This window comes from Typopeltis vanoorti, chromosome 23, assembly GCF_054136105.1.
Source record: "Typopeltis vanoorti isolate ZY-2024b chromosome 23, IOZ_Tvanoo_1.0, whole genome shotgun sequence".
Classification (NCBI taxonomy): Eukaryota; Metazoa; Arthropoda; class Arachnida; order Uropygi; family Thelyphonidae; genus Typopeltis; species Typopeltis vanoorti.
This window is the reverse complement of record NC_143571.1, coordinates 69,938,122-70,010,210: the sequence shown is the minus strand read 5'-3', so window position 1 is coordinate 70,010,210 and position 72,089 is coordinate 69,938,122. Positions and strand designations below refer to the sequence as shown.

At 33.4% G+C, this 72,089-nt stretch overlaps 1 protein-coding gene across 1 annotated transcript; it reads right to left on the bottom strand.

Moving 5' to 3' along the window:
• Positions 1-14,615: 14,615 nt before the first annotated feature.
• LOC150093940 (cell adhesion molecule Dscam1-like) lies at positions 14,616-53,408 on the bottom strand. The gene is made up of 3 exons (XM_090413164.1): positions 53,280-53,408; positions 25,541-25,864; positions 14,616-14,797 (listed from the first exon to the last, which is right to left on the bottom strand). Exons 1-3 carry the CDS (start codon positions 53,347-53,349, stop codon positions 14,622-14,624), a joined length of 570 nt encoding a protein of 189 aa, XP_090269290.1. The 5' UTR covers positions 53,350-53,408; the 3' UTR covers positions 14,616-14,621.
• Positions 53,409-72,089: the final 18,681 nt, after the last annotated feature.

The window sequence follows — 72,089 nt, the reverse complement described above, 5'->3', positions numbered from 1 at the left end:
CATTACTAGTGATTAGGTCGAAAATGGTATAAACTAATCAACAGAAGGGAATCGTCAAACTTTATATTTCTGAAGGCTGTATGCCTACAAACTAATCGTTTGTTTTTGTTACATATACACTAGGGATGGGCCAACTTTTTAGGAAAAGTGCTCCGAAAATTGACCAGTTGTGAGTCACCTTCGGCTAACAAAGAGCGATGAAAGCTCTGCTATGACTACAGATGATTGTGTTCTGAAACTGATTACGTTACTTTCCTTATTTCAAATAACTTTGGGGACCTGATGAAGTTAGAGGATGCAAGTTTAATCTCTTAAGCTTTCAGAACTAAAAAAAAATCTAGTTTCGTTTCCATTACTTCGGAAGTTTGTAATGCGAATCGATTTTCGAAGGGATGTAGACGTGTCGTCTGTTTAGGTGATAATGGTTATATCGCTCGGAGTGCTTTTAAATTCTCCTTTTTTGTTTTATTTTCAATTTCATTATTTTATTGAGGTATATAATAGATCTTAGCACCAAAGGTTTGATAGTTTGAAGTAAGAGCAAATGATCTAAGTCATAACTGTCACAACACAGACCACTCCTGAACCGATACTAAAGACAAATGGATAAAACGATTAAAGAAATTGATCTGCTTTTCTAGTTTTTTGTACTTTATGAAAAGTAGAGAAGCTCTCCTATCTGAACTTCACAAAAATGAATTGATGCAAAAATGCTCTTTTAAAATTACAAGGAGATTGTGTATGGGTGATATGATCCCATTTTTAAAACGTTTCTGAGAATTCTAGGTATCCTGTAACTATCGAAGTTTTGTGTTCATGCCTCGTGCCATAATCATTGCCACTCTAGACAGCTGCATGGTTATTTATGTTTTCTATGAGTTCATGCTGTCTTTAAGTTTTGATTTAATGTTCTGTTATTATAACTTACAATTTTCGTTAAAGTGATTTTTCTTTTATTAATCCTCATTTCTCCTACACTTAAATATTCTGGAATTTTTTCATATCAAACGATCTCTAAATTTAGAACACTTATAGTATTCACATATCTAGAAATTGCAGAAATTCCTTAATAATGTTGTACATGTAGACATATACACTCACCCCCCCACACACACACACACATGTAAAATGAGATAGTTAAGGCGAGCTTTTAGCTTGCTCTAAATTGGACATCAACCTTAACATTAGATATTCTTATATTATATAGGAGTTGATTTAAGAATACCTCTTTTTTTGATGTTCTGTAATAACACCATAATCATCATCACGAACTCACTGATGTATTCACTGGAAATGAACCAGTGAAACGCTTATAGCAGGGTAAAGTGGCAGGCTTCAGGTCTATAGTTTTATGCATGTTAAAAGAGCCTGTTTGCATATTTTCAAGAGGAAAATCGTTGGTTGTCAGGATAACATGCTTTCATTTTCTGTCTAAGATTAAATACTGATCTTAGACAGGATCTGATCATAGGTTTATCCGACAATGGGCTAATAAATTCCTTCTGGTTACACATAAGATTAAATTCGGATGCTTTTCCTAAAAGTAACACATGGTGAAATCCTTCAACCATGAAGACTAATGTATATACACATTTTTAATTGGATAGATAAATAGAGAGGGGGAGAGAACTCCCCTTCCTATTCGAAGTTCATTTTAATTCATTCAGTTTCATTTTTTTATCAATTTTCTTTGAAATATCGTGACCCGATTTCATTACCAGAAAACATTAATTGCAATATTTGCAACCGTTCCCAGAAATACCCTTAATTGAATATTTTAAAGTCCGTGTTCCTTTTAAATATGATTAATACTGTAAGATGAATGGCTCCTGCTCGCTACATAATCGAGCATTCTAGCATGTGAAGAATGAAAGAAAACAAAATGCAAGTAAGAAAAACGACGACATGTCTTATTCTTCATCTAGCTTTTATTTCTCATTGGAGAAAAAAAAGTGACAGGGAACTTAAAGATTCTAACAAAAAAGCTAAAAGACAAGAAAGAGAAGATTGCCATAAATTTTTAAAAAGTAAGAATATAGATGAAGAAAGTTTGTTTGAAATATTTTTTTAAAAAAATCTCAAATTACAGAAAATATAAAATAAAAGAATTAGACCGTGTATTAGATGAATTAGATCAATTTAAAATGATAGTGATAAAGAGTGTTGAACCTCTAGATGAATTATCAAAATAAAAATGAGATGTTTCACCTTATTAATAAATGCTTTAAATAACAATGCATTTTGTGGCAATCATGCTTAGAAGCAACTTGCATGTTTAGTAAATTTAATATTCTCTAACTGCTATCGCCATCTGCAGTGAGAATGACAATTCATTCTTTTAAAAGAATATAACTTTAATAATAATAATTGGCTGTTTTTCTTGTTTGTAAGTACAGAATTTGAATATAGTGGCCTTTTTTTTTTGGCCGGTAAGGTGGTTAAATAATTGTTTAAGACCGTTTCTCTAATAGTTATTTTTTTTAAAGAAAGACTCGCTCAATAGTAGCTGAAATGGTTTAACAAAATTCCTATTTTTGCTACAAAGTGCTGACTAATCACCGACTGATAATATTAAACTGTTCTGACGTACATCTCGATGTATTCATTAGAAATGTTTGGGTTACGAGCTATACAGAATTAACGCTATGTGATATAAACCATGAAGTCTGCATTATTCTGTCAACTGTTTTTATTTGCCAGATAGGTGTGGTTTCAAGGAGGAAAATGTTCCATACCTGATATCAGTTTTTGAAACGGTATCAATTTAACTGTTTCAAAAAATAGCAAGTTAACAATTCGATCAAATTACTGGCGGATGACAAATTGTAATTTGGAGAAGTTTTCATAATGAATATATTAAAAGATTTTCAGAAATAACTCCGCATAATAACTTCAATGATTGAGCAGGTTGGAGATGAATTTCATCGCCCGGTGTGAGACCATCTCCTCGCTTACTGGAAGCCCGAAGTGGCTTGAAAGTTCCATGTTTGGTCTCTAGAGCAGGGTTTTCGACGTAAAATAAATGAAACTTACCCCAAAATATATAAAATTGATAAAAATGGAAGAAAAAATCCTTTCCCATTCACGGTACAAATGTACTATAAATTTACTAATAACCTTCGTGGGTGAAAACCCTCATAAAAATGAAAAAAAAAAAAGTAAAAGACATCGATTTTCTCTCGATAGACGACTGTTGGTTCGAATTCCATGGCGAGGTGAAAAGTTGTAAAACTTTTTACATTTTGAAATGTACTGGTTTCTTAACAAAACGATATACTGTATTATTTCCTGATGCGACACCACTATCACCACCTTCATGCACATTATAATTACCTGAGGTGAAAGCAACAACTCTGTATAGACTCTAGAGTGGAGTCACAGGTTTATTTAATCCTTGGTACCCTTATGTTAAGCTGCTATCATATGTCCATGAATTTCTGTTCTTGGAGTGTTTAATTTTTCAAAAAAGTGACGCTATTTTACTGATATAAAATTGGAGTAATGAATAACAAACCAGCATGCTCCAGTTATTTTTAAAGGTGCAATTAACTGTAATTATTAGTTCACATTAATGTAGGATAATTCTTATGAAAAGAGTTTTTATGAAATGTTTAAAATAATAATAATAATAATAATAATAATAATAATAATAATAATAATAATAATAAATAAATAAATAAATAAATAAGGCGGAACATGAAATAAAGTTGTACTCTACTACCAAAAGTGTATATATATATAATTCTTACTGCGTGAAAGCTAAAAATTGTGACTTCCTATATATTACATCTATTATAGATAGTCTTCAGTGAAATAATAATAATAATAATAAGTATTTTATTCTAGTACATTTTATTTTTAGGTACACTCTTTTTGTCCGCCAGATGGCAGCAACTACAAACATTTCAGCGTATGGTGTAAGTATATCTAAGTGTGAGTCGTATTTATATCTCGTTCCTTATTATTGTTATTATCATTATTATTATTATTTGTTTTTGGCATATACTAATATTTTATTAATCAATAAATACTTGGACTTGACACTTTGTCAAAGCCTAATCAATTATTTCAAACCTAAACGTATAATTTTGGTTATAATTATTTTAATTAATTTGAAAATAAGGAATTTTAAAGATTCAGCAAATAACACATATTGATTTCAATAAATTAATTAAAATACTGAAGTTGACTGAATGACAAGTAGAGTAAGCATAGTATTTTCCACCCATTTTTGTTCTTTGTTCTAATGCTTTGTTCAACATTAATCACTATGAATAGCGAAATCTTAAAGTCAACGTCAGTCCACTACTTTATTGATCTGGAAATTAAAAAAAAAAAAAAAAAAAAAAACTATTTTCTAAGTAATGTTCTAGAATAAGTTTTTTTTTTCTTTTTTGAATGTATGGGGCTCTGATACTTTTCAGCTAAATAAATTTTTAAAAGAAGTACGCAAGATTCACGACAAACTCTCATGCTTGTTATAGAGTTAATGAGTAAAAAATATGCGATATTTTGATAGTTATTGTCACTGAAATTATGCAGTTTTTATGTGCTTTTCTGGATATATGTTATTTGAAATTTCATTAATTCTAGTAAAAATATACATTAATATTACAATTGAATATTTATTCAAAATATCGCAATCAGTAAAGCCACCAGTTCGGATCATAGCGATTCATATCTATAAACATACTACCTGACTTTCCACATTAAGAAGGAATATAACTCAATAACTTTCATTTGCGAATAATTCTAAAGTCGAAATCGAATCTTCAATTTTAAAAGAACCATGGAGCAAGCGCCATAGACACTGCAGCAACTTGCAGTGAAAGAATTGCAGTTCCAATCAAACCGATAAACAAGGTTGTTGACATTGTCTGTTACCTCCGTAAGGCAACTAACATACGGCAGTAATAATTTGGCTCTATCAGACGTGTTACATTATAGAAAATATATACAGATATTTTGTATATGCACATATTTAAATACCGTGGCGAAAAATTGAGTTATTTAAATTTGCGAAGCTATTATTAATGCAGTATTGCTATTTAACGAATATCTGGCAACTTCTCATATGTGGAATTACTATTTTTTAAAGGCATAAATTGATACGCTGCACCTGTCTAAATATAGGTAGGTGGACAAGCCAATAATGCACTGTCTGGGTACGAGACGCAGACAGGCGACAAGGTACTCAGATCGATGAGATGTCGCGTGTGACCAAATAAGTCAGAGGTATGAACAACTAAGTATCAGATAAAATATGGTAGATACAATGTTATCGAGACAAAAATCTTGTAAAATCTATAACTGGTTCTATTATATTTTATAAAATATCAGTAATTCAATAGTTTTAACTATATAAAGCAAATGTTAATGATATGGAAAACATAGTTCAAAGAAATAAGTACAAAATATTTTACAAAGGTTTGTGTTTGTTTTTAATGAAACGGGGTGTTTTTAATTTGCCTTCCATATATTTAATTATTATATGAAAGATTTGAAAATTTCATCTCTATGACCGTTTTCTATGAGATGTGTATGTTAGAGAGTTCATTCATTTATTTATTTATTTTATTTTATTGAAGTGATCTTGTGAGATGTAGCAAAAAGAAAGAAGGTAGAACTTTCGACTAGCCCTGAATGATAACAATGATGATGATAATAATAATAATAATAATAATAATAATAATAATAATAATAATAATAATAATAATAATTAGTGGCAATTGCTTGATATATAAAATACAGCAGTACAGTAAAAAATTTTATTTTAAATAAATGTAATATAGTGTATTTTGTTATTGAATTTGTTCTAATATCTTGCAGTTTTGGTATGAAATTATATACATAATAACGAGTATTCTAGAATTTACTCAGAGACGATAAAAAAAATGCTTTTCATAATAGTAGTTTTGTGACCTAATTCATTATCAGCACTTGAAGCTAGAGCTGTTTATGATTCTAGTTTACTTAAGTTTACTTATTGTAACTAAACATATCATTTTGTATCCTTTCGAAGCGTTTTGCCTAATTTTCTATCTGCAAATGGTTGGATTTAAACCAAAATGGAGATAATGGCGATAACATAATAATTCTTAGTAGAGATCATAAACACAAATTTTAATTAGATTACAACTAATCATAGTTATTACTATAACTTTGCATCATTTTGAAATTGCCTAATTTTGCTTCTCAAATTATTCTATAATTACAATGCATCGACAATTTTTTCTAAACATCCCAAATATCAGATTTTATTAAAATCCGACGAGATAGAGCATTATTATCATTACTATATTGGTACTAACAGACAGACAAAAGAACAAAACGAATTGATAGGTGCTTATGCACTTTGCGAAAAGCATTTAATAATAATAATTTCAAAACTGTTGTTATATGACACAATAGTGATGATTATTTTTATAATTACATTTCAGGGAACATCGAGTTTTGTATATTCACATTGCAGTTTGAACGGTAGAGGGTATTCTGCTTTTGCTTCTTGTAATGTTTAATCTTTATTTTATTATTAAAAAGGATAAAACTAGAATTTCAGAAATTATCAATTATCATTTTTTCCCCTTTTTCAAAGTAAGTATCTGACATTGCCATCATATACGAGTATATAAATACATCACTTAAAAATCATAATGAGATACGATAATAAATTCATTCAAAAATATTTGAAAACAAAAATAATTCAATTTTTCGAACACCTTCAACATCATTTCATGCAAATATCATTATAATCACCTCTTGATTCAAGAAGGAAAATATAACAACCAAACCTTCTGGTCAAAGCACAATACGTGCTGTTACACTTGTTTTAAATCATGTCGAATTTGTATAAAAGAAAATAATTCACTCTTGTTCGTTACTGAGGCTTTGTCAGAACATGCTAATTTAACTCATATTGGTCCCTTTGATAAGGTGTTGTCATTAATGTTCGAAATTAAGCAGCTTGATGACCTCCTAAGAGGCATTAAGTTAGAAGAATGAGTCTTTTGGGGAGAGGGAAACGATGTTTCTTAGGTTCATTGACTTATTAAAACACATTCTGCTCTTTATTGATAATATTGAAGTTTCGCAATTGTTAGTAATTCGCTTGAGTTTTAGAAAACTCAATTCCTTTGATTTATGACTTTAGTCTTTTTTTTATTATTAAGTTGCTCATCTAGTATTATTTCTTTTATAATGTCTGAAAGTCGATTATTTTATCTGGTAATGGATCTTAAAATATTTTGTTTAAAAACGGGAAGCAAAAATAAGAAAACAATAGAATTGACTTTATTGTTTTAGAGAATCAATATACTTTTGAGGTAATGGCTGTTTTTATGAGCTTTATTCTATCAAAAATTCAGGTGATAAAATTAAATGAGGCCCTTAGCATGAACGGTGTTACATTAACGCTAATATTGCAGCACAGAAGTTCGTAATAAAGTTCTTTTTAGTTCACCATTTTCACTCTGTATTCGAATAAATATATTGTAAACATTGGGAGGAAAATCCTTGATAAAAATCTTAGCTGATGCTAAAAGTTCTATAAAACATTATCTAAACAAAATATTTCTTTGTTATTTTATAGCGTTTAAAAAAATTAACAGCAAAAATGTTATTCTTTCCGCTCGATATGCAGACGCATCCGCCTGGTTTAATGTCTTTTAATATGCATTGACCAAAAAATAATTACCTCACTTGTCCGATCACGTTATAATTCACATACGTCACCTTGAACTTTTTGTCAGCTCTACACGTCCGTCAGTTTTGCAGCCTAGAACTAGCTGTTTCTAAAAGGTCTTTTGTGTGTATACCTAAGTTAATTAAATTCTAAATCGGTATACATAACGAATCTGCTGGTGGCGTTTTGTGTGCGATCACTGCTCTTCGTCAGTCATCCACTCGTTCAGTTTACGGTAAAGCAGGCGGCGCTGTCTTCTGTTGCTGACATTAGCTATAAAATACCGTCTTAGCGCACACAACGTCAAATGCAGTATTCCATTATTGAAGCTGCCTTGGCCAAATGTAGCTGACAAACGCACGAATAAAATAATGAGTCTTCTTTAGCCCATAACATGAATAGCAACTAAAAGCAGAAAAGAAAGGAAGTGGGGGAAAAAAAGTGTATTTTAAAAGAGGTTTGTTGCCTTTATCGCTTAAACCGCAAAACAAACGTAAATGTAATTAGGCTTATTGTCTTTTCGTTTAATTTCATGAATTTACTCTTTAAGTGAGGGAGAAACCGAATTATCCGTGAACATGTGGATTTATAGTAATTCACATTGTATATACGTCTGGTTTTAAATGATTTTTTTTTTTCTTAAATGCGCCTTTTGCGATCCAAACAGGAATTACATTTTGATTTCATTAGCATGTGATAATTATCTAAATTACATTTGAAAAGTCTGAAATCGAGGTATTACGATGCAAATAAACAAAACGTAAAGTTTAATGCGAGGTTCTGTGCAATTATCCCAGATACGTTTACTTTATTAGGGAGAAATTAGTTGTTATTCATCCAATATCACTCCAAAATATTATTGCTATTAGAGAGTGCCAGTTTTGGTTTTATTTCCTTGATTATTAAAAAAAATATCAGTTTCATCAATAAAATATCAATTTCAAAAAATCAAAAGATATCAATTTCATCAATAAATGATACATTAGTACTTTGGGCGGGCTAAAAGATTTTTTAAATTATTTTTTCAATTTTCTTTGCTTTTTCGTATATTGTATTTATGATTTTAATAGAATCCGGAGCCCTACTCTAAAGATCAAACATGGAACTTTTTCAAGCACTTTCAAGCCATCAATAAGCAAGATAGTGGTCTCAAACTGGACGACCTTACAGAGTGTAAATAAAACTTCATAGAAGAAGAAGAATGAAAGAGAACTCGAGCTAGTTCTTGATTGGCACAAATAATTTTCTGATCAGAATAAATGATGTCGGATGGGATTTGTGGATGTTTCAGGGAATAGTATGGGGGTGGAGAAGCAGAATGGCGAACTTATTGTCTAAGAATGATAATGTGTGTGTGGGGGGGGGATTGAGAGGGAAAGCGATGATTATGAATGATACCATAGCTAGAATGTGCGAGAAAAAGGATTGGAATTTGTGGGTGTGGAAGAAATTTGGGGGAAGAAGGAGAGAACTGTATGACAATATGGCAGAAGGGTGGACTGTGTATGAATGAAATTGGCAGTGAGAGGGTGAAGATATTTCTTTGTGTGTGTGTGTGTGTGTGTGTGTGTGTGTGTGTGTGTGTGTGTGTGTGTGTGAAGAGAGAGGAGGAGTGTATGTTTCATCAGGGAAACATGCGTAAATGGCATTAGTGTAATTCTCGGAATATCAAATGATAATTATGAGGTGGGTTTATTAGAAATGTTTTTTCGGCGTTATTCCACATGAAAGAAACAGATGAGATAGAATAATTTTTATAAATTACCCAAGCATCATCCTACCAAAGTATTGTTACAATAGAACATTAGTTAACAAAATTCTACGTCAACCCTAGATAGTCAGATGAAACAAGACTTCAGAGGAATAGTGATTCTCCGTTATATACAGTCAGTCACAGACAAAATATCAAGAATACTACTTCAACAACATATAAAGGTGGTTTTTCTACCCCTTTTCAAAATATCTAATCTCTTGAAACCTCTAAAACCTATCCATCCACCTTTCAAGAAACCTTGTGCCTACAGATCAACTGTACTTGTGATTTGCACTAGATAGGACAGACAAGCAGGTCAGGAGAAACATGCCAATTCAACGCATCAAGAATATAGAGAACCAAAGGAAACATAAATCAGGTCTGGCAGCACATACAGCTGAAACCAAACAGTATATACCACAGCAAACCAAAATTATCTGCATAGATTAATCTTTTCTCACGAGTATTCAAGGAATCAGTTGAAATGATCAAACATCCAAACACTGCAACTTAAAGAAGGGATGAATATGCATCAAGCCTGGTCTCTAATTCAACACGACACACACACGTAGTTACCAGTAGTTCGCGGCAGACCACGAACGGGCAAACAACATCATAGTAAATGCGTACATTCCATTGTTATTCATGTTGTTTTGTTTTAGTTTATCCCTGTATTTCTCCCTATGGTATGAAACACAAGAATTTCCACGCTCTATTTCTTTCATGTGGAATAATACCGGCAAAAACATTTCAGACATGTTCTCACCCCACAGAAGCCTACGCATCGATGTGAGATAGGTTGTTATAGAACGTGAGAGACGACCTCAGACGAACCAAAATTAAGTGCCTTGGGTGAGTGAAAGGGTAGAAAATGTGAGAAGAAATAAGTGTTGGATAGGTCAACTAATGATAAAAATGGACTGATAACAACATTAGTAGATAGTTGTTTGGCATATAAATCCTACAGTGAAGGATCGTAATGTTTTTTTAGGAACTCCAGAATTGCTAAAACTAAGGAAAGAGGCTTGAAAGAAGGGTCGGTTGGACACAAAATTTCAACATAAGTGAAACAAGGTGAGATTGACTTGACGGGAGTAGATTATGTAAAATTTAGCAAATAAAAGATGAGATTTATCATCATGAGATAATCTAGTTATATTCTGCTATACGTTTTAAAGTTTCTCCACTGTTTCGTCTGTTTGTTCACTGATTCTGTTTCAGAACTGCTGGGTTCATTGAAATCACTGTTTCGAACTTTCGGTTCTCTTAACTGGTAAGCATCAACTTACAGTATATTAGCAGTATTGCAAATTAAAGGTTATACGAAATTATAGCACTGTTGTGTAAACTACAAAATGCATTAGATACCTGTATAATTGAATTTTACAGTATTTTTATAATGATCCCAAACAGGAGTCCTTAAACATTAGGTGAGAAAGTTGAAGAGAAAATGAAACTTTGCAGCATTTATATTAGGACAATAAACAATAACCTTTTGATAACGAATAACTTGACTTTACAATAATGCATACTTTGTCTAACCTCTATTTCATTTTAAAATGTCGTTTGGAAAAAAAATGATAGCCTGTACGCACAAACAGCACTGCTCTGCTTGTTGAGGTTTTGATAAATATTTGTATGTGGGATTATTAATAAAATACATTGATACGTTTCAATCTTTATTTGATTCTTGCATTATTTAGCGAATAAATTATGCAGAGTGGCACGACATCATGTGGTACCGTATTGTATCAAGCTTTCAAGATTTAGTGTGAAATCGAAGATGTGAACTGTGATCACAAGTTGCATTATTCTGCAAGGATGACAACATTATTTATCAAAAATAACACTGAGACCACGAGGCATCTCTGTAGTCAGATTAGAAAACTTATGCTATTATCTTTACCTCCCCATACGCTACCTCCTCATTTTTGCTATTATTTAGCACTCATAATGTGAAATTAAGAAAAAAATATGATAACATAATAAATATATTTTAAATATTATTTTTATTCACTTCATCAACATTTATAGATAATTTTGTAAACTACTAAAATTCTTCGTCCACGCCATGCTTACTCATACTACAGGAAGCTCATTAAAATTATTATAACAGAATATTAAGCAATTGCTTATTGTCCCAAGAATACTGTATGTCAACTAACAGATCAGAATAATAATTTTTTATTTAATCAAATAAGTACATTTATAGTACTTAGAATACTGTCCTGATTATTTTAGAAATCTTAGCTAAATTTTTGAGTCTTCTTCTGCCAAGAAGTTCAAAACTCAGTAGGATTAAACTAGAACATTTGTACAGAAAATAATGATTTCCCACCACAACTTCGCCTCGGTTAATGATTTATATGCAATCTAATTGTATTTAAATTGCTCCTGAGCAAGATATAAATGCACAAAATAGAGTTGGGAATGGTGTGACAAAATCTGTGACTACTATCATGTCAGGAAATTTATAGTTAGATATAAATATTATAAATAAATATAGTTAATAAATTTATATAAATATACTCATAATTATACATTAGAATCAATTTGAGCCATCTCTATATCTTGTAGAGATAATCTATAAAGATGATTATTATATAACTGTAGAATATATGATTATGATTTGAACATTTGGTACAATTCTCAACCAAAAGATATTTTGGAGTGATGTAAACTACATTTTCTGATTCAGCCATAAAACCTGTTTACCTATATAAAACAATGCAAATACATTCTAAGTGATCATCATATAATTTCTATTTGATCTGTGCTTTTTAGATGTAAATCACATTTCAGAAACATATTCCAATATTTACATTCGAAAAAGTTTCATTCGAGAAGGAAAAAATCTACTCTTTTGACTTTTTTTTTAAATTAACCAAATAGAAAATAGTAAAAATAAATAAAAACAGACACGGTTGGAAAGCGCAAAAATATTTTTCATTGTTCATTGATAACTGGAAATTTGAAATAGAAAGCTTGAGTAATTTATATTATATTTTCGTTCTTCCCTTGCGGTGAGACTCTCTCTACGTGTGCTTGGGAAATTGAAATTTTAAAATTTTATTAATAAATCTTTCATATTTAATTTCGCAGTCTTTTCTTAAAACTAGCAATGAAAAAAGAAGGCGTGTTTTCTAAATAGAATATGAACGGCTTTATTTTTTTTTAAAAAAAGTGACCATTATGATAAGAGTAGAAATTGTTATGTAACGTGCTTTGGAAAGCACAAAAGAAAGCAGAGCTGGTTTATGTTGGCATTAAGTTAAGTAACAAATAATAAGTTGTTGTGATAGTAGTTATATCACGGATATCAAAACGACATGATCTATTTGTTATTATTTGACACCTTTGTGGCAAATAAAGAGAGGTCCATAAGGTCGGACTCCACCTACTCAAAAGAGAGAATTTTTCGAGCCCCTTCTTAAACATAGCTAAGTTAGCCGGTATCTCGGTAACTCGGATTTTTTCTGTTCTAAAAGCAGACGGGAAAGCCTTAGTCGTCTTGACGATACACTAAACAACCAAGCCAGGATGGTGCACTCTTTTTTTACTTTAGTCTTTAAATTTTCTTATCTGAAATTTTATAATTCTCTCTCTCTTTTACACACACACACACACACACACACACACACACACACACACACACACACACACACACACATGTTTTATTTTTAATTTTTTTAACAAATGCAATCTAAATTATCATAACATAATTTCTCTCATTCTCGTTTTTAAGACGGGATGAGTGAATTACAATGGCAAAATTATTTTACAATATAGTTTTTCCTGTAAAATTAGAAAAGAGTGACAGAAAATTGAACAGAAGTAAAGAAATAATTTATCATTTCCTTCCGATATTTGAATAGAAAAATAAATATATTTATTACATTCAAGGGATAAAGTAAACAATGCATTTATTAATTCTTTCGTAGTATTTGTGACAACTAGTTTCACATAGTGAGCTAGCATGCGAAAATTTTTTTAAAAAATGTTATTCATTTAAAATATGGTAATATTATATATATATATATATATATATATATATATATATATATATATATATATATATATATATATATATAAAGATAAAAGCTTACCTTTAAAGTAAATGCTTCATGACTTCGTATTCCACAGTTCCTCTGTTGACTGGGAACATTTTAAGGAGGAAACTGGGAAAAGGGAGGGCAGGAGAGATTGAGAATCGATAAAAGTGAATCTAAAGCTTTTCGTCGGTGTTCTTTCTTTGTGGATCGTGCCACTAAATGAGAAGAGTATCTAAGGAAAGCAATGTCTTATTATCCCCCCCCCCTCCCGCGAGCAAGTGTTTGGCATTTCTGATCATCTGGCGAGGTATGGGGAGAAGGAGGGGTGAACAGATATTCGTGGAAAACTCAGAAGTATTTTGTTATAGTAATATTAAATCATATTAAATAATGTAATTCTATAATAATCATTTCATTTAATGATAATATTATTATTATATGAAAAAAATTTATTATTATGCAGTTCTCGCTACGATGGTTGTGTTGTTTTAATTAATGTATTCCTTTAATTGGCTGGTGTTCCACAACACAACACAACACAACACTGCATAACCCAAATAATAGTTTTTATAGCAATACTACCTTCGAAATATTAAAAAGTGTTTAGTCAGTACCTTGGCTAAGCCAAGAATTTGATAAGCCAGAAACTATTCACTGGAATCCCGACTTTTTAAATGTATTTTTAAAATTAATAATAATAATAAGAATAATAATATTTACTTCAGGCTGCCAGTAAACAACTGTGATATCATATTTTGCATAGAAAATCATGTAAATTGATTCGAGAGTCAAAATAGAAAAAATTGTTGAGATTGACTATAATGGTTGATAACCAAAGAACATGTTTTCATAGATTTAATTTTTTAATATAAATTTATTTCTTTATATATATATATATATATATATATATAAAGAAATAAATTCTCTCACATGTTTCAGCTCTAAATTTTGGAAATTGTTAACAGTATAAAAATGATATTCCGTAGTAAATCTTTAACTAAATGAAGATGAGAGAAATCAGATACTTTGTCTTAGCTTTATATAAAATATTATGAAATTGAAAAAAAAAACTACCATTGTCCAATAATTTTCTCTTCTTTATTCTTTTGTAGCCTGAAAGTGAAATAAAGGATACTTAAAACTTCTTACCTTCTTGCACTGTAGATGAAATAGTAACAACATCATCTCTTATCCAGGATGTCACAGTGACGTAGTCTTTCACGAAACTGGGAATGTGGCACGTGAGCACAGCCGTATTTCCGCGAATCACATATTCATCATAGACTTGCACCTCATAGTATTGTTTCACCACTGAAAAGAAACACACTTAACTAGCACCATAAACTGAGTATTGATTTTCACATATGTCATATTTCAGTAAACATGTTCGACATTTTAGAATTCAGCTATCCATTCAAAAAAAACTTGCTTTTTAAATGTGAGTTTTAAATTTAAAGTGTTGAAATTAGAGCGATAGCTTCCAGAATTGGGTTGATAGATTCAAGAGTCTCCATGAAGTTTGTCATGAGTTTGTTATGGAGGTTGTGCTTTAGTGACTGACATATTGCAACAGAATGAGAGATGTGCTTGGATGCATTGATATATCTAGATTTAACAAGACCCTTTGACAGATTGCCAAATGAAAGTTCGTATGAAAATCAAGAGAGATGGGACAGGATTATAGTTTGTTGAGTTGGGTAAGAAACTGTCTTATGGATATTAGCAATTTACTCGTGAGAACGATAAAACTGTTCCAGAAAAGAAGGTGATTACCAGTGTCCATGTTTAACTTACACTTTATCATGAAGATGGCAAAGACATACAAAGTCGTGAAGAGCTATTGAGGTGAAAAATCGATATTGTTCCTGAGGAGGATTTGAATAGGCTGATTGTAGGTAGATCAGCTGAAACAAATAACTCGTTGTAAAGTGACAGATTTTACAATTTTACAGAGGATAGAATGATTATAAATTCTATAGATTCGATTACAGGGAGGGAATCTGTTAAAGAAGGAAGAGAGAGAAAGAGAGGAGATAAAATGACTGGGAATTATAGTAAAAAAGCGCTATTTTGGGACCACATCACATCACATTTCATTTATCTCGCAAACCGTCAGGCGAAAACATGCAATTTAGACACGAAATTTGTATATTTTGGAGACTAATATGGAACTTTTTCAAGTCACTTCAGGTCTCCGATAAGTAGAGTGGTGGCCTCCTTACTGGACGATGACATTCATATACTACCGAACACAATCGCAGACGTTAATGTCCATGGTGGGTTGGAAAACTCACAGCAGCGTGTGGTTAGAGAGCAAGTATAATAAGCAGATCACACACACACACACACACACACACATGAAAACAAATTTTTCATATGTTTTAGTGTATGAATAATAGTATTACGATTAATTAGAATGAACAGAAAATAGTGATCCTTAAAGTTTTCCTGTAGACGTATCATTCGTCAGATGAACAAAGTTTTCATATTGTCTGAAACCTGTCAAGTAAAAACGAAATGTAGTTCTGCCATTCAGGCAAGGTAAAATTTCAAGAAAGATAAAAAAAAAGACTTTTATAAACCTTTAACTGAATACATGGACACTATACCATTCAATGTCTTAATGCTTTAAAATGTAATCGTATTTAAATTTTATGGAATTACGTGGAATGAATGTTACAAAGAAATTGTATAATGTATTTGTTTTCTTTAATTAGTAACAATCAACTCTATTTACTTTTATGTAGACAAGATTTTATACTGTTTTCTTCCAACACATGCTGGATTTTACTTCTCTATAATAGGTAATTCTATTCCAATACCAAAAAAACTTATATCAGTAGCTGAGGTTCCCTCTTCGTGTATTGTTTAAGAATAGTCCTCTGAAATTAAATAGCACAAAGTCATAACCTTAATAGAAAAGTGAGATTTTATGTTCTGCTAAATATAACCTTGTAATTGACTAACGTATTTATTTCTAGAGGAGGTGTAGGAGGAAGAAAAGAGGAGAGAGATAGAGAGAGAGAGAGAGAGTTTCATTACTTTTGTATTCGCTGACGTACAGTAGTATTTCACCTTACGTTGCAAGGTGAAATCAAGGTTTAAAACCTGGAATATCAAGAATATCAAGATATTCCAGGTCTACCTACTCACTAATGAGACCTCAATAAAGGTCGAAACCGGTCTGGGTAGTGACCTTTCCTCATAATGTAAAACAGTAATACATCTCCTAGGAGCTGCGTTTTACATTATGAGAAAATATTAAGGATAGTGACGGAACTTGCTCCACCTTTGACACGAGTTGCCATAGTGTTGTACTACCCAAGTGATGACTTACGATTGGACTCGCCGATAGTTCTTCGGCATGAAACTCTTAGATTTCGATCTCATAGTTTCGTACCCGGCTGTAAAATAATACGGGATTTATTATCCCCTTAACTTAGTACATATCATATTAACGATTTAATTAATACAGAATTTTGACCCCGTTTTGTTTTTTCAGTTCTGTTCTTTGTCGTGGTCCGAATAAGTATCAAAAATTTGGTTCAAAATGAAATCACATGCAAACTTTCTTTTATGGCGATTTGCTTTTAAATGTGAACAGTTCAGAATGCGGAAACGAGGTAAAAAGTATATAAACGAAAGTTAGTGATAATGAAAATTAAGTATATGTATTCCATGTTAAGTTAAGATAATAATAGTAATTGTTGGTTGTCAGATGCTTGGACCACAGTGATATAAATTCAAGAGAGTTCATAAGCATTTCTTCAGCACTTTTAGTCCTAAACTATTTTTAATATTCACATTTTTATTCTATCTTTCTTTATTTCTACCAACATTATCCTTACTTTCACTTCCGTTGCTTATATTCTATTCATATCTTTTTTGTTAGTATCCATGTTTCTGCTGCAAAAGTCAAAATGGGCAAAATCAACTTTTATTAATCAAAGAAAGAATGAAAGAAATAAAGAATACTAAGAAGAAGAATTTATGAAATAAAGAATACCAAGAAGAATGTATGAAATAAAATTTGTAGGGAAGAGACCAAGAGGAGAACCATTGGAAATGTTGATCGACCAAGTAAGAGAAGATCAAGAAAAAAGAAACCTGAACTAGTACATTACTCATGAAGGAAGAATTTTGGAGGATAGAAATTAATGGAAAGATTTGATTTTTCTACTTGACCGTTTTTGTTGAAACAGTGGTGCTAAAAAGAAGTGATGTAAATTATGAGATCCTTTATTTAGTTATTGTCTTCTTGAACACTACAAAAATTCTTCTTTTGTCTCAAGTAGTTCAATTCATTTTTAATTGCATAATATTTTTGTTCATTTAAATATTTTAAGTTTAAACAGTGAACTAATTAGTGAAGTGACACGTTAATACGTAAATGAATATTAAGGGAAAAAAAGATAAAAAAAAAAGTATTTTTGTTTCTTTTTTGTAGCACGCGATTTGGAAGTGATCCAAATAATTTTTATTTAAAAAATTAACTACTAATTAACAGTTTTTGCTTGCTAACTTCTTAGGATTGATCGAAGCTTTGAAAAGTTGTTTGAAACTCAAAGATGTGTTTAGTTTTTAAAACAAACTATTCTCGTATGATTTATATTTATCTTTTTTTTTTTTTTAGTTACGTAAAAAGCACTGAAGTGATATATTCATTTCTTTTTTTTCTTCATTTTGAATAGCCAAAATGTAAAAACGTGATGCAAAGTAATATGTCAGAATCCATTTATTGCGGAGTGCTTGTGTATATCAGAGTAATGCTACAGATAATGCTTGGTTTTGAGCCAACTTTCTCTAAGGCCCATTTCAACTCACTCGCATTAAAGTACTCCATATAAGAGGGCGAAGAAGAAGAAGAAGCAGAGCAAAGTTGCCCACGTTCCATCTTCCATATTTAAATTAGACGTATTAGCATAGAATGAGGCTGTCGTCTGGAGAAGTCATCTTTCAAAAAAAAAAGTCTTACATTTCTGTAGATTCATCCTTAAGCAGCAGGAGAGTTTGTAAACGAAACGAAAATTATTTGCGCCCAACAGTGATTTTCGTCACAGCGTTGACTGTCGAAAATATCCCGCACTGCATCATATGAGTTGATACGGTTGAAGAAATAGATTGCTTCTAAACACTCATTTCGTAGTAGGAGGTGATTAAACATCTTGCAGACAAACCGATTCACTGTTGATGTATATCTCTCAACGAAACCAACTTAATGCATCCCTTCCCCCACTCTTCCTCATTCTCCTCATTCTCCTCCTCCTCTTCCCCCCCCTCCCGAAAACAAGCCAATATTTCTTAGCTCCTTCAGAAAAGGCAAAGAAATCCGAGCGGCCTAGAAAATACCGCATCTGTACGAGTGCGCAGCTGGGCTGGGTTACACCCGCTTCGGCATGCATGACTAGTGCGGGTCATCAATTTGTTGGTGTGGTGTCGCGTAAGGCTTCTTTGACTGACTCTGCCCTAGAGTAGGTACTCCCCGCGGCTCCTCATCAGCTAGAAAGACAAGTAAATAAGGACGGCCGACAAATAAGCCCACTCAGTAACCAAAGCAGTGTTAAGAGAGGGCCAGATTTGTTGGCCGTCGATTGCTGAACTGAACATCTAGAACCCGACAGCAGCGGCTCAAGACACTAGCAAATCGATCACTACGTATGGAGAAGAGTGAAAAAAAAAACTTTTTTTTCCCACCTCCGAGTTACTTTAGTGAGTAATCTGAAACAAGAAAATGCTGCGCGATTTCTTAGCTCCAGTCACGTTCCGAAGGTTTCGTCAAGGAATGGGAAGAGATTTTCGTTTCCTTCGACAGTTTTGGAAAACGACATTACCGAATGGCTGTTTATCTAAAAAATAATAATAAATAGAAACTTGTAGGAAGCTACAGGAATACAATGCTAGCCGCCTACCTCTTGCTTGTGTAGCATTTTTGGTGCTATTTAAAAATTAAGAAACAGTAAAACAAGTTACTACAAAGAAAGTTTTATTTTTAGCTCATTTTTTCAATGGCTGAGACGATGTACATTTCGTTGTTGACTGCTTTAGTTTATACTACGATAGACTCGAGTTCCTTTTTTTTATAAATTCATAAAAATACGAAATATTCTAACCGCAATAAACTGAATTTTCATGTTTCTGAATTAGATGCCCATTCTCACTAATTCCTCATTACGCTTTTCTTTATTATTTCTATTAGCATTCATGTGTTCTGTTTTTCACAGAATATTCCCTATCTTTTAAATATTATACACTAAAAATTAATATAATCACTTTATTATAATATTATTCAGACTTTTTAATATCAGACCTAAATAACAGTTGCTAAATTATTATATTTTTGAATAAGTAAAAAAAAAAGGCAATATGAAAAATGGGAGCTATGACAAAAATCTTAATGCATCTACTCCATTTTTTGAAAGAATAGGAGAAGCTTCATCTAATTTCTTTTGTTATTTCGTTTTAATATCAGAAATGTTGAGCTTTAATGGATTTAATATTGGAGCGCCTAAGCACTCATCTTCCTTCTGCCTTCTTATATCAGTTATAATATTAACATTTCATTTTTGTCGTAAATGCAATAGCACGATTTCTCTTAGTTTATTGGTTTAATTGTTTGTTTTTCCCAGCACCTTTTTTGTGCATTGACTGATTATAATCAGTCAGTGCTAAAAGTCAGAACATATATTCTCTTTAATATTATTAAAGAGAATATATGTTCTGACTTTTGCCATATAATTTTACCGAGTGTGATGATAACTGGAAGTATCTGTTTAGCCATCTTTCTTAAGTGTAAACTGGATGGAGTTAGCATCTGCTTTTCCAGTTTTGCACTATGAACAGTGGGTTCTACATTTTTCTTATGAACTCTGTGTTAAAATAAGAGAAAAAAAATATTGTGTTATAGCATTTGTATTTATTATACCAAGTTTAAATCGTTAAATTTTAAAACAATTATTATATAATGTCTTTTTATCGTTTATATACTACAATAATCATCAAGTTTGATAGTTTGTATAAAGCTGATATCAGAATTTTAATTTACAAATGCATGTTATATACTGAAAATAGAGTTGAAACCATCAATATATCAACCACTTTGTTAGTTGCAACTTCAGCCTAGTATTTTATGCTGTTTTAACATATTCATTTAATTTCGTATTTCTGCTCCAGTTGAACGCGAAACGTGGTACAAAAGTAGAATTGTCAACATGCCTGCAGCGTGATTAACACGGCCAAAAATTTCAACACGAGTTTATTCCAATCAGCATGTAATAATGATGGCTAATATTTTCATTTAACAAGGCTTTGCTGCATGCGGATTACTGGATTAATTTCAAGCCACGAAGAATACAGTAATAGGTGCCCAGAGCAGGAAAACGAAATTGTGACGTAATACACTACAGCCGTTGCTAGGGTGACCAAATCACTTACAGTCATTAGCGAAAGGGGAACACACAAATTCGAAGCTGTTCATGCAAACTCACCAAGAGATATTATGTCAGCAAATAGAATATTACCAGGCATCGATAATGGTAGCAGTCACAGTAATTATACTTTCCTAAACAATTGTGTTTCTAATAATGTGATAAGAAGTTTTTTTTTGTTATATAAAGTATTTCCATATATTATGGTCTATAATGAACCTTTTTTTTAAATGCATTTGCAGATCAACACGTATTTTGCGGCTTTTATATCATCTAATGAAAATAGGAGATACAATTGAAATGTCCGCCTTCCTGCTCGCCCAAAACAGGGGCATAAAAAGTAGTTAAAAGTATCACTATAATGATACTATAGTAATACTACAGCTTGTTGCTATAATGATATAGTAACAAGCTGGCATGAATTACTATAATAATTCTGCACCCATCATAATTCGCGTTGACTTGTTTAGTAAAAAACAGGATATATAAAGAGTTATTGTCTTATATGCTGATTATAACTGTGTTTTACAAAAAAATGTGAAAGGAAGAACAAACCAACTGGAATAAGGAATAGCAAAGCTATATTCGCATGATATCGTTGATTCATTTGTTCATTATCATCAGTCAGATGCGATGATAAAGTCGAAGCTATTTGCCATTTATTTTCTTTCTCTTTTTCTTTTTTTAATAGCTTGCTACAGTAGTTGTGCAAGACGCGCTTTCCTCTCTTTCTCTCTCTCTCTCTCTCTCTCTCTCTCTTCCTCTCTCTCTCTCTCGGTTTGTCATTTTTTCTTCACTAAAAGCTCTGGTGATGGAAACTTTCCAACTCTAGTGTGCTTTGTTATGGCAAATGAGAATAGAAGTTTGGCCTGACGTTCATGAGAATGATGAGTTTTTTTTTTTTTTTTTAAAAAAAACTAAAAGCCAGTCGGTTAGCAAAATGCAAAAACTGCTAAATGCATAACGAGAAATAGTCAGAATGCAATAGCCCGTCTCATACAGACCAAAGTAATGCGGAGAAGCTTTGTACTCTTTTGCTGATGTAAGAAGAATAAAAAAAAACTGCAAATGTGTCTTTTGGTAAACGTCCTACATCAGACTGCACTGGGAAGATTGATGGAAGATGGTAGCGATGTTGGAGGAGAGGAGGAGGAGAAGGAGAAAAAAAGAACCGGATGCATTCTAAGCAGATATTTTAATGCATTAATTGACTGATATTTGTTTCTTTCTTAGTGTAGGGCAGTCTAAAGATGTTAGGAGTAAACTGTTATATTTTTGTTTAAGTATTCTCGAAGGAAGTCCGTAGCCGAATGTTCGGTTAAATTTTCAGTTTTTATATGCATAAAGAACAGAAATATAAATAGTTTCATATACTTAGGAGAGTTAATAAAGCATTCATAGCTGATGTTGTACTAATTTTTAATTTCCTATATAGATCTCTTCAACAGCAAATTCACGTTTTATTTATTATCCTGTGCATTTTACTCATTTAATTCTTTGCTTCATTTATTTATCTATTCACATTGTTTACAAAGTGTAATAACTTTTCTGGTTGGTTCATTTCACATATTTCAACTTTAAATTTTCTATTTTTTGAACGTTTTTCATTCATTCATTTCAACTGTTTCAACTTTTTTCATTTGCAAAGGCACAAAATGCAGTTTTTTGAGACTGAAAAATTCGATAAAAGATAAACATGAAACCCTTGCATAATCGGCAATATTTACAATTCTGTACCATATAAAGACGTAAGAGTAGAGAATATCCCTAAAATTTGATATATATTAAAATAAATTTCGATGTTTGATCGATTTATTGTTTGATGTTGTTCTTTCTGGAGAAGACTAATCCATTGCTGGAAGCAAAGCATGTCTTTTATTTCATGCTGGGTCAAGACATTCCCAAGAATGTTTAAGTTAAGAAAGAACTAATGAATTTGACTCATGAAACTTATGAGTTCCATAGAAGCTAAAGCTATTTTAAGTGTCATTCATTTGACTCAACCTGTCTGAGCAAGGAAGGTAACCTGCATTCAGAAGAAGAGACAACTTCAAACACTAAAAATATCGCTAATGAAAGCTTTTAATACAATTCGGTTTGTTCACTTTATTAAATAGTTAAGAAACACTGTTATAGTTAAGAAGCGGAATTAGTTTGCTTTGGTGAATGAGAAATCAAATTTTCACCTTCAACATCTATCTGTCTGAGGTGGATGATTTGGACTCACTAGGAAAAACCTAGAAAATTCACCTCATTCTTGATTGGGGTATCACCTTGGATTGCAATCAGTTATGTTTACACATAAGTTTGTATTTTGTACTCTCTGGCACTAGATGCATGCATGCTCTTTGAACATAACATTATTGATTTTAAACTATTTGGTTTATATTTATTCATATTAATTCATTATTGTTATTATTTCGTACAGTTGAATTTTACTTCTGTTCTTTTTTTTTTACGGAAGCGTATGTATTTATATGTGTGTGTGTGTGTGTGTGTGTGTTGTAAGAGTTACTGCATTTAGAGACATATTTCAGTGGACAACCTGAAAAACCTTGGTTTTTTTTCTTTGTTCAGCGAGCTTCCTTACGATCTATTCAATGTCTAGAATATTTTATAAGTCTTCATGTTTAAGGGAAACAAATTATTTTCATTATGCGAAACGTTTTTCTTTTCCTTTTTTAAATGCGTTTCATTCCATTGTCCACAGCTATTTTAAGTGCATGCAATTGCATTTAATCCATCTTGTTCAAGTAACTTATATGGTTAAATATAATAAAAGGGGGAAAAAAATTCGTCTCGTTTTCCAAACCTATTTTCAAATTAAGGCAAAGTGGAAAACCGAATTGGCAAAATCTCAACTAAGGAATATTTTACTCGTTTCCTGTAGATGTGACATCTAGAAAACAGCTCTAAAATGATTAGAACATTCCCCATATACGTTTATAACATTTCTGTGCATTGCTTTTAATGCGTTTTTTTTTTCTCTTTTTGTATTTTATGTTATGTCAGTATGGTGCTGAGGTAAAATATTGTGCATGTCACGAAAATGGGAAAAACTTAAGAAACAGACAGCCCAAGCAACGAAGCGAAGGAAATTATTTGAGTAGTTTTAAGGGTGATTCTTGTTTAAGGTTTGTGGTAGTTAATAGTTCTTGGAAACACTTAGAAGACATTTACTCCCCCTTTCCCCCTCCTCTTCTTCCCCAACCATTCCCTTCTCCTTCATCTTATTTTCTTTACTTCTGAATAGTGTCTGGCATGTTTCCAACCAACAATGTAATGTTTCTTTCCAGCATTTTGACTAAAACATGCTGAAGTACGAAATAGCGAAGGAAAGAACTACCACAAAGTGAAAAGAGCTTCTTGGCATGCGTCCAGATTCGTATTTCCTTCTGAATGTTTGATGCCAGAATGTAATACTAACAAACTGTGTATAGCACAGAAAAGATTTAAAGGCTAAAGCAAAATTTCGAGATAGATTCTTAAAGTAGATAATGTGATTTTAAAACTTTGAATTCGTTTGGAGTAGTTTACTTACTATTAGGCACCAAAAAGGACAATTTATTTCACGGCTTTTACTAAAGCTAAAATTTACCAAGTTTGGTTCTTATTTTAGCTTTTGTGTTTTTCATTTGCTTTCCATGAAAACAAGCGGTCAGCTGACAGTTAATGAAATAGATTCATTTCATTAATATTTCTTTAATTCATATAAAATTATTGTAGAATATTCTCATGTAACAGTATTTTATATCATTATTGGAACATGGTTTCAATAAAGAATTCATATTTACTTAAAATTCTGTTACCATTGCAGAAAACCTTAATACAAAGTATCGTACTACGATAACAATGCTTTGTATCATTCTATGCAATTAAAAAAAAGTTGCATCCAGAATACAGGTCATATATTTATATTCTTTATTATTATTCTTAATAATAAATATTACTGTTCGCCTTCTCTCAGGAGACTTAAGTCTGTCTAGGATGGAAGCGGCATATATTAAAGAATTACCTAAATTCTTATACATACATACATACATATATTTATTTATTTACTTTTAACCACTACCAGATGTGTTCAAATTCGATTTTATGTTTATGACGGAGAGAAATTAATACCAAAGCCTTAGTCTGAGACGGGTTAACTCAGTGAGCTATAATTGTACAAAATTTAGATATGTTAGTGGGTTTTTTGTTCTTTCTCTCTCTCTTTCTCTGATAAATTCTGCTTAACTTCGCTTCGAGTTTATGGTAAATAAGTACAGGATATTTTTTCCATATTTCATCGTTAGATTTTTTGTTATTAGCTGATAAGATATTGACAAACTAATAGTACAACAATGTTAATTCTAAATATTATTTTTTTCTTTTCTTCTTGAACCTATGTGCAAGGTCATGGGTAGAATAGATAGTATTTTATACTGAAAATATGTTTAATACCCAATTTTATTGCAGATTATGAGAAATATTCAATTACTCGAATATGCCCATATCCGAGTAATTGATCTCAAACTTTTGTTAAGGATGAAGCACATTATCTTGTCAAAAGTTCAAAATCGTGTTTTAAAAAAAACTATTAAACAGAATATTAAATACGTAAATTTTAAGAGCAATAAAAGGTAATTACCTCCTCTAATGTGGACGTCCCTACTGAGAATAGTTCCAACAACGTTGGTAGCTTCGCATCGATAAACATCCGCGTGCACATCCTGGCGATAGTGTTCTGGTCGGAAAGGCCACAAGACTAATGTCCCATTCGGCAAGGTTTGTCTTAAACCCGGCACGTTTTCGGCAAGGCTTCCATCTCGTAACCGCCATGAGACCCTTGGGGAAGGGTTTCCGTAACCCAGACAATTCACTGACGCTCCGGTTGTATTGAGGAAGTCCACGTGACTAGGTGGCTCCGAAATAAACACTGGGCCCATGCGCTTCTCAATGGCGCCGTCAAATCCTGTTCGAGAAAATTAACACAAAATAGAAAACAGATTATTCTATGTACCATAATTAAAACGAAAATAAATTTAATGCATTTAGATTTATGTTGACGTGTGTATATGAAGGAGGTTCCCTTAAATATAATTTGAGTCTCCAGGGTGTTATCTTCTAATTATTCAGTCTTAGCGAGAAGGCTGAAAAAACATGGATACTATTCCAATTATATCTCATTGCACAAAATATTAAAAATATGAAAATTTAAACATGTATTTCATACGCTTGGGTATTTTCCTGTTGAATTTTAGGTGAAAAATAGTTTACACTATCAGTTACTCTATCGATTTAGTTAAAAATGGATCTCGGCTCTTATACATAATTAAAGCTGGATTTGTGCTCCAGTGGTTGACAGGTATCGTAGGTCGGTAGTGATCTGGCGATTAGACCCATCTAGTTAAATTAAAGGGATCTAATCACATAAAGAAATTATTTCGTCGAATAACACAAGCAGGGATCAGAAAATATATATTCAAAGAATTTTCGTCAAGTTTTTACTTGGCTTTTGTTTCAGTTCACAATAATTTTGGTTTTAGTTTTAGTTCACTATTTTAGTTAAGTGCCTACTTGCTTTAACTGTCTCTACAATATTTATTAATAGTATTGTGCGTAATAGTATTGTGTTTAATGGTGTAAAAATGTCGGCATTCGTAGGGTTTTATTCATTTTGTGCAGCTATAAAATTGATAAATCTCTAAGAAAGCGTTAAAAAATATGTACTCTTTCTCAGCACACATCCATGACTCAAAGACAAATTCCCACTGAGTGTAGTGTTGGTGTGGGTACTGTTAATGCGATTTTAAAGAGATTTATGGAGACAAATACCTTTTCTCCTGACAGAAAAGGAAAATGTGAGCGAAAAAGGAAAAGTATACTTACTCAAGATCGTTTACTAGTTAAGAAAATCAAATTAAATCTAAGACTGTTGGTTCCAGATCAAATAGAGACTTGGCAGCTAGTGGGATTAATGTTTCTGACATGACAGTCCTTGGAAGATTATTAGAAGCATGGCGGACTGCCCACAGAACAAAAAGAAAAAAGAAACTGTTGACGAAGGCTGTGCAGAAAAAGAGGCTCCAGTGGACAAAGGGTACTGTTGAAAAGTGGAAGGTCATATTCTCAGATGAGAGCCATTTCTTTGTCAAAGAAGAGTAAGTACCTTATGTTTGCAAATCAGCGGCCGAGAAGACTTCTCCCGCCCACGTTCAACAAGCTCCTAAACACCCAACTAAAAAGATATTTTGGGGTTATTTTACACATGACAGACCAGGATCACTTGTGCTTGTTGACGATATGATGAAAAGTGACGAATACATAATAATATTGGAGAAAAGAGTTGTTACACAGACCCAGAAAGACAAAGAACTCATTTCCCACTGGATCTCACTCCATGCCACACTTCAAAAAAACTGAAAGAGTTCCTCAAAATACGCGATATCCAATTGCTTTAGTGGCGAGGTAACTCTTCTGACATTAAAGCAATAGAAAATTTGTGGGACATAGTGAAAAACAGATTTGAAAATTAAATTGTGATACAAAGGATAACTTAATACATCCATTATAAAAGTATGGTTTCGAGAGTAGTACTTTAGTAGAATCCATGCCTAAGCAAATTAATGAACTTATTAGGAACAGAGGAGCATATATAAATTTCTAGGTAAGTTGGAGTTTAAGTTTTGTACTTATTTTATTTTCTTGCGAAAGTAGAATTTTTCTTTAAAATGTGTGTTTGGCTTAATTTGTTCGCTACTATATATATATATATATATATATATATGTGTGTGCGTGCGTGTGTGTGTGTGTGTGTGTGTGTGTGTGTGTGTGTGTGTGTGTGTGTGTGTGTGTGTGTGTGTGTGTGAGAACTGTGTTTAGGAACTGCATGTTTCCATTTTTTGCGATGTTTTATGCAAAATATTATTGTTGCTATTCTTGTTTCTTATTAGTATAATTAATAATATTTAATAAGAAACAATAATATTGAAACTATTATATGGAATTAATTGACACATATACTGCAGAGATAACAGATGCTTAATTATACTAATGATACATTTTAAGAAAATTGAAAAATTGAAGTGTGCGTTTTGTATCTCTTATAACCAATCCACTGAAAAACTGCTGAATCATGTTTTTATTTTCGTAGATATTAGAATCTAAGTCTCATTTTGCGGGAGTGAAGGAAACATAGTTGTGTCATTCAGTTGCTGTTTATTATATGCTTGAGATGCATAAAAGCACAGTAGTACAAAAGAGAGAGAGAGAGAGACTTATTGTTGGCATTTTGCCAAGACTTGAAAGTCAAAAGCCTTTGACCGCAACTGTATCAATAAATAAAAGAGTAAGGGCATATACGAGAACGAAGGATATAGAACTGTTCATAGGATTAAATTCACTTATCAGGAAGGAGTAGGTATGATATCCACTAAACAAAATACCTATAAATAACACACTTGTGAGTAAGGGTATTGGTTTAGTAACGACATCAATGGATGATATCCGTACACATTTAAAACGTTTTATCTCTACCCCTGTAAATGTTACTACCTTGTAGAGCTAATTGGTGTTACAGAGAAACTACTAGGTGTTACAGAGACTTTTTATAACTTTTTAAATATTTATAACTTTAGTACAAATCAAGTGAGGAATATGAAATTTACATAACCCATTTGTAATCACAAGAATTTTACACAGTTGACTGATTTGAAACCTTTTCTTTATATATGAGATTGTCATGATTGTTAGATCGCAAATAATAATAATAAAAGTAACAAAGAAGAAGCAGTGCTCGAAAAAAAAAATATAAATCATAAATACTAGTTAAGCAATATTTTGTATGTCGTATTTTAGAAAAATTGAATCCTTTAGTAAATTATCCATGTCTCTGGTAAAAATTCTACTTTAAAAACCAAACTTCGTCTCCCCCATATTTACAAGCCACCAATAAGAAAGACCGTAGTGAGAACGGATGATGAAAGTCATTTTGTCTTACACATAAAATCATTTGCCTAAACACTAAACACCTAACACTTTTTATTCTAATAAAACTACCGAAGTCAAAAGTCATTGTTTAGGAATAAGTGACTTCTGGTCAAATCCAAATCCTGATTTTAACATAGGAACTGTAGGGAAAAAAGACATTTCTGTTTTTCCAAATATCATATCAAATGATGCAATACATGTGTTGCATAGAAATTTCGATGTTTAATTTTAATTTAGGTCATGATGTTTCACCTATTATGCAGTTAATAAACTGCATATAATAGTTTACTTGAATTTGTCATAAAACAGTAAAATTTAAATTGGATACGTTCTAGCGAAAACCCATAGATAATTCAAAATAACCAATTGACCAGACAATCAAATAACATAACTTGGTACACAAGCCTTTGCATGAAAGGATTTTTTTATTTGTCAAAAGTGACCTCGGCTGGCTATTGTTAATAAAGATTACTTAAGTATTCTTCAGCAAATACTTAAAATTTATATAATATTTTATTTTTCTGCTCTTTCATCAAACTTCTAATCTCTCAGAGAATCAATATAGTAGGATTAAATTCGATATTTTCATATTCATCATTCTGTAGGACATGTTTAGTGGTGGCATGTCATTATCAACATCTTTCATCTATTTCACTATCAGTTATTCTGCACCTACTTGGTCGATGTCTGGTGCAAGTTTTCTTCTGGTATCTTAATGGCCTTCTCATTATTGTTGTATCCACCTTACCTACCCGCGTTTGCATGTCTTCCACATCTGATTACTGACGTGTCATCACGCACTATCATTATCTAGTTCGTTCATTTTATCTGATTCTTGCGTCACGCTTTCTGTCTTCAGACATTGTATCTATATTTTTACTAGCTTCATGCATGCGCAAGTGAAACTGCGTGCGAATATATAGAGATACGAAACTGTTCTCCTTGCATTTATCTCGTAGCTCTTATCTTCACAACCACTACTTGTATTAATGGAAGAAAGTCGAAGGACAATGTAAAACAGCGTGAAACTAGACTAGAAATTAGATGTCGCATAAGACATTCTTGGCACGTAGTCCAGTCAGAATGCGATTAATTGGACTAAGAGAGCATATATCATGCGGAAGAGATCTCCTTTGTGATTTATGTTCACTGGAAAGATAACTGTTTAGCTTTCGAGAAAAAAAAAAGAAAAATATATAAAGGATGAAGTGATTTGATTTTAGATTTTTTTTTCTTATATAGGTTTATTATCTGTTTATTTTACTCACTGAATAAATACACTGCCTGACTAGAAGAGCAGAAACTCATTTATTTGCATCAAATATTGCAAAATGAATTTGTGCAGATTACGTGATAAATCTGAGATTTCGAATAGAGTTAGAATCAGTTTTTGACGTCTCAACGCAATTCACATATTTAACTTATTGAATCCTACTGGCATAGATCACTAATTGCCAACGATTCCAAGCAATGAGAGGCGAGGTATATTCGTTTGTTTCTTATTACATTTTAAAATAATTTATATGCATATTTATATTTATTTGGAGGATCCCTTTATCAACTTCTCCACTTTATCAATATATTATCAATTTTGTTTCAAATTTTATTTGAAAAAAAAGTCAGATGTATACTCTCTCTCTCTCTCTCTCTCTCTTTCTCTCATTCTCCTTCCACGAGGTACTAAAGCAGGTCCTCCAGAACCATGCTTTTTATAGTGGTGCTTCGAGCTTCGAAATTAATTTGCTGTTCTCTTCTAGATCTAACTACAAAGCTCAAACTCTAATGACCAATACTTGGAGCTGATTTCCTATCAGTGATTGATCAGAACCAATTGTCTAATGGGAATTTATTCTTGGGAGACACTTGTGACATGAAATTAAGAATTATCAACACGTTATCACAAGAATATTTTAATATATGCCAAATATTTCAGTCAGAAATTAACAGACTATCATCAGTGGCTTGATAGGAACAGCTTTTACAAGGTGGAACACAAACAATTGATCATTCAAAAGTAGAACCAGCCGCGTGATGTTACATTGCTAAGCACTAAAGAGAGGTAAATTTCATCAGAGTGATGAATAAATTATAGGTATCAATTCACAATTTCATACAACAATCTTAAGATATTAGACTAATGTAAGAATTAGGTCTCAATTAAAAAAAAACTCAGTGTGTTATCCGGATTAAGTTTTCCCATATTTTTGACGAGGATAGGCAATCATTTCGATTCAAGTTAGGGCGTTGAAGTAAGGCCTTAGCACTCTCTTTCAAAAGGCGTTAGAATTTATAGCTACATCTGTGTAGAAGGCGAGTCCTGGACCAGAGAATGTTGTGGCTTGTCTCTATCCCATGTTGCGCCAATTCAGACTTATCGGATTTGTTGTGAAGAATGTACGATTGTTGTTCTTGTATTATTTTTTCTATAAAGCTTCCGGAAATAGAAAAAATAATACAATAATAACAATCGTACATTCTTCACAACAAATCTGATAAGTCTGGATGCGTCCGGATTAGCCTGTGTAGCTCAGTGGATGTGGGGTTTGCACACTACGGCGATTGGCCGCACGAAGGAAGACTTGATTTCGAGTCTAGTCGGCGACTAGAGGAAATTTTTCTAAGCCTTTTTTCGACCGGTTCCCGACTTAGTCGATCTCTGGTAGGGGAAAGCGGTTTTTTTCACCCGGAAACTCGGGTTTTTCGTCCCGTAAACTCAAGAAAATCGACCATAGAACCCACACTATTTCAGACATTAAATATATTGTGTTAGGGTTCGGGACCACGATGGCGGCACTTGTTGAGCCATTCTCTTCACTGTGTGCCAATTAATTAGTGATAGCCTTGGGCCAGCTATCTCTGATTGGGTACCAGTAGAGATTGAACTGCCCACTCAGTCTCCAAAAGTTAGATAGGACTGAACGGCCGCGCCTACTCTCTATACGGGAATAAAAAGGCGTTAGCGTATTTTTTTGTTTTTTAGAGCGTCCGGTTTGTCCAAAGCACAACACATTGCAGTTACACGGAACTTGATATACACTAAGCAGAGACATAGTTTAGCGTTTATCTTTAGAAGAGGGGGAAGTGGCTGGATATTTTATTAATAGGGATATAAGTGGCTGTTAAATCACATTTCTTCAGAATTCTTGAAATTGGTTCTGAAATTCCGGAAATATATGGAATTGGAACTCGACGTATTGATTCTTTGTTGTTCTGGATTGGATTGTAGAAATCGAACAGATGTTGTGTAGTCTTTTCGGAGAAGCCATTTAATTTCATGTAATGTTTGATAGTGGAAAGTCCTTTCTGTAATTCGTGGGGAGTTGAGCAATTAGTTCCAGCTCGTCGAATTAAACATTTCATGATTCCTGTTTTTTGATAAGGATGATGAGCAGATTGTTTGAGAATGTATCGTCCAGTAAAAGTGGGTTTTCTGTAAACTGTTGTTGTCAGAATACTTGATGGTGAGCGGATGAGAAGGACGTCTAAAAAGAATAACTTGTTGTCTTTTTCAATCTCCATGGTAAACTTGATACGAGATTGTAACGAATTGATTTTGGCTAAAAAGGAAGGTAAGGAATCTCTGTTGTGAGGCCACACTGAAAAAATGTCGTCTATATATATCTATCCCAAAAGGAAGGTTAAGGGTATATAGATGAAAAAATGATGTCTTCTAGATGCTCCAAATAAAAGTTGGCTAGAGCAGGTGAGAGTGGACTTCCCATGGCCATTCCTTCTACTTGGGTGTAGAATTTGTTTTGACACAAGAAATATCCAGAGTGCATCACGAAATAGAATTAATTGAAGTATCAGTCCATAGTTCGAAGGACCTCACAAAAGAAGTCCGCTATCTAATCAGTGGGCACTAAGACCTATTCGATCATTCTTTATCCACAAGGGATCCTCCACTTCTGGACGTTTGCTCGTAAAAACGTAATCTATTTCTTTTGACATTACCGAGGCATAGAGACATTTCTAGGAAGCCTTACATCCTACAGTCATTTTGCCTTTTTTATTTGGATGGTTAGGTTTCTCCCTTTCCAGTGACCAGGAATCATGATGGACATTCTGTTTTCAGATTTTCTTACACGGAAGTGTTTCAGGACTCGGTCTTCCATTGCTAACCCTCTTATTAAGGTATATCTAATCTTTTATGACTGACCTCATTTGCTATTCTCCCAACCTTAAATTCAAAGTTCCATGCCATTGGTCATACTTAAAGTAATCTGGTCAACATCAAACCAAACATTACTCCTTGTTTCTAGAAAAACAAAATCTCTCTCTTTTTCTTCCCTTTACCATATCCCATATTTCTGCTTGGGTCAACTTTTACTTCCAGCCTTTTCTGCCACAGCATTAGGTGCACCTTCCTTTGTCCTTAGAGAAACTGTATATAAGGTTTCTCTTTTTGTGATGGATAAGATTTATCCATCACAGAAAATAATTTTATGTTTTTTTATCACATTTCAGGTATGATTGTGCTACTATGATATAGAAAATCGAATTTAAACGGAACTGTTTGACTCTAATTCATCTAATAGACTTCTGTGAATAATAGTTCAAAGTTAACGTATGACTGATATTTATTTTATTTTGATATTATTACAATAAGAGTAGAAGAGTCAAATTATCATGTATAAGTCTGTTCTTGAAGTAATCGCAAATAAATGATGGGAAAAAAACTATTTATCGTTGCTGATGTTATAATTACCTATTCATGAACATTATGATTCTACTATCTCTCAACTAAAAAAAAAATGAATGTACCTGTATTCCGCAGTAGAGATATCCTTCCAGCTCATAATTATGTTTTAATAAAAAAAAAGAAAGAAAAAGAAAAAAGAAAATACCTCAAACAATTCTAATTTATTTGTTCAAGAAATCCGTCTTTATAATTCATCTTTTATGAAATTTATAAAAACTGAAAACAAAATTAAATATCAACCACCTTGTTGTTAAACTTTTACCAATTTCTGCCATCTTCTCTGAACTAAAGACCCCGATCTCTGTAGCGAATTTTAATTCTTTATGGTATTTAGTTTTAGTGTAGGTAGAGGACACTTTATTCCATACTAAAATTGTTGCTCCTCTTATTTATTGCTGTTTTATGTTCTGTTATAGCAAGTCCATAATGTTCCATTTTATCAAAACGAGTGCGATATTCAAAACAGCACATTAAGGAGGATAATTTTTTCGTATAAGTGAGTGTAAGATGTTAGGCAGCCCATTAAAAGCCCTTAATGTGTCCCACGAATTGTCTAATGCTCGTAGCCCAAGTAATATGGTAAAAGCGAATCTTCTCATAAACTTCGGTAATTGCTAGCATAAACAAAGAAAGGGGAGTGAAAAGCAAGCCCATCTGAATGGTTCACTGAGAGGAGAATTCTTTTGTGGTTTGTGTCGTGTAAAATACGTCTCAGATACAATATTTCGAGGTAGTGATGTCGTGCGGAAAGCGCTTTAAGTATTGTGCAAAGCAAGGAAGAGGGTAGCCGCTGCACTCATTGGTTTTTGAACGCAAATGCTTTTAAACAGGGATTGCAAAGTTTAATGCCGCTTGAGAACTTCGTAGACACATGGGAGTCCAATACGCTTTTGTATTAAACAAAGAATTTTAATGTCTTTTAATTTATTGAGATATTCGTGCTTAGTTGTTACAAATGGCTGAGAAAAGAAACGAGCGAGTTTGTAAGAGTTTCTTTTCATCCAGCGTTCCCTTCTCTACATTAAGTGAAAGTCATAAATCGGTGGTGAAGTTTTTCAATAAACAAGGCCACACTATAAGTCTCTTCATATTATTTTGAAGCTAAAGAAAAGTAAAGTAGTAGTGTGACTTAACAACACTCAAATTGCACTGTTCATATGTACGAGATGTTTTCTTAGGTTTAAGCGCAGCTATGGTTTGGGTTAGTGGTCACTCTTCTTGAAGATTAGACACAAGCATAGCATAAGCAGTCTATAGTCAGAGGGGAGAAGGCAGGGGAGCTTTCCTAACCCGAAGCGGTGGTGTAACAGAGCAGAGAAAGCACATTATTGCAGATCGAAGTGCTAAAGCAGATGTGCGACTTGAACGATTACGTCTGTTCGATATCCTCTAGTGGAAACTAATGGGAATACTGGCCTCGAGCCACTCCGATAGCCATCCTATCACTATTGTTGTCGTGGTGATCTCGTTTCTCCATTAGAACGTGACCTTTGTTTCCCCTCTTCCTCAAGAAGCTCTTAACTTAGCTGGAGAAATAGGTCGATGATGCTTGTGCGTGTGAGGTTTGCACAATAATATTCTGTTGTTCTGTACTTTTAGTTTTTCCCCTTTTTTCATTTCTTACGCAATATATGTACATACACTTAATTCACTTCATTATAGTATTGTATTCTTTTAAATAAATTATTTATTCCGTTGACGATTTTATTAATAATATTTATTATTCCTTGTGGTCATAATTCGTAGTACTATTGAAATGTGGGTATAGTAGATATGGAAAGGATTTATGAAAGTTGTAGAAGTCATACTTTCTAACAGTAAATAGGCTCTGGACATGATATTTATAAAGAAAATAGCTTCGTAGCTACAACTACAAATTACTTATGGGAAAAATAGCTTAGGTTGAGATAAAATTACTCAAGGATAAAAATTACTTCAACTGCTGTGGAATGTAGCTTCTTCCAAGATGTTTACAATCTAGTTAAGTTGCATTCTAATCTTTAAACTACTTTTCACATTTTAATTTTTTATGAGAAAAAAATGATCAGTACTTTACGAATACCAGCGATTCATGAAGTTACTATAAACTTAAGAAAAATAGCAGAAGCTTGTGGAATAATAATCTCCGAATAAAAATCGTAGCAACAATTTTAAAGGTCAATAGTCAGTTCGAAGTAACATGTCAATAAATAATAAATTTTTTGAGAAAATTGAATCTTTCACTTGCTTCAGATGTACGATTTCATATAAAATTCATAGCAGCCGAAATGAAGTTTATGAGAAAAAATATAGAGTATACTCTGTTTGGTTATATATAAGAAATAATGAAATAATTAAACTCACATCTTGAAGCAGAGAAAATAAATAAATAATACAACTCAGTTGGTTGGAATACTAAAATAATGCAAACGAAATGATTATTTGAACAAACATGAGTATAACAGATGGAGAAAGGAAACCTAGGCAACTTTATGAAACACAACTCATTTCTTAATAAGAGTTGTATTAATAGTTGTACCGAAATAAGAAAATGCAAAAGATTTTCCAAATAATACCTGTATTATTATGCAGATATTATAATCGAATTCTATAAAAGGAAAACAAAACTGAGAACTGAATAGTTCAATTCTCCTCTCTTCTGATTTCAAACATTCAAAAACAAATCATCTTCATCATCAACCAGCTTGTATCCACTGCAGAGAACGTATGAGTTTCCATCAGTCTTCCAGACATGTCATTCTGTGGATCTTTCATTCTCTCTCTCTCTCTCTCCCTCCGTGTTTTATTGTCTTCCCCTTTTAGCCCGTCTTTCTTTTCTGTCCATATGATAATAAACAAAATCAAGCAGCTGTCTTTTTTTATTCTCTGAGGCTTTTTATTTCCTTTAATTAACAGAAATTTCTTAAATATGATTTTCAGAAAGTCGATCTGAGTTGAAAAGAAAATCCCTAAACGAGTGAAACAAAGGATAGATTTATGTTCAGTCTACAAAATTTATCATTCCCAACGTGGAAATCCTTTACGATCTTCAGGTTAAGTAATTCAAAATTCTTACATAAATATTTTTTCGACAGCTCGAATATAAATATATCTAAAAGCCACTTTAAAGAGTGAATTAATTTAAAACAAAATGAATTAACTAAATTTACTTACTATAGAGCAGATTAGCTAAGTTTACTGTATAATAAGATTCAACAGCTTGTAAAGGCTTGAAGCTATAAGCTACAGCTGAAACATTCTGAATGTAGCCTGAGGTATAAACTTCTGTCGCAATATTTTTAAAGATAACTTAAGCTAAGGCTACAGCTGTAATATTTAAAATAGAACTTGATATAAACTGCATCATTAGATCAACTAGTCATTAGTGGTTCCAACAAGTACTTAAGCGCCCACGACCTTCCAAGTATCGTTGCATTTCGTATCCATAATTGGAGGATAAGGTGGTCAGTCTGATGCCTATAAGTATTTTTGACTGTAAATTGCCTGTGTTCTACTGGCTAGTTTACCTGCTTGTGGGAAGAAAATCCCGAGTTTCTTGGAGGAGAAACCCTGCCACCTCCGTATGTGACCAGCTAACTCACTTCCAGTTGTAAAACCCTGATAAAGGTTCTTCGAGTCTTAGACGAAATTTGAACCGAGGTCTTTCCACCAAAGGGATTCATCTATACAGAGCAGGGTGACCACATCTAGTACTTTCGTACTAGATCTAGTACTTTTTATAAATTTTTAGTGTTCTAGTACTTTCTTCCTTCCGAATAATAATAATAATAATAATAATAATAATAATAATAATAATAATAATAATAATAATAATAATAATAATAATAATAATAATAACAACAACATGAGAGTTAGACATATGAGTTTAATCATGATTTCTCTCTTTTTCTCCCCTTCTCACTGTTCGCTAACCTTCTCTTTCCCACCCCCGAACACATACTCACGCAATCCAACTGGTATTAGCTAATGCAAATATATTCTTTGCTATTCAAACACCTCTCGTGCATTATAAGATCACTACAGCAATGAAAATGGAAAGTGGAAAAATTAAATATTTTAATACGAGTAACCACCTTTTATTTATGCACAGCGTAAATTGGACCCCATTGAAAAGATAAATCCAACCGACAATGGCCAGTTTTTAGACATAGAAATGTATATCTAGGGGCGTTACGAAGAGCTTGATAGAGAATGGCACTATTGAAGACTAGAAGCATTTGAAAAAAGGTTTTTATGGAATAAAGTTTTTGAAATGAAAAATGCTGTAGGAGAACAAATGTTTCCTAATTTAACAACATTAGTTAAAGCTGTACTGTACCTCTCTCATTCATCAGCAGGAACTGAAAGAATATTTTCAGTAGGGAAAATAAATAAGAATAAAATAAGAAATCAACTACAAATTCCCTTGATGAATGGACTCCTTTTGACAAAAGAAAAATTGAAACATTTATCAGCTACGGATTTTACTATTTCTGAAGAGTTAATTAATTTAGCGAAATCTGCTAAAAATAATGAATAAATACTTCCAGTGTTTTTCTTGTGCCCCTGTATATATATGTAAATAGCATATTAAATAACTGAAAAATTTAATGTTGCATTATTTTAAACACTAAAAAATATGCATTACATTATTTTAAACACTAAAAGTTATATATTAAATTAATATTAAGTGCTAGAGTTACAACTGGGACTTCTGTTATGATGAATGACAACTGCAGCTCTTGGACTCATAGATGACTACAGTGAGATGACTTTTGACTTTTTTCTTTTCATTTTTGTCGTACATGTGTTAATTTAGAGGTTTTATATTGAGTTAATCTATGATAATTCGGTAGTGATATCGTAAAACGCCCAAAACAGACTGAAACGAAAGCAAATAAAAATCTAGTACTTATTTTTCAGATTTAGTACCTTTTTCTTGCATAAGTTGGTACAAAATATTTTTGCTGAGTGGTCACCCTGATACAGAGCTAACGGAGCTGCAGTATTTTAAAATATAGTTTTAGCTGTTGACTATCATTATTATGATAGTATTTTAGCTATAAAACATCTAAATTATTTTTATAAGATAGATTTATGGTGAAAAATACATCTAAACAGATTTTATATATATATATATATATATACAGTTTGTTCTTTCATTTCTCTTTAACAGGCTTATAAGGTTTCAAACCCGAATATTTTATATAATTCCCAAAACGCGAATTCAGTTTTAAACTTCAATATTTTATATCAACTAAACAAATCCGTGTTTTGGATATAAAATATCAGAAGAACTATGTTGTAGTTGGGATTGATGCCGAAGGAAAAGTCTGCCTGTAAAAAAGTTGGTGTTGTATTCACAAGACAGTTTTGTATAATTTTTAAGAAAAGAACGAGAAATTTTGGAAACGGTGAAGCTCCTACTTACTTTTTTCTGGGATAGATAAAAGTCCAAGCAATATTGTTTTGAATCTTTGAAAACGGTAACGAGAAATACTTGAGTTCATGAAGTAGGGAAAGACATTTCATATTTGTGGTAGCCATTCGCCAGTACTAATGAATAACATAGCGACCTTTCTTGCCTTCTGGTTATTTCATTTTAATTAGAAAAGTTTTTTTTTTTTTATATAAAAGACGTGTTCAACTAGATTTTAAACAAATGAGACACTCCTCTGAATTAATCTTCTATATTAATGAAACAGTTTCGCCTCTACTAAAGTTACTACACGTAAAGAATAAATAATATTTCGGTATGGTAAAAGTTGTGAAATAAACTGAAGTTTAAAAATATGATGTTCGTTTTAATTTACAAATTTTTTAAAACTAGTATTTGATATTTCAAGTATTCAGAACAAGTTACAACTCCATCCTTTTGACAACCAATTTCTAAGTGTTCTTTTGTATTACTCGTGTTGCATGTGTTCATTTCTCCTTCTTGTAGCCTTTATTTGTTACGGCCTCCCAGGCTTTCCTTTACTCATTCTCATTACATGTTCTAACTACCCGATCTTCTTTCTGCAAAATTCATTAGTGCTTCTTGTCTTCATCTTAACTCTTCTCTCATTCTGACTCCAGACAGCTTGCAGAAATATCTAGTGGAAACCTTGTTCCTTTAATGAACAGTTTGGTATGGTCTAACTTTTATTAACGTGCTGTTTGTCTTCTGAGTCTCTTTGGAAAGTATCTTTTTTTCCTTTCCCATCCTCATGCATTTACGGTTTCTCTTTACTAATATCTCGTTGACAGAGCTTAGCATTCTGTTCGGAGATGGCTGATCTTTAATACTACTAATACTATGTTATCATACTTCCTTTATGTTATCGACAGTCTCCATAGAGAGGTGGAGACCGACAGAAGGAAATCGTTAAACAAATAAAATAAATAAAGATCTTTCCTGCAAGGGAGATGACGATAAGGAACGACATTATACGCAATGAGAATGCTACTTGTTAACAATTAGTATCAACACTGGTTCTTCTTTCCGGTATGAAATGATTTGAATGCGCTTATGAGAATGCACAAATCATACAATAGAGCGAGCGAAAGAGAGAAAGAGAGAGAGAGAGAGATTACTATTTTAAGGGAAATCCTTTAAGGATATTGCATACAACAATAATACTCATGCAGTTAGAAACTGAACGCAGAAATCACAGAACCAAATGAAAGAGAGTTATGGAAAATTTTATTAAAGTACATAAAATCTCTCTCTCTCTCGCTTTATCAGTATTTTCACAATCATGACAAAAAAGTTTCAGAGCTAGTGTGTACGTAAAATATATTTCAATGAAAACAGACAATTCAAAGGAACGCTTTTCATAATTATTCTGTGTATGTTGGTTTACGGACCTAGTATTTTCCGAATGACTCATATTTTTTGCCAGTTTGACACTGTTCTGTTGCTGATTTTCACAAAAATAAGGATATTGCTATTCAAGGATAGCATCTCTCTTTCTCTCTCCAGGGCTTTATGGTCGATATTTTAACCTATATTTTTTGCGCGTGGTTTGTCTGTTGTATTTTAAGCAGAAACTAAAATTTCTGCGAAAGTATGAAGACAGAGTTCAGATACAAGCCGACTTGAGAGAGAGAAAAACTTAGAAGTTCACAACAGGATGGTACTTGCAGACCACGCAGCTGTACAAATATTTACGAAGATAAACGAGAAGGGGTACTAGTCGCTGACATATTTGTCCCTGTTCAACCAAATAGAGATTGAAGAGGTTTTTGGCTCATGATTCGAAGTTCGATATTGACTCTGGCTTACCTCGGTAGGAATGCTGGCCAAGTTTCGCTGTGCGAATCCTTGTGCAGCGTCATAGCAAATGGATGTTGATTCTTTCTGTCTGGGCACAGAGCGAAGGGTAGGAATTTCTGCTGTTCTCCTTTCTTTTTTTCCCTTATTTTAACTTCTGTAATATGTGTCTTCATTTTTCCATTTCGCAACGTTTGTTATGAAAATGGAAATTTAAATATATATATATATATATATATATATATATATATATACCTCTACTTCACATGAGGAATAAGGAATAATCACAAAAAAAAAGCATATTTCTTGAAACCTGGATATATACATGTGGGTTTTCTATAGATAGAGATTTTTAGCTTCAAGATCTAGGTCTTTCCGACCAAAGGGCATCGTCGATATCATTGACTGAGCTACGAGTTTCAAGTCTTCTGTTTTAATACATAAAATAAACTATTTGAAAAAACGAATTGCGATACCGGAAAGCAAGTATATATATATATATACCTAGAAATTTGACGTTATAATAGAATATTCCTAGTTTTTAACTTGAGAATTCTATTGTATTCTTTGGTCACTTTAATACTCTATTTATATATCTATTAAAATGATAATATTTTTCGATATATTAAGTACATGTAAGATATATCTTTAGCGACTTCATCAGGAAAGTATTTTATTGTCAAGCAATTAGAGTTATCAGAATTGGAATAGACTATACTATTGATTACCATGATTTACCATTCTAAAAGGGCACAGTAATTAATCGTGTAGTCAAAGCGTTATTATACATATTTCAGTGATCGAATTCTCCACGATATTCCGTTTTTAATCTTAGACATAGCAAAAAAAGACTATAAAACATCGATCAAAAGAGCAACACAGAATAGTCCTCTAACATACTTCTATGCACACAAAATATGTTGCAAAACATCAGCTGCAGAGGCCATTGTGCAAGTCACCTATTGTAGATTTATTGTAGAGAAAGCACCATGCGTGAAAGTGGACAACCGGGAATTGCAGTATAATCAAATGGAAGAAAAGTAAATTTGGTGGAAAATACTACTAATAAAAAAAGAATAGTCCCTGTAGTTTATTATTGTTGTTCGTTAAAAGGCCTTTCTGATGACAATTGACATTGGAGAAATTCAACGACAATCAAAAAGTAGCACGGCAGAAATTGTTATAGTAAAGAATGATCCTTCAGCAATTCTCGTGGGACATCTCAGGGATAACATCGCATGGTCGAGCTGAATTTTCAGAATGCTTGGAGAACGTCATCTATTATAGTGCATTTTTAAGCAATATACTTTAGAGAAGGAAGAAGTAATCCCTTTGGGCATAGTGCCAAAAAGCTTTGTTTACAGATGCATTAGATTTCCGCGTACGATATATTCCCTGCCTTGAAGTCACACTTGAAAAACGACTTGAAGAAAACGATGTTTCCAAAATAGATCTGACTATCCCATTGATTTCAGTTCCTCAGAATATCTTTAGGACAAGTTGGATCCCCCATTTCAGTGCAACACCAATGTGTTCTGCCTCAAATATTGTGATGGAGATCGAATTGAATGACGAATGCTACTAAATTGCAGCTGTCTGTCTTCCACTGAACACTGGTCTCAAGTGTTCCCAAAGGAGCACTGCTTAATTCAAGCGCCAAAGGTAGATTTGCTAGTTTCTGATTTTCGTATTTACAAAATCAGATTTTGTACAGATGAATAGCATCTAGCATCTATACTTTGAAAATATTGAGAATCCCACGAGATCTTGTTTTTTTTTTGAGGATCGGGATATAATAACATACGAAAATAAAATTCACCTAAATATTCAAAAGTTATTTTAATATGATATGAATGACTTATCATGAATCCTTTGATTCCCGCTCCTCTTAACGTGTTACGTTCAATGGTCTAATGCCAAATAGCTTGACTTAACGGATTCATAGAACCCCAACTGATGCTATGATAGGGCACTTACTGCATCTGCATTGTGTGTGTTCTCTTTTGCCGATTTTTCTGTCTTGTGGGATGAAAAAACTCTTTCTTCTTCCTTTTCAGAAACAGTTTTCACATTCTAGATGTTACTCGATCCCAAGTCCTTACAATCGCTAGAAGAGTATATTTGTTTTCTTCCTTCCGTCTGACAATAGAAGCATTGTAGGGCTCTTAACAAAAATAACTTACAAAAGTAAATACACGAATTCTTGGGCAGAGGTATCTTTTGAGTTGTGCAACACCAAGGCATCTCAAGGAAAATTGTGTACTTTCATAAGCATTCGATTACTTTGAAACTTTAAAAGTTTTAATGCAAATGTCCGCATATCTGCTATGAAATATTAATGTTTGCTTATTATCTTCTTTTAGAAAAAAGTAGTTTCGAATTTCGATGCCTTTGTTCGTCATTTGCACACTCTATTTTTGAAAATCACATGCAATTGTCGAGATATTTCATTCACTGCATCTTCTTAATGTAGTTTCTGTTATACATATTTCAATTAAAGACTTTAATTATTTATACTAGCATCTTTATATTTATCATTGCATTTATGTCACGTATCGTATTGAATTATTATTATTATTATTACGTGACACCTTCAGGGAGTCCAAAGCCTCATCGAGGGAGGGTGCCTACTCTATAACTCTGTCTCTATTCAATCCACCAATTACAGCAAACCTCATCATCTACACCAACGCCATCTACTACCCTAGTATACTAGTATTTTCACAGACAATCACAAACATCCATGCCCAAGGTGGGATTCGAACCCGCAGCCATTTGGCTGGAAAGCGGATACGCTAACCACTCGACCAACCAGGCCGGCTAAAAGGAAGAAAGGGGCTCATGGTATATCTTGGATTAGAAAATGCTTATGAGAAAAGATAACAAATATCCAATATTATTTTAAAACCTATAAACAATATTTTCAGTAAAACATGAAAAGTTTTGAAATATATTGAAAATCAACCTTGTGTTTAACTATTCAAAAGGCATAAATCCCGGGCCCCTTTTATCTAATGAATCTAATAGGCATGAAAATTGTTTCAGTATTGCTTTCCATACGAAGATTTTGTTCTAAAGACTGGAAAAGTAATCCAATCAATGAAATGAAACATACAATTCATGATGATCCTTCCTTTGGCATTCTTATAATGGCAGACATTACTTCCTCAGAGAAAATCAAATCAATATTTGGTTGTGATCGGAATTTCCTTGAAGTCAAACAACGTTTGCAGTACTTAGAAAGATTCTTGGCTATGAAGTGATCAAGAATGTACAGAGAATGGTTTGAAATATATGTCTGATGTTCTATAGGCATGTGAATAATTGGCTCGAGATCATTTATGTTAAAAAAATCTTGTCTCATCTAATGCTGCATCAGTGCAAGTGAGAAAAGGAATCGATTAGATTTATGAATAAAATATTCAGTGAAGAGGAATTCACTATTAGGAAATATTGACTGGAAAAACTCAACATGTAAAGAAATGAAGTCTAAAATTCTAAATTCTTGGTGCATTCAGAGATACAAATCAGCAATCGAATATTATAGAATGAGGACAGAGATTTTTAGATAAAGGAGATGAAAAAATAGACACTCTTTGACAATGTGATATTAAAATAAATACGTACAGAATGCCGCATTTGAGAGTAAAAGAGTTAAAGAATGTATAATGTTAAAAATTGAAGTTAGTAGTAGTCAAAGAAGCCGAAAGTTAAGTTTCGTTTAAGAAACATAGATGAGGTCTGGAAGATTGGAGACGGAAGTAAACATAATTGAATTTGGAAATAAGACCACACATATTTGTGAATTGGATCTAAAAAAAATTTCAGAGGTTCTTGAATGCAAGCCAGATTGAAAAGGACATGGAATATATAGTAATGCATTTTTATGAATTACATACATGGCAAATTTCATACACCTTCTCTACAAATTGTAGCCTTGGCAGTGCACCCTCCAGAAGTCCAAGAATCTAGTAGAAAGATTATTGATTAGATAGACTGGAGTATTTCTAAAGCTTTACCATTACATCCGATCAAGTGCAGTATCTAGCTATCGGTGTGCAGAATAACATTTTAAAATTATAAAATCCATTCAAAGGAAGTGATGTGTTGGATCTCTCCATGCATGATTTCCGATAACTCTAAAAACACCACTCATATTGCATGTTGGAAAATATAAGGAAAAAGTAAACAGACTTTTCTCTGGGGTTCAAGAGCATTTGGCAGTTCAAGCTAGTACCAAGCAAAAGGATAGTATTTCTCTTGCTCTTTCCTCAGAAGGTTCTGGAGATAGAGAACCTCGACCTTGTCTGTTGGTTCGCTTCTAGATAGTTCTTTCCGGTATGATAATTTAATGAAAGTTGGATGAGTATAGGGATGTAACAGTTGCTTGGAGCTCATCAGCGTGTGAAATTATAGCAAGAAGATTTTGGTATACAGAACTAGTTTCACTGAAGTTAAGGTCACCACAGTATGAAAGTTAACATTCATACTGTGGTGACCTGAACATAAGCATATAGACTTTTAATATTACCTGTCTTAAGCCGGCAATTATGCATTCTGTTTTCGCTATTCAAGAGAAATATCTACTTCCTTAATTTTACTGTTTTTAAGATCAAATACTGTATTAATCTCCTTAAATAATCTTCGCAATAGGAGATTAGCCAAGTGGATATTAATGAAGGTCGACTTCAATGGTTGATGGATAAATTAAATAATTGTGATTTTAATTAGTATATAGGATATAAATATATTATAACGAATGAAAATGAGTAAATAAATAATAAAATAATTTCTCTCTTTCTTTCTTTTTCTGTGTCTAAAACCAAAATGGCACGAATTCAATTTAGGAAGCAATTACACTTCCTCTGACCGATAGATGAGCATAAAAGAATGTGATGTAGTGACCAGAATATTACAAATCCAGGGGGACAAAAAATAGATAGCTGGATTTGAATTTTGAAGGAAATATAAATTCCCACCTTCCTCAACTTTGCTTAGAAGTGTTATTAGCGCGGTTTTCAAAAAATATATATTGCGTTGCAAAATTCATGTAAAGTAATCTAAAATGATTTGTTTCATCTTATTTGTGATGAAACTATTCTGTAGATGTTTTAATCAGATTTCTTAAATTTTATAAAGAATATAAATAACGACAGAAATTATTACGATTAGTTTTTAGTTTTTTATAATAAAATGGCCGTTCCATTTTTCCAACCTTGCCCTGGGGTTAAAAAAAAAAAACGATTTGCTAGTGTGAAGAATTATGTGACATCGATAACGGTGTCTCTTCATTCTTTTCCCGGAGCACCTCTACTTAAAAAAAAGAGCTCATGAACAAACTCGTTTCGTTAATTATAGGATGTCAGAACGAAGGCAAAAACAGAATTGTAATGTTAGTGATATCAGGGTAGAGCGAGTCTTTCCTCCCTCGCTCGCTCTAGCTTGCCTGATCTCCAAGATTGTTTCGTGTGGAAGGTACTTCCACTAAAACGAACATCATCGAAGGTCTTGTTGATCCTGAAAAACGAGCCTCTAAGATGACCAAAGGTTTAATATTTTAGGGGTAGCATCAAAGGCTGTCAGCATATGAGTAAATAATGGGAGCCGACGCTATGATTTCAACTATCGCCCTCCGACCATCGTCGGTTAGTTCACCGTCTCTGGTGTCATCAGATGTTAGCCTTGCTGTTATTAACGGTTACCACTAGGCGAAGTGAAAGAAAGAAAAAAAAAAACCTGTCCGCTTTTCGAAACATTGTGTCTTCTTCGTTTACACTTTTCCCCTAGTTGTCCTTATATTTACTTCGGTGGTTTCTTTGTATTCCTCTCTGCGGATGTTAGTCATTTGAAGCAAAACATTTTGCGGGAAAAAAATATATATTTATTTACTTCTTTATATATATTTTTTTTGGGGGGGGGGATTCAAACCAACAGTCTTTTTATTGGAGAATGGAATTGTTGTCGAACGAAGCCAGAGGAGTCTGCAACTTATATTTTTATGCTATCTTCTCATATATAATTGGCATTGTGCAAATATTTTTGCAAAATGCGCTTTGCTTTGATCATCATCAGTGTATGAGTTGGAGGAGAAAAATGATACCTGGGTGAGGTTAACTTCCTCTTTGAGTGATATATCAACAGTACCACTGTGAAGAGAGAGAACATTGATGAAGAATAGCTGCGCCCACAATTTTGGCGACGGAGCCAGAAAGATTGATTGCCATTTCAGTAAGAGGAAAATTTCTTGCACTTGGTTCTATCGAGGTCAGATTACATTTTTGCTGATGCTACGTGCTGCTGTATAGGACGCATGTTAAGTTGGAGTTTTAGTTGTGTTCCACTTTTAATATATGACGATTTTTCCCTTTGGAATCACTGTGCATACTTGTTGGAAAAACAAAGTTTGGGTATGTGTCCGGAATAGGAGACGAAGGATTTCTTCTAGTAAGAATTGTCTCAGTTATTTGGTTAAATATGGTATTTGGATAAGAAAAGAAAAAAGAGTAATGAACTCATGAAAAAGATGAGCATAACCATCACGTAGATCATCCCATTTTGCAGTACTATGCCAAAGAACATGAGACTGAGAGTGGCTGCGAGAAAAGAAATTAGAAAAAGTAACCTTAGACGAAGTTATAGTCATTATCAAGAGGAAAGCTAGTCTAATATATTTGGAAGGAACGCCAGTTAATAAGCAATTGAAAAGGTTCGAAAAATGCAGAGGATTATCTAGTATTCTGGGAGGCAGAAGTCATAGCTAGCGAATATTTCGGCATCTAGAAAAGAGGTGGATCAAGGTTTGGCATTCTGTGATATTGAATATATCAAGGCTGACAAATGAACAAGCTTCATCCTTTTGGCGAAAAATTGTTCACAGTATAGGTTTGGAAGCAGAGGTGAACAGTAACTGAAGTTCTGTTAAGAATAATAGCTCTGGTTTAGATGTCTTGGTTGGGTTTTCAAAACAGCTAGGGTTCTGAGAGTATTGTATTATGTCTGTTAATTGCGTATGTTCTTCTGGCTAGTTTGCCTTTTGCGGTATGAAAAATCGGGTTTCTGGGAGAAAAAAACTGAGGAAATTTTCTTATCCTTAGGGTTCGTCCCCCTTGTACTATCTTGTGGCTCTCCTGTTAAACCGCTTTACTCTCTGCCATTTACTTGGGGTACACTGGTTTACACCATCGAATTCACTACCTAACATTATAGGCTGAGAAAGAACTGCAAACCTAATTCTTGGGACCACAAATTGCAACAGTCACTTCTGACCTCTAATAAGAATGGTGGTGTGTTTGTTTCAATGAACGAAGAAACTTTTCTATTATCTATAGGGTATAATTGGCATATCCTCCAACTACGGATGAATATGTGATATAAAAATATAAATATAAACTATAAAATATGAATTAATAATACACATATATAAATATAAAAATATAAAATATAAATAAATATAAAAATATAAAATATAAATAAATATAAAAATATAAAATATAAATAAATATAAAAATATAAAATATAAATAAATATAAATGACGTAAATATTTGTCAAGTAATTAAAGTAACAGTTGGAAAACTTCGACTTATAATCATCACAGTGGTATTATTCTTCACATTACATTGTCCGGTGGTGGAATTAATTACTCAGGTCTCTTTGTCTTCTTATTTAAGTGATTTCACAATTTAATGACATTTTCTTACCTTTTATGCGGAGGTGAATACTTTCTTTTTTTTAAAGTAGTGATACCAGAAATTATGGCAAATAATTAAACAAAATATGTAAAATAATAGAGACAAGTAATTTACTTTTTTTTCTCCTCTTTCTGATCTCAAATTGTTCCATTTTGCTCGGATTTGAAATAATTTTTTTTGGACTTGGAATGTATTTTTTATTTTCTTCAATTAGATTAAAATAAAGGGATATTTCATCCCCAGATACCACTACAGATTGCACTGTTTAACCAATTAAAGAGGAGGTGTTTATAGCCCTATAGCAGAAACTGTATTAAACGAAATTCAACCAAACTTGGTGTGAGAACACTCTGAAACATGGATTTTTGATTTACAGAAGATAAAAAATAGTACCAAATTCTGCCACCAGAGGACATTTGGCGCTATAAGCGCGTGAAATTTACATAATCTCACTGTTTCTACTGACGAGCTAGTAGATATTAGGAAGGCCGAAACGGATTCGCGTCATTCTGATAAGATTGAAGTGCTAGGGATTTCAACTTACCGGAACGCGCGTTGCTAGTCAAGTTTTACCATCAACAAGACGTAATGCTAATGCCGAGCTTCGAGAATTCCGGCATTTGAAGAATAGGAGAAAAGATCCAATGGCAATAACAAATATTAGAAAATGATTTTAAGATTTAAAAAAACAGCAGATCTTTAGCAGTGAGGCCAGGACGAGGGCGCAAACAGATTATTCCTCAATAAGTTGAGGAAGTTGCAACTGCCGTCGTGGAACATGGAATAAATAACACCAAAGGGTACAGCAGTACTCAGGCAATATCAAAGCAACTGGACATAGTCATACTCAACTGTGTGGAAAATCCTGCATAAAATGCTGAAGTTTTTCTCCTACAAGATCTCCCATATTCGAGCTTTGCTTCATGGTGATGCGGAAACTCGACAGCAGTTTGCCCTGATGTTCTTAGCTCGATTGGAGGTGGATGATGCATGGCTGTGGAATAACTTGTGGAGTGACGAGGCACATTTTTATCTGAACGATAGTGTTAACTCATACAATTGCCGCATTTGGATGCGAATAACCTCATGGGTTCCATCAGATCCTTTTACACACACCGAAAGTAACAGTGTGTGTGTGTGTGTGTGGTTTCACTGCATTGTTTATTATCAGTGTCCGTACTTTTCGAAGAACTTCTCCCGACGGGACCAGTGACTTGTACCGTCTCTGCTGTACAACAAAGATGCTGTGCTCCGCAACTGCAACATCAAATATGTCTTGACTCTACCCTATTCGTGCAGGATGGAGCACCAACTCATTGGATTGCCGGTACAGCGAATGTTACGAAAACACTTCACAGACACAGAATGATTAGTCGTGCATTTCCCACAGTATGGTCACTTCGTTCGCCTGATCTCAACTCCTGTGATTTTTGTTTATGTGGCCATCTGAAACGCATAGTGTATGAAGGACATGTTTCTGATTTAGCAACCTTGAAAGACAGAGTAGCGCAGCATGTGAGGCAAATCATTACAGATCTGTTGTGTTTCGCTGTAGAAAATGTCATTCACGGAATTCAGTTCTTAGAACAACTGAAAAGACATATTAAACCACTTCTGTAAGTTATATGAACACGAAAATTGATTTGTTGTCTCTTCTAGCCATTACTGTTTAATTAATCCCAAACCACTTCCTTATAGTGCCAAGCCCCTGGCGACAGAATTGTGTACTATTTTATCTTCTGTAAATAAAACCCCATGTTCCAGAGAGTGTACTTACACCAAATTTGGTTGAATTTCGTTCAATACATTTTTTGCTAAATGGCTTCGAACACCTCCTCTTTAATTATGCTCACCCTGTATAATTGTTCTTACTTTGTTTATGCTCCTTGAGAATATCAACCCATTTTGACAAAATTTAAGGGGTAGTAAGGTGGGGGGGGGGGGGTCGCGTCCTACTCATGATGCCGCTATAGTTGGAATCCTTCAGTCGATTTCAGCCAAATTTGGAGAATACAGCTGTTTCTTACTTTACTGACTGTCTTCAGGGAATATCGGCACAATTGTAACAAAGCAGAGGACGGAGTAAGGAGGAACAAGAAAGTTAAATGCAGCAAATACTTCTGCTGTTTCATTGATCAATTCTGACAGTTTGTTCTAAAAAAGTAATAACTCATGAAAAACACAGGTGAGAAAAGTGCAGAAATTATCCGATTTGAAAGTGACAATGTGTTATACTGATTGCCCTTCTGAGAGTTAAACATATAGGGAGGCTTAAATACACCACCTCAAAGATGAGAGCAATGTTCTAAGATTAAATGAACTTGGAATTGATATAGTATTAGGAGTTGTATAGACGAGAAGTAATATCTTCAAGGATCTGCATTTGTCAAACACATCCGTAAGGAGGACACATCCATAAGGAGACTATAGATATGATTGTGTCAGTAAAGGTTAGGGGAGGCGGAATAAGTTAGACGAAAATTTCACATTTGTCGTCCATAGACGCCGTATGGTCACTGCCGTACCTCACATGGTTTTGGCAATGATGTCTTCTGCCAGAATAAATGGTAAGGTCGCAGATTCCCTTTCTACACAAAGTTTTTAGGACAATCACAAACATCCATGCCCATGGCGGGATTCGAACCCGCAGCCTCTTGGCTGGAGAGCGGACACGCTAACTACTCGGCCAACAAGGCCGGCTAATTAGTCGAGAAACAGAAATTATGAGAAGAAATAGCATTAAAGTGCATTAAGTTGTTCTCGCCACACTGTAGGATGATACAGAAGATAAAAAAGAAATGATATAGGGCGTGAAGTAATTCAAATAAATAGAGAACAAATTTTGAGCACATTTGGAGGTGCTGGATCATGAGACTTGCTGGTATACGAACTATTAAGAATTATTCTGTTAGTTTTATGGCGAAAGATCAGAGGAGAAATGCCAAGTGATTTTTCCTTGGTCGTCTGTATGAATACCAAGAAGTCAGCCTTCTCTTTAGGTGATGTTACATGGAATGGCAGAAACGCCCAATAGTCTTGAACATTGGGCTAGTAGAATCAATTCGTATTTAGAATAAAGGTAACTTTTCTGCATTTGGCCTTGCAAAGTCGAATTTGGATTTTTTAAAGAAATCTTGTAGGATGCATTCCAGGTTTGCCTTGAGCCGCTTGGGTTACTTGAGCCACTCATTGGAGTGATAAGCACATGGGAATGGCTGTGAATTTGGATGGGGCGAGGGTAGAAGGACCTCATTACAGAAAGTATTATTTTGGCTATTCATTCAGAGAAGATATACGGAATTCGCGAGCGAAATCAGTAAAGTGGAAAGGAGAAATAGAAACCACAGAAGTAGTCGCATTTGGCCATTGCCGTGCTAAATGACACAAGACTAAGAATGGCTGGTGAAAGAAACTTAGAAGTTATGGTCTGAGTTACAAAGAGGACACATGTCTTTGGAAGAGGATTTACTTAAGAAATGATTCAAGTGTTCAGAATGTAATTCCTCGCTGAAAGTCGATATCATAAATTTAACAACAAGAATAAAGTATAGTTGCTTTTAAATTGAAGCCAAGTTCCTCTTTTTTAGTACTTGGTTCACTTTTCTACATTTAAGATTTTTATGAGATATCACCATAGATAAGACATACTATACCATACCTAAAGATGTCCGTTTAACCATAAAACTTGAGCCATAGTATATAAAATAGTAAATTACGATAAATGGTAGTAACAAAAAACGAATATTCATGGCAATCACTCACGAAAACATGTTGGTTTTTCTCTCTCTAACACACACACACACACACACACACACACACACACACACACACACACACACACACACACACACACAATGAATGTCCGGCTTATTCCAGCTATTTTATTTCAACTTGCCTTTGTCGTTGAATGCATTTTATCAAAACATAACTGGTTATTAAATTTAATAACTAGAAATCATATGACAAATTAAAATAACATGGTTCTTCAGTAGAAAATTAATTATTTATAATAGCTACCTAAAAAATAAATATATTTTGAAATGTTTTGAACTTATGGATACTTGGAATAGTATATAGAATTCTCCAAGTATACATAAGTATATAGAATTCTAAGTATATAAGAAATCCATCACTAGTTTGACATTCTCATGTCGAGCTAAAGCAACTGAAGTTTGTTTTATTTTCATGAAATCGTAATTTCTATATTGCGATAGTATTTTAGCAGCTTCATCGCGATGAGCATAAGTTATATTCTTTTGTCAACACTGGAGCTTCTTAGAAGAATCCAAATCGATCCAAAACGGCCATCTGGTTAATGATAACCGCAAAATACATTATAATGAAAGGCAATATACGAATTTCTTCTAAACGTTTGAGATTTTCGGTTCGAGTAGCGTATACTACAAAGTACTATAGGTTTACAAAAACCTATAGTACATTAGCACAGTTTCGTAAAACAACCAATATTTTCTTTATTTAAGTTCGGTAAAAAATACGAACTTGATATTAGATTTGTTCTATGCATTTATCGTCATTAAAAAAAAGAAAATAATTTTCAATTCTAATTTGATCCGGATTTTATATATATATATATGTATTATTAGGATCCAGTTTGTAAGTGAGCATACCATCCCGCAATGGACTGGTATCCAGAACCAGTATCAAATATTATTCAGCATAATTTTTGTAAATATAAAATACAAAAAAAAATATATATATATAAATATACGTAACGTTTTCTTTCTTTTTACTACATTTCTTTCTACTACATACCTTGTACAAAGACGAAAAGAACCACGAAGTAGGGCACAGCCTCAGGAATAGTAAGGGAGATCTGGCTCATGACTCTACACCGCAGAGGACTGTCTCTAGCGATCGTAGTGCCCCCTGTGAGATCGTGGAGTCCTTATTGCTCCAAGTTATGGGCCCAACCCAGATGTCTTTCTGCCATCAATTCGGTTGACAGTTCACTAAAATCTGGATGTGATGTAAACCAGCGTCCCCATTGCAAGCCAGTTGCTTGAAACACCGTTGTAGAGAAAGAAGCCGGGAAATAAGAACTTTGTCACCGTCTCTTTGCTTGTAACCGTAGCGCTCCTCCTACTCATGGTTCCCTGTAAGAAACAATATCCACCTTATTAGAAAATAAGGAAAAATTATAATAAAGATCCTTCGCAAAAAAATCAGAGAATGGGACGTACACAGTCGCCATTTTCTATTTTTGTGCAAGGTCTGTATCAATAAATACACCAAAACATGTTTACAGAAATCTTGAGAGTTTTATTCAAAATATCGTTCAAATGAAAAGAAAATACTTAATAAGTAAATGGCAAAACACTAATCGATGGCAGTTCGTCATGTTTGCTCAGGATACTTGGGTTCTACAGGTGACCTTGGCTGTTACATGAAGGACAGTGGCGGCTCGTGGCTTAAAATCGTGGGGTTCTCCAACTTTCGAAATATACATACACACTGTAAGTACAGTGTATACGTGTTTGGATAAAATATCAAAATGATGGTAAAAATTAAACATGAAAAAATATTGTTTATTATCGATAAAATTATACAGTTTGGTATAATTCAAAATTACTTAAAAATAAAATATATTCTTCTTGTTTTGTTTTTTCATGAAAAAAAGATTGTTTATTATCGATAAAACTATACAGTTTAGTATAATTCAAAATTATTTGAAAATAAAATCCATTCCTTTAATTGTAATTAAAGGAATGGATTTACAATTTTTGGACATTACAATTAAAGGATTTAATTGTAATGTCCAAATATTTAAAGAGACGGAATAAACACGATGAGCACTACAAACACTCTATACTGGCGCAAACTGCATATAAACAACAATGGAACTGCGTGACGGACAGTGCCCATTGCGCTAATAGCTCGCATCTCACTATGACGTGCATATGCTTGCGCGCGCGCAGCAATATGACACCGTGGTAAACACAGCGCTACTAGCGTCCTTCGCCCTCCTAAGTGCTACAAGATGGATTTTTATTAGTTTTTATACAAAATAAGAGAATTGTATAGGATTGTTGATGATAAAATTAAATATTACAAGCAAATATAAATAAATTAATAAATATATTTATAATCGAGAAAAATTGGGGTGCTGCAGTTCGGCCGTGCCTATGCACGAGCCGCCCCTGATGAAGGAGCTTATGAAAATCCATTAAAACTCTCCGCTGATGGTGTCAGTCTAGAAACACAATCGACATCGAATGCTGTTGATCAAAGAAAAATATCATCAGTAAATGTTTCTGCTTTGGATGAAGAGACAAATGATTCTATAGTATACTCATTTGCTTCTTTTCTGAACTGTAAGAGATAACATTTCGATGGGAAATATTATGATTAGTCATCTGCACTAAACATAATTCTTCTCAAACGGCATTCATCCACATTTCCTTCATATACCTCTAAACATCTCTTGGTGATGCTCATTTTGCTGATCACAAGTAAATAACAGTGCTTCTACAAGTAGTCTTACCGAAATATACATGCCATTCTATAAGATTAATACCGACAGTAGAGTTGATATAAAATTAAAGTTAAGGAAGCCAAAAGTCCTAAGGTTTAGTAACTTTAATTTTATAAGGATGAGGTGGTTAGTCATACGTTTATTCAATATATTTTGTCTGTGAACTGTGTGTGTTCTGGTGGTTTGCTTCTTTTGCTGGATAAAGAGCTGTAATAAAGTCCTTTAGATGAGATTCAAATTCAGGATTTTCCTTGTTATCGATTAAAGTATGGAGGCACTTTCAGTGACACAACAGAGGTAGAAATATTCAGCAGGAATGGAATTAGGAGTACACATCCCTATCAAGGAAGGAATGGGCATCAGAATCTGAAATGGAAAGGCAGCTGGAATAGATGATATTTGACCAGAAATATTCAAATATGGAGGCATAAACGTTTTACAGTGGCTAAGCTGCATAACTCAGATTGAATTCTGAATGATGGAGTAGAGCTTTCATATTACCCATTTATAAAATGGGAAATAAATCTGAATATGAGAATTACAGGCGAATTTCCTTACTGAGTATGTTCCAGGTAATATTCATTCAAGCATGCTTGAGAGGCGATGATTGGTTAGTTGGTTGTTTCGAATTTAATGCAGAAGCAGCAAAGCTGGGAAGCCAACGAATTATATCTGTAAGCCGCATGTATTCATCTGGCCGATTTGACTGTTGTGCGGGATAAGAAACCCAAGTTTCAGGGAGGGAGGGAGGGAGGAGGAAAAGCCCTACCAATCCGTATGAAACCAGCTAACTTAAGAAACGAAAAAAAATTATGGAAGAGAAACTTGGGGAAATGTGAATCAGCTGGATTTATGCCAACTAGAGGTTGTCAGAGTCAGACTTTTACTCTAAGACACAGAGTTAAGAAAGCATGGGAATATAACATGGGCATGTATTTAAGTCTTATAGATCCGGAAAGGCATATGACAAGGGGCTAAGAGAAAAGCTGTTCAAAACGCACGCTGCAGTTAGATTGTAAATGTGTTGTTCAGCTCCTTCACTTCCTGAATTGAAGAAGATGGTATAAACAAAGACCGTACACTATCTTTTCCGTTTTTCAAATCTCTATTGATATGGCATCGTGAAGGAAAGTGGCATTAAGCCTGATATCATAATAACGGATATTAACATCCGTTTTTCCTTTCTACATGTAAATGTGTTATAAACTTAAAAATACATCCAGTACAGCACTTCAGGAATCTTCTTTAACTAAACCGAACAAATCCAAATGTTTTCATATTTTTCACCAAAATATGAAAAATGGTAGGAAGATGAAAATCATCAAATGCTTTCTCAAAGGAGAACCTAAATATTTTAGCTATTTAGGAAAACATTTTAGTGAAGATGGAAAATTAAATTTGGGAATAGATAATAGAATATACAAAGCTGGTGCTTACCGAGCCAGATGAATTAGCTTACATGGAACCAGTGAGAGAAATTGTAATTTATGTAATTGTAGCTTTGTAATTTATGAATATTCGGGATCAGAAACAAAACAAAACAGTTTATCAAGTCTAGAGACCATAGCTACGAGAGTTCTGAGAAAAATTAGGGAAGTCACCACATCACATCAATGGAATCACATCAATGGAATTTGGTTGGAAAGATCTGGGTTCGAATCCAAGGATGTGAAGAACCTTTGTCAGAGCCTTTCAACTGAGGGTAAGTTAGCCAGTCTCATGTGGAGGCAACAGGGTTGAAGGTGGATAAAAACTCGGGCTTTTATCCAGCAAACAGGCGCCGTGAACAGACATAAAACACTGAAATTTAAAGGACTGCAGCAGAGGAATAGAAAGTCGGCTGCAGTCCAATTCTCTCGTCTTGGATGAACGAGAGACTTGAACTGGGAACTTGATGTTGTTAGTATTCAAGAATAAGTGAGCACGGATAAGGTAATATGGTCACTTAACATAATAAGAAAGGAAAGTTTAGCGAAATAGGTGTTTGAAAGTCAGGAGGCAGGAAGAAAATACTCACAGGAAGAACACGATCTTAAAGGATTAATGCAGTCAGAAATGCTCTAGAGGACAGAAATGTAAGTTATGACACTAATTTGGAGGAAAATGGTTGATGGAAAGCTAGTAATAATGTAAACGTAATAATTTATTACATCATTCTTTGAGAAACCGGTCTGGTTGGACGAATGGTTAACGTATCCACTCTCCAGCCAAGCGCTGTGGGTTTGAATTCCACCACGAGCATTGATGTGTGTGATTGTCCCATTGTGTGGAAAGGGCATCTACGACCCTACCACTTCTAGTAGAAGGGTTCACTTCCAAACCCACTGAGGTACGGGAATGACCATATGGCGTCCCGTCAAATTTAATTGCTCACTAACTCACTCTCAAAAGAGTGAGAGTGAAGTTAGTGAGTGTGCATATCTGAAATTGGATGATTAAGTTAGTTTGTTTTAGAACTACCACCTCAGCGTCTCTCCCTAAATCTGGTTTTCCCCCTCCCCAACAATATCGGAAATTTTCAGACCCAAATTTTATTCCAAAAACCCTAAAATAAAATCAAAAAGTTTCTGCTTAGATCAGATAATAAAAAATCTTATTAAAGATACTCATATATTTAATTACTTAAGTTGATACGTTTATACTTAACCCTGTAAAACATATAAACGGACAAGATGCATTTATTTATTACATCGGCTTGTGTTTTCATCTGCAACTTGGACTTCATAGTCCTTGCGTGGCTAAATGTGTTGAGTCGCAATAGCGCACTCACTGATGGGGTGCTTGTACGAAAGGATGATGTCATTACCTCTGCTATGAGGGTACTTAGGTCCTCCGCAGAGCAGTCGGTATTTTGGTTAGAATTTCTGTCAAAGAACTCCAGAAACATAAGGAACTTTTCAAATTCTAATAAGGAAGTAGCATGGGTTTTCGTCTTGTCAATAAACAAACCAGCCAGTGAGCACACGCACTGATAAACATAGAATTGTTCTAAACATAAACTAGACTAATATAAAATGGTACTTGGATGCATCATTAAACTTAATGCGTAAAACAAGATTGAATGGGATGAGATGAATAGGAACTTTAGACAACAACAGTACTAATAATAATATTTTATTATTATTATTCTTATTTGAAAAAGTAATGTATTTGCGCCTTATGTTATCTTTAGGTTTTCTACTTTTCACATTAGATCCTATTGAATGGGATTAATTATGTGGTACTGTACGATTTCTTGTTTTATGTCCAAAATAGCAAATAGATTTTGATTTCTTGGTGCCCTTTGATATCTCTGTGCTTGCATACTTCACTGTCATTTAAATTTATCACACTCATTTGTTTTAAACGGCTATAATAGCATTAAATGATAATAAAGAAAAGAACTCGGTATGTCAACAATGGAAGGATACGCCGTATTAAATCAAATGGAAAGCAACCTTCTCTACGGGAAAGAGGAACGGACAACGAAATAAGATTTACAAGAGAATCCACGCTCGGTTGTTTCGGCACAAAATAGCTCTGATATTCCTTCTCGGGGACTTTTCAGTTACGTTAAATTTAATGACGCATTCAATCTGACATTATGCGACATTAGCAGCCTTGTCCTCGCTCATATATAATTCGATAGAAGCAGCACCAGTAATTTATCTACCAAACTATCTTTAAGCATTTTTTTTTGAATCATTCCAATTTAAATCTCCGTATGAGAAGCACATTTATTATATAAATGTCTCGTTGATTGAACTGAATCGCTTATGGAGAATATGCCATTGTTTCTAAAATCCACTATGAAAAAAAAGCAGATCTGCACTTAATAACTATTTAGCTCCGATTATGCAGTGTTCGTCTTTCTTTTCCATACTTCATTTGCACATTCTCCGGGATTTCCTTTTCAGATGTTGTGTGTCTGTTTTTCTTTAATTCCCTTCATGGTGTAATTGCTAAGATGAACTTCTTGTTCGAAAAGATCTGAGTTTTCTGTCAAGGATGAGACTGTTTGAAGCTAGCTGAACGGAAGGAGTTTTGTAGTGCTCATAAAAAGAGCCATTTAATGTTTTTTTTTTATTCATCAATTTTATTCCAAGATTATTTTGGTGTTTTATTTAATTCAGCTTCTAGGCTAAAATTAATTAAGATCTATTAAGCTCTGAAGGGTTTTAGATAACAGCTGTAAATATTTTGAGCTTAAGAAGAATACCACGAGAAAGTTTGCGCTGGAATTCGTCTATAGATGCGAAACTGTAATGGGGACTTGATTAGTTTAGAAATATGACTTACGAAATCTAGATCTTACAAGGTCTGTACAAGACCCTGATGATATTATGTAGACCTAAACTCTCTGTGAGATTGAAACTTTACCGTTCCTAAAGGATAAATTAAAAGATAAAAAGACTAAAGATCTTGACTGGTCAGGTGACAATAGAGCCCTTCAAAAAGATGAACAGAGACGGTAAAAGAACAGCGGATGAAATATACTTGCCGTGCAGAGTGATAAAGAAACATCAACATAATTCAGTGATGAAAACTATCACAATAATAACAACATAAATGAAACAATTGAATGTAAATACAAATTCTTGTTTGTTTTTTCGTCAAAAAAAAGAAACTAGAAACAAAATTGTAAAATGTCTTGGTATTATTTGGCAGTTCACGTGAAAATATATCAGGAAAGGTTCAAAACTTAAATCCCAGGACGGCAAAAATCCTGCCTAACAAGAAGTTTCACAGTGCAGGAATCCTTCGAGTTGAGGTGATGCACCCAGACTCTAAGAGGCCTAAAAATTCTGAAAGCTCGGTAGTCTTCAAAAATCTTGTTTCTGGAAGATGAAAAATCAAATCATAGTTTGGGCACGGGGTATGAAGAATGATTTATAGTCATCATCATCATCATCAGTGATTCTAACAAGCCTTTAAGCGGCGCCCACGACCTTCCGAGTCCTTAGATTTCATAACCATAATTCTACTATAAGGTGTTTAGCTCTGTGCATATAAGTATACATTGTACGTAAATTGCGTGTGTTCTGTTATTGATTGAAAACTATACTTTCGTTAAAAAAAGCCCTAGTTTCCAAAACGAGACCATGGTAACTTACCTTAATTTTAAAATCTCTGATAAAGATCCTAGACTGGATTCTTTCCAGCCAGAGAATCGTCGAAACAGACTGAGCCACGGTGGTGCTTTTACAAAATACATTTAGTGCATCAAATATTTAAGATGTCACTCATTGAACACTAACTAAACAAAACGAAATCAAACTGAAAAAAAGTCCGCATCTTTAGATTACATATTCTTTCTTGCATTATGGTTAGTATGAGAGTAGAAATAAGATCACCAAGACCTTATTTATTAATATGTAGCCGGAAAAAGTTTGCATTTACCGAGGTGTTAAATTTTGAGTCAGTGATATTCTCAGTAAAATAAAATCGCCTTTCACTTATGTGAGGAAAGTAAGAATTAAGTGGGAAGTGAAATTCGTATGCCGGTTGAAAATGAGAATCATATCAAAAGGGAAATAAAAGCATAGCAAGGCCTTTTAAAGCCGAAGAATAGCACAGAATTTAGTAGATGCTAAGTTTTTGCCTCTCTCAAACAGACTAACCAGCCTGAGAACCATGCAAGTAACAGATGCAATATATGAACTCCTCATCACCTAAGTTGCATCCGTTCGATTGTTGCCTGTTCTTATAGTTAATCGAATCAACTACAGCCGCTTCTCTGTCTAAGAATATTTCTCCTAAGCACGTAACATCTTTATGTCCAAAGAAAGATCTGGATGATATGGTATATGATGTGGTATGTTATATTGATCCCAAGGAACTATGAATAGGATTTATCCCTTCCAAACTAGAAAGATCTGGATGTGACTTACATGAAAGATCTCGAGAATCTTTCCTTCTTTCTTTCTCTCGAATGATGTTTTGGAAAGAAACTGAATTAGATGACTCATTTACAGCGATGGAAAGATCTCGAGAATCTTTCCTTATTTTGAAGGTTTGCAGCACAGAATCAAAACAAATAAATCAGGATGATGATACACAACAATTAGTAGATATAGTACGCTGATGTGCTATGGCCCTTGTTGTCTAATGGTAACACGCCCATTCTCAGGACATGCTCTGCTTGTATATTTTGATTCTCTTTCAATGATAAATTTATTCCTATATGTTATCTTATCTCCTCTTTCTCTTGTTTGTTTTTGTTCCATTAGTAGTAATGACCATGTTGTGTACTTTAAAGTTTAATTTTTATAGCGTCTCTGCTTATTGCCCGTTACTTTTTCTTCATCTCTTTCTCTCTAGTTTCTCCATAACAGATTTTAATTTCATTTCCTCCTTATATAAAAGATATATAAAATGTAAAACGTGGTTATACATTTTATATATCTTGTATCTTCTGCTACCAATAATCAGAAAACCATCTTAAAGCGGAAGATATTCTACGTGTTGCAAAGAATCTCGGTTATACCAACGAACACAAATTAACATCATTTCATAAATATAATTAATCCTAACAAATTTGGCATTGATAATAAACAACGAAAAAAGGTAGATTTTTAATTTAAAAAAAAGTCAAAGGTAGATAGACTTCTTTGTTACGACGACAAATAAAACCGCTACAAAAGCGGACACAGTTTTCTATTTCTTTTAGATTCTGCTGTATCTCGTAGTTATGTTAATTTTCAGTTATGCATAAAATTGGCTGTATGGGGTAATGAAGTGCAATTATATCAGTTAATTAACAGTAGTTCTCGACAGCGTTGATAAACGAGGAGATATTTAATAGCTAAAACTTTTAATATTCTAAGGTCAGTTTTCGAAAATATGACTTCAATATCGGAAATAGCATTTACATCAATGGAAATGTACAAAAAATGAAAAAGTTTGGTTTTTCTGGTGATTTATGACACTAATAGATAGTGGAATTTTAATCAAAACTTGGAAATAAAAGAAAAATTCATTTTTTCTCTGTAAAAAATATTAAATATCAACCTTCTTATCACGGCTAAGTTTTGCCGGATGATAAACTGAAATGCGGAAAAGATAAAATAAACTACTGCGATAAATGAATGCAAAAAATACATAAATAAAATAATAATAAAAAAAAATACACTGTCCTCTCTGCTGGCTAGTGGCAGGTTGAAGCATGCTGCAACGCCCTCTCTGACCGTGCTAAAAATAACTGCCTATCGCTAGATTAGAGGATTTCACTATGGTGTATTCACTGCCTCCCGTAGCAAGGTCTGAAGCTCTGTGGGGGCTGTGAGACATTTGAAAATCACTAAACTGGCAACTGCTGTACGTTACAGGACGACTTTCGTTTCCTTGACGACCAGGTTAAGGGCATCGCTAGCTCGGCTATTGGAGAAACATTCCTAGTAGCTGAGGCTTGTTGAGAATGCATGTCTTGGTCATGTCGAACGTGCCATTTACATCGCATCATATCTGGAAAATCACGACCGTCTCTCTTGCGTGTACCCGGCAAGAAAGGAATGCTGTACTCTCGATTGAAGATGAACGACATCTATGCGTTACCGCCAATTATACTGACAACACGCTTCATTTGGAAACTAACTGGGGAACGTCCACAGTCTTCTACATAAGTTGGTTCTTTGTTAGAAATTTATGTAAAAATTTAACATTTTTATTCTTTTTTTTTTTTTAATTTTGGGCAAATCAAAAACTAAATCAATTCTGTCTCTTTTGTGTTTTTATATTTTATAATTTAATATTTTATTATTTAATGACATAAGAAGAACACAAAATATTCACACGAATTATCCTAGCTAATTTCCAATATGCATTAAATCCCAAAGACTGTTATAACTAAGTAAATCCGGCTTTCATAAATTACTGCTATCTCATCTCATTCTCTCAATGTACTAGACCGAATGATTTGTGATTACCAAATACTTTGGCTTCTTCTAAAGTAAATTTATATTACAATAAAGCTGTGTAATCCTATCTATATAACTTGTTTCGTAGATAGTACCACCAACTTTAGCGAATGCGCGCATTATCTGTCTGATTTTTTTTTTCTGAATCAAAAATCAGTTTCCAGCAAGAAAATTCCTGGATAACGAGCTAGGATAATTACTAAATAAATTATTTAAAGTGCAACACTTTAGATGAATAAAAATCCTCTATTTTATTTTTAAATTAAAAACACTTTACAAATAAAAATAACGGCTCTTAATAAGTTTCTTATATTTTTAAAGGTGCAATGCTATCAAATACAATCACAACACACACACACACACATATATATATATATATATATATATATATATATATATATATATATATATATATATATATATATATATATATATATATATATATATATATATATATGTATATATATATATAGGTTTGACAAAGACAAGTGGATTAAAGATTGGGGGAAAGAAGGCATATTTGCACTACACTTGAATATCTGCAGGTACAGGAAATGCATCTATGAAAATAATTTCTAAGTTGTTTTAGAGAATATACTTTGAGAAAACGAATTGCAAACAAGAAACTTCATTTGGCTGTGAAATTGTAGATGCTAATTTATATAAACAATTTCAAGGAAATATTTGTAGCAGAAATAAATATCTGCTACATGCTTTTTGCTGTACATAAATGAAATCCAAAGGAAGAAAGGAATTAGAAGGGCAATAAGCAGTGGGACCATAAATGATTAAGAGCTCTTATTTTAAACAATCGCACATATTTAAAGATACTTTAGAGGAACCGACGCAACAGAAGAAAGTAGGGCTTTTATATTCAATTGTAAATTTAAAAAAAAATCCTAGAACAAGAAAAAAGTCTTAGCGTGTTTTGAATTATGAGGAAGTTTTAAACGTATGACATGTTTGCATTAAACAAAATTGGAGGTCAGCTTTATTCTAAAAGAGGGAATTTCAGTTCGTTAGAACTGAATTATCAGAGACACAAGAGTAATGCAAAAAAATTATTATAATAACTGGACATGATTAAAGTTTTGTGATATTGAAGATAGCTCACTCAAAGTATTGTGAACATTCAATTCTCAAAGTAAGATACAATCATCAACGAAATGCATAAGATCTTTGGCCGATGGAATGAGAATATTTTACAACTTTTTTTCAAATTTTTTTTCTGTTGAGGATTCTTAGTGTGTTAAAGTCAGTTTGGAAATCTGCTAGACTTCCAAATCGATTTTAATACTTAAAGTAGTGATAGGTGTTTAAAATTAGATTTGCATTCTGTACACCTGAAGAGAGTTAAAACATGGTCTGCTGGCAGGAACGTGCAGTGATTAGAACTTTACACAAGACCTATCAGGATTGAAAGCGATAGTTTCGCATCTGCAAAAGTGGCTAAATTAGCTCATGGAATCACTTGGTTACTGAAGAATACTTTGACGAGCAGAAACAAGCAAGTTATTGTTACTCTGTATCGAGCTTTGATAAGTTCACATCTTGACTACTGTGCAAAGATCTGGGCACTAGGATTTCTTCTTGATTGGGAGGAGGCGGAGAGGATCCAGAGGCGAGTGACCAAGATGGAATGAACCTTATGAGAGCAGGTTGAAGATTTGTGGATTGCAGAAATTGGTTGATAGGCGGAAAAGGGGTGATATGAATGAGACATTCAAATTATTGAAGGGTTTCTATAAGATTAATTCAGAGGATTTTTGAGAACAGGACTGGTGGTGGGTGGACTAGAGGCCATCCATGGAAACTTGGAAAGAGTGTGGTTAGCAAGGGTGTTAGAGCTAGGTTTTTTACTTGGAGAGTGGTAAATGAGTGGAATAAGCTGCCAGAGGCTGTTGTGGGTGCCATGACTGTGAATGAGTTCAAAGCAAAATATGATAGACACTGTGTGGATGCTGAATAGTTGTAGACGTGATGTTTTAGGGCCTCCCTCGATGAGTCTAAGGACTCCTTGGAGTTGTAATAATAATAATAATAATAATAATAATAATAACAATAATAATAATAATAATCTTTGCATGAAAAATACATTTTTTACGTTGATGCTTTTTTAAGACTATGAGGCCAGTGTATTATGTCGAAAATGGATTTGTTCTTCTGGCCGGTTTACGTGTTAGAGGGAAGAAACACTTCACTTACCGGGAAGGAAAACCTTCTACTTTCATATAAGACAAGCTAACTCACCTTCATTCTGAAATCCTTTGAAATCTATGATAGTTCGCCTGTTAGTCAGTAGATGGCGCTTGGTTTCATGTAGCATCACTGTATTCGACAGGGAATAGTAAAAAAAGATAAGACACAACTTAAATTTAGTATTTAGCCTAAATTGTGTAAGACCACCGCCCCATTTACTGCAGGCCTCAAGCGGCTTGAAAAAGTTCCATGTTTGGTCTCTTGAGCAGGATTTCTCGATTATTTAAAAATATAAAATATAAAAATAAATAAAAAAGTTGAAAGACCTGAATTCACGGACGCAGCAAATTAGTGGATGGTTTTTGTATCTATAGATTTACAACCTTTCGTGGGTGGGAGTAACATAAAAATGATTTTAAATGATTCATTGTGTAAACGACTTTAGGTGAGAAATAGAAAATACAAAAAGTTTTCAAAAAATTTCTTTTTTCAAAAAGAAATTTTTTGAAAAAAAAAAGTATTAGAAGATGCTTTTGGAGGTTTTTTAAAGCTCTAATGGCTTAGAGGTATGAAAACTTTGGGAAATAGAATACAAGTGATACGCGTTTGTATTAATCTTTAAACCAAACATAAAAATTTCAACATTTTGCATATACTCGACCAACATTTCCTTCCCACTCCTGGAGAGAAAAAAAATATGAGCCTGTATTTCCAGTTAAAATACAATACAGGGGATTTATTTAATGTTCTTTAAAATGTTAAGCGGATCATATAAATAAAAATTAGTACGTAATCAAATGAAAACTATATTATTCAAACAAATGGTCATTCGATAGTAGATTATCCTGTTCCATAATTATGATGTGATATTCCACAATTAAGAAAAGTGGAATATCACATCAAAACCAATGCACTAAAGAAAAACAATATAAGTCAGTCGAGAATTAGAATGAAGTTTTATCAATCCGATAGAGAGTGGACTCTGTATCGCAATCCGATGTGCACGTTTGACTAAATTGAATTACATGCATGTTAGAAACAATCTTTGCAAGATGTATTTTGAGCTACAATCACTTGCATCCATTGTGATGCTATGCAAAATCGTTAGTGCATGCATCTAATCACAATCCGAGGTGGGGGGGGGAGAGACAGAGAGAGCGATAGTAAGAAAAATGAACTATTTCTCATTTCTTTCAACCAAGAAGCAATAATTCTCTGAGTAATAAAATATATCTGGAAAATATTACATATCAAACACGACAGCATCCAACTACAACGTACGAATCAATGGTTAACAAAGGAGTAGCCTCGATCCCAGTACTAACACGTGCACTGATTCTAAGTACATGTTAGAAGGTACATGCACTTGCTGAATACTACTTCACCGGAAATTAAGTTCTTCGGCTGCCATTTCCGTTTTGCTCTTTTATGCCACACACACACACACACACACACACACACACATACACACACACACAATACGACAATGTTTTAAAATATTCGCTTATGTAATTACAATCGCTAACTCTAATGATGAGAATAGAAATAATCATCAAGCAAAGATGGCTTTACAATTATTTGCTAAACGGATTTCGGATTAAGAAACAAACACAAAAAACTTTCATTTGCAAGCCATTCTTACCCTATGGTTCTACAAAAGTAACGATTCATCATCCAACTGATGGCGAACATATAAAGTGTTAAGCTTTTGATAGTAACGAACATCTAAGAATGAATCCGACAAAGGCTCAAAATGGAATACAAATAAAATTCACTGGTTTCAAGATATCGTATCCTTCCGATTTAATTTCTTTTCTCAGCTTATATTGGTTAATAATTTTGCAAATGAATGCGTAAGTTTATTCTTTTATCTTTAATGAGTTACTGTAGATTAGATACTGTAATATGGAATTCTGAGGAGAGCCAACAAGTTTGAAACTGTGTTGTCAGATCAATGAAACACTAAAAAGAAAAAAAAAACATCAATAAAAACGGCAAAAGTTACCTGAAATGAATGCGTAAAATCCGATATATCTGATCTGCACCGTGTATTTTAAGCAGTGCAATACCAAGTAATTTCGGTTTCAATCAATGAATTTTTTGGAAAAATGATTCGAAGTGACATTAAGTCCACCATGGCTGTTTCGATTTCGGTATTAATTAGATCATTTGAAATGTCAAAATTACGTAAATCAAAATTATCTGTCTAGAGTACATAAGCCATAAACGGAGCCAAAAGCAGGTTTTAAAACACTTCGGATTTTATGAATGTACCACTATTTGATAAAGTGCTTAGAATAACTTTATCCAAGATATCGTCTTGAAATAACCTAATGTTTTTTTTTTCAAGATATTGGGACTGTTCTTACGAAAACAACAGAAATATCCACGATCGAATATTCAGACTGAACAATTTGAAGCTGTTATGGTTATATAATGCAACAAGATGCTCGTAATGTTTATTAATAATGCAGTGTATTGTAATAATTAATAATAATTATTACAATACACTGCATTGTAATAATTTTCGTTGTTGAAAAGTACCTATGTCCAAGACTACTTGAACCAATTTCTACGTTCAACCCTGCCTGATGAATAAATCATTTTCTTAAGAATTTGTAGCGATAATAATCGACGAATTTGAAATGATTTTTTACTTTTGCTATAATTGAGAATCTTTTATTAGCATAATAATTTCTGAATGTTAATTCCTCCCTCGCTTGATAGAATTTAATAAAAAATATGGTATTTAGGTCATTTATTGTTTTAATCGGACTATTTTGAATCCAATATTAGGCTAAGCAAAACATGTCTACACTGTGTATGTGTGTGTGTGTGTGTGTGTGTGTGTGTGTGTGTGTGTGTGTGTGTGTGTGTGTGTGTGTGTGTGTATCTTCTTTAGCTTTATTCCCATGAAGTAGGTTCGTTGCAGCTGATCAGCCTCCTCCAGTCAGTTCTGTTCATGGCCATTTTCTCCTCTAGTCCGATGTCTTGGAGGTCCCCCTCTCAAGCTGTCCAACCATCGTTGTTTAGGTCTCCCCTTACTTCTTTTGCCTGGTGGCTTCATCTCCAGCACTTTCCTTCCCGCATAGCTTTTATCTTGCCACATAACATGACCCACCTCAGCCTTGATTCTCTAATCTTTCCAGATACTTGGGTTATTACCTTCATTGTTCTCCTGATCAGTGAGTTTTTGATCTTGTCCAATCTTGTTACACCACTTGCACATCTCAGTGTTTTCATTTCAGCTACGTCCATTCTCTTCTTCAATCTCTTGGTCATCTGCCAGGTCTCACTGCTATACATCAGTGCAAGTATTACTACCATTTTATGGATCTTTCATTTTAACTTATTAGACACTTTTGTATTACACACGATACCTGAAACCATTTTCCAGTTTATCCACCCTCAGTGGATCCTTCTACTGAGTTCTAAGTCCAGGTATCCACCAGTTTGGACACATGATTCTAGATAGGTGAACCTAGACAATTGTGGCATGCCTGTGCCCTACAATACTATACTCTTCCTACTGCTTCACAACAACACATATACTCTGTCTTATTCCTACTGATCCTCAAACCACTGTCTTCCAAAGCATCCTCCATTGTTCAAGTCTTTCTTATACTTCCTACTCAGACTTTTTAAAAATCGAATATATATATATATATATATATATTGATACATATATATATATATATATATATATATATATATATATATATATATATACTGACAAGATATCAAAAATATTTTGATATCTTGTCAGATTATCACTGACCTTGAGGATAGCTCTTCTGAATAAATGCTACAAATATTATTCAAGAATCAACAGATAACTGAATCACTTGAAAGCCATAAGCAATTATATGATTGTGTTTCGCACATATGCTTTAGATTCGTTTTAGTTGTCCATATGCATAATATCTGTGCTCTGGTTGGATATCCAACCAGAGCAGAGATTTAGTATTTGGTCAATACTAAAAGACATCGAGCCACTTCAACTCTTGTTTCAAATATATCACTTTAATGACAAAATTGGGAAAAACTATTCGAAATAATGCAAACGTATGTGATACAAATGATAGTAAAGTGTCTAATTGTAAATAAACCGAAAATGGCTAAGTTGAACTGATGTCATGATGAATGAGATTCTTTCAAGAATGCAATGGCCAAATGAAACATATTTTTTTATGGTTTCGCCAATCATTTCGGTGGCTGTTATACTAGTTATGATTAAGAAGTTAGAACATGGTTCAAGCAGCAATTATTATTAGATTTGCTTAGAAATATTACCGAAGACAGACCTAGATCTGCAAAACGTAAAACGAACACACGGCAACTGCTATAACCTATCAAAATCAGTGTAGAAGCCAAGCTGATTGGCCATAACAGGCCCTGAGATGGGATACTGAAAGTAGGATAATGATTACTGAAAAAATACGATTGACTTGCAGTTGTCAAACAGTCCTACAGAGTTCCTCAGATGTTACAATATTTGGATGAAGCTATCTTTTTAAACATTCATATTTTATAAGAATCCTTGAGAAACTGAAATAGCCAAGAATCACTGTGAAGCCTGTGCAATATGAATGTTGAGATGGTTGAAGCCATAGGAATGAATCAGGGTCGAAATAACGAAGAACTGGAATTTTGTTGTAAATTAACTCGCTTGCATAGGTGTATTTCATTTAAGTTATCTGCCGTAAATTAATATGGTTCTTCCAAACACCCATTGAAACACTTGTTATTACTACACACGCTCTTTGAAAAGTGAAGCCAATATTTATACAGAATAAGTTCGGTTTTGTAAGTTTTCTGTTATTTAATAATTCTAAGAGGCCAATTTATTTCCCAAGCAACAGAATTTTTTTTCTGATTTTACCCAAGATTCCCCCATCTTTATCTTAGTGTTTTCAGTGTTGTGAAACACATACAGTAATTCAAGAACAAAACCAGTATTGAAGCTTTGCTAAAAAAAAAGAATGGAATGTCGATTCTATGGTATCGATGTTACTAAGGATTGTTGTCCTATTAGCACTTGTGACAATAACTCACTTATAAAGTTTTGATAGGTGAAATGTAATGAAATCTAAATGTATTTGCAAATGGCAGAAACGAGTAAAATCATATTTTAATGTATAATCAAAGCAAAACTGTCAATGACTCTTATATTCGTATAGTTAATACACCAAGTAAAAAAAAAATAGGTAGAATTTCTTATCGGTAGTTAATAATACTGATAATAGCCTACGAATAATGTTTAATCTTCTACGAAAAATTTTTTATAGGCTGGAAAGATGTGGCGCTGAATGCAGAAAATAAAGAAAACGTGAACCATAATTAATGGTCATTCACAAGAGAAGACCGTTATCATCAGGAACGAAGCAGCGAGGGTGAAGCGTCCCATTGTTTTCATTCCCTTGGGAGCATAGGTAAGAGGAAGGACTCCTAGCTGGGAACAGACACATTCCTTATTAGTGTGACAATTTAGCACTAGCCTGAGACACTCTTTTTTATTTCGCCTTAGGCATCAAAATATCTTTCTATGCCTTTGCAAAAATTTATCGTTTGACATAAAAATCTTTCGAAGGATAAATCAAAAGAAATAGTCTAATTATATAGACTTAAAATAATTTAGGAAGACTTTGAGAAAAGTTCCCTTTTTATTAAGTTAGCTGGTTCGAAATATCTTCAATGAAAGTCCTACATCGAAGTAACACACACACACACACACTGTTCATCAAAGCTGAGCAAATTTATATCGGTATCACGTAGGATTTCCATGGGGTATAACCAAAGAGTTTCAAATTTTACTGCCAGATGACACTACGGTAGCAAACATACAGTTCTGCTGCTACGCATGTAGAGTAGAATCTGTCATTTGTTGCTTAATTCAAATTTGTGGTTTGCATTATAGAAATATGTGAGATGTAACCAGACGTTCTACTCTTTGCGAATTCCACTTCAACAAACAATTGTAGACTAGAGTATTGTGCTCATGCAATATATTTTCTTTTAAACAGAGTAAAGTTACATCAGAAATATTTCTGTTATTAAATGTGCAGAAAAGGAAACAATCAACAACATTCAAACATTTCATTGGTTTACTCCAGATTAAACGGGTCCGTTTGTGAAGATGCATCACGAATTCGTTCCCAAAGGTCAAACTGTAAACTAACCCTTCGATTAAAACATTAAAACATCTTTAGGAAAACGAAATCGATGAACCGGGGTGGTAAATGAAGCGAAACGACTAGTTTCACTTTCATCTTTCTCCAAAAATCAGTGACTTTTGGAGAAACACGATTTCATCGTTCATTTATGGACATTAGTGGAGTCAATCCATCACAAATGAACATTCCACACTATTATTACACCACCTGGTGAACTAGTAAAATATGAGTCTGGAGGATCCATTCTCATGTGTTGGAGAATTTATCCATGCACTTTACCTGCAACTCTGCCTTGTATAAAAAATGCACATATGGAGTATTCTGACTATATTGCATTTTCTTCCCAACTCTCAAGAGTCCAATCTTCTCACTATTCACACCATAAGAGTGTTCTCTTTTCTTCTGATATTTTATTTGTCTGAAAAACTCCCTGTTTTTTTTTTTTTTTTTTTTACCATCGTGAAGACGTTTTGTGCCGATATGGATAATTTCAGGTTAAGTCGAATAAGTCGACTTCTTGGACAGTCAATGGTGATTCGACCTTGAATTTCTGTTTCTCTCTCACAATCACCACAACTGGAAGTGAATATTTTTATCATATAACATTCGTATACAGTTGTGACAGTAACTTTTGATAATCCAGATTTATATGGGTTTCAGTATGGTTTCTCTTGTTGAATTTGGCGTCCTTCTTTTAGATCCTTTCCAAAATACTGGAGAAATCTGCAAAGAGTCACTACAGTAGCCCTACCACCTAATCAATGATCAATAGTATGGATTCCGCTATATTCGATCTACATGAGATCCTTGTTAAAATGAAAGA

Excerpts from the sequence above, each read along its gene's own strand:
- LOC150093940 (XM_090413164.1), bottom strand. The coding sequence starts at position 53,349 with ATGAGCCAGATCTCCCTTACTATTCCTGAGGCTGTGCCCTACTTCGTG. Across the intron at positions 25,865-53,279 it reads TCTTTTCGTCTTTGTACAAG|GATTTGACGGCGCCATTGAG; the intron begins GTATGTAGTAGA and ends TTTCTCGAACAG. Across the intron at positions 14,798-25,540 it reads GGACGTCCACATTAGAGGAG|TGGTGAAACAATACTATGAG; the intron begins GTAATTACCTTT and ends GTTTCTTTTCAG.